Here is a 72,089-nt window from a genome sequence, read left to right as displayed (position 1 = left end):
GGGATTTTCTCTGCCTCGTGATGGCTGGGTGTTGTGTGCTGTCCTTAGGTTAGTTAGGTTTAAGTAGTTCTAAGTTCTAGGGGACTGATGACGATCGATGTTAAGTCCCATAGTGCTCAGAGCCATTTGAACCATTTTTCACATCTGTCAACACCTGCTTTCTTTGGGATTGGAATTATTATATTCTTCTTGAAGTCTGAGGGTATTTCGCCTGTCTCATACGTCTTGCTCACCAGATGGTAGAATTTTGTCAGGACTGGCTCTCCCAAGGCCGTCAGGAGTTCTAACGGAATGTTGTCTACTCCTGGGGCCTTGTTTCGACTCAGGTCTTTCAGCGCTCTGTCAAACTCTTCACGCAGTATTGTATCTCCCATTTCGTCTTCATCTAAATTCTCTTCCAATTCTAGAATATTGTCCTTAAGTACGTCGCCCTTGTATAGACCCTCTATATACTCCTTCCACCTTTCTGCTTTCCCTTCTTTGGTTAGAACTGGGTTTCCATCTGAGCTCTTGATATTCATACAAATCGTTCTCTTTTCTCCAAAGGTCTCTTTAATTTTCCTGTAGGCAGTATCTACCTGCGAATACTGCTTTACAATTCGGTTTGCTTCACACATATAGATCAGTTGGCGATGCATAAACTGTATGTGGCGCCTGGGTAGGTCGTAGCTGAAGGCTATGCCAACTAGCGTCTCTGCAAATGAGATCTCTGAAGCTATAACAGGTGAACCATTCCTATTAAAGTCGGCTGTAGAACTGGCCAGTGCGCCAGCTTGCCTCTGAGGACCAGCCGAGTGGCGGCGTTCGGTCTGCTGGCGTCGACAATGGCGACTCCCGGGTCCGATGTGTACTGGCGGACCGCGGCCGATTTGAAGCCTACAACCTAGCCAGTGTGGTGCCTCGCGGTGACACCACAATAATAACAAAATGTTCACTTTTTCGTGAAATTACTGTCTCTTATTTTCTAGAATAAATATTTATTTTATGTAGTTGAGTAATATACTATTTTTGTCTTACAGAACTATATCTTGAGCAAATCCAGTGAAATTTTTGGCCATTTATATGACAACAAAAAAGTTACAAACTTTTTAAGAGGGCAGTAATTTTTTCAGTTTCTTCGATATTTACATTTTTTACTTCGGCCGTTTTTAGATATGCTGTTGGTCTCCTTCACCTACGCTGCGTAGCAAACGCGAGCCATCTGTAACTGTAACGCAACATTCTGTCCTCCAGTCTGGGTGCCTTCTCCAGCGTCCTTGGCACCGCACTGCCCTTCCACATTGCTCCTTCACTCAAATATGTTTACCTCTTGCGTGATTCAGATTGTTTTAGTCTCACGTGCTACGAGCTGGAATAACTCGTAGCTCCAATTTGAGCCTCACAGGAGGCAGCGTGGCGAGTCGGTGTTTGCCAGCTGCTTCGTCAGCTGAAGCAGGCGGCGCCCCTCAGCTGCAGAGGCGGAGGCTGTAGTTCCCTGCCTCTTCCACACGCCACGGCAACACTCTGTCCTTCAGTGAGAGTGCCTTCTCCATCTCCGTGGCGTCACACTGCTTCTGTATTCGTCCGTTTAGTCTCGTATTGCAAATATTTGTAACTGGCTCCGTAATTCATGGTTTCTTATTTCATCAACCTGTTCGTGTCCTAGGGCTAAGAAATTTCATTTCTATGGCTAGTATATGGCTGCGGTCCCTGTGTCTTAATGTTTACATTTCACTGTCATGCAGAACAACCAGCATTGCTATCGTCTTGTACAGATTCAACTGTTTTTCAGTCCACGCTGTTCTCAGTGTTCTTCGAATCGTTACGCACATTGCTTGGTATCTTTCTAATTAATTATTTACGTCTCTATTGTAATCACACGAGATACCATAGGCAAAATAATTCAAATGTTGAACTCATTCTAAAATTTTGTCATTCAAATAATCTTCGCTTCTGTTGGGTATTTGCCGTGGAGAGGCATGGTTACTGATTTGGAGGTACAAATTTTTAAACTACATTCTTTAAAAATATTTTGCAGCCAAAAAAAAAAAGCTTACTGGGAATTGTCTTCAGTGTCTTGCTTAGTCACTAGGTCATCACTATATGCTAGCACGTTTATAGTGGTCGTTTTTAAAGCCAGATGGTGCCTGAACCTTCCATCTGTTTCCCATACCATTCGTAGAAATGTTAAAAGGCGTGCGTGATAGTACGCACACTTTTCTTACTCCCTGATTAATAACTCTATTTCCCCCTTATAATTAGATAAATTGAATCAGAAGCCCGTTGCATTATAAAAACATTTTATACATATTGTTATGTGTTGAGGTTAGCCCCGTTCAGCTATTATATTCCACAGTTAATGCCTGTCTACATTATCGAAGACCTTCTATAGTCCTACAAATGCAATATAGGTCGTTAAATTCAATTCTTTTCTCTGTTAGCCATTTCACAGTAAATACATCGACAGCACAAACTCTCCGTTTTCGAAAACTTTTCTGTTCTCCTTGCAAGAATGTCTGATTTTGGCTTTAATCGATTATTCAATATGCTAGCGTATAATTTGTAGGTTGCAGTTAATATACTTACACCTCTGTGGTTCGTGGGTTTATTTAATTCCCCTTTTATATAGAAGGGACAGTTGCCGTTAACCACGCATTCTCATTGTAAGCCAGCAGTTTTTCAATAGATGAAGAAGGTAGAGTTTGAGTAAAAGTCTTCCACTCCTTATGAGATGTATATTGTCTTCCGTGTACATCGTGTTCTAAATACTCTTCTAGTTGAGATATTTTGCATTATTTCTAGCAGCTATATAATGTTGTCTAGGTTAATCTACTTTTAGGTAAGTTTCATACGCTGTTTAATTATGCGTGGGGATCTTTCCTATTTCGTCATTTCGCATTCTCAAACCTTACTTTCGTTTGAAAGTGGTTTCTTTGCCCAATATTACGTCATCTCCTCTTTTCATGCAGTTCTCCTTTAACACGTCATTCTTCATTAACATCATTATTTGTTTCATTTCCTGTCAAATGTCTGTTTAATCTTTGCTGATTGAGGTACGTTGCTGATTTTTCTTCCAATACTGTAATTCTATTGTTTCCTATCACTATTTTGTTTCTGGTTTTTGACCGTCTAGTTTTTGGAAGAACTTCGGCCATCAGCAAGTAATGCTCACATTATATACCAGCTCCTCTGAATACTGTTGCATCATACTCGATGGATGCTCCTTTTCTATTACCTACCACAGACCCTATATCGCTCCAGGTGTACATATGAATATCTCTTTTTTTCTATAGAATGGATTAGTTAGCTTCAAGGCATTATATGTGCAAAATCCTCTCACTTTCCCGCCATTACTGTTAATTCTGGCTTCTACTATCACCCCTACAATATCGTTGACATAAATATTCCCAACACTGGCATTCCAGTCTACAAAAAGCTATAATGTTTGTTGTTGTGGTCTTTAGTCGGAAGACTACACTGATGCAACTCTCCATGCTGCTGCATCCTGTTCAAGACCCTTTATCTCTGAAAAACTACTGCAACCTACATCCTTCTGAATCTGTTTACATATTCATGTTTTCGTCTTCTTCTACAATTTTTACCCCCTCCCCCCATACACTACTAAATTAGCGATTCCTTGATGTCTCAGTATGTCTCCTGTCAACAGATCCCTTCTACTAGGCAGGTTGTACTACGAATTTCTTTTCTCCCCATTTCTTCTCAGTACCTCCTCATTATTCATGTGATCTACATACCTAATTTTCATCATTCTTCTGTAGTACCATGTTTCGAAAGCTTCTATTCTTTTCTTGTAAACTGTTTATTGTCCGTGTCTGCTTCCATATATGGTTACACTCCAGACACATACCTCGCAAAAGATTTACAAACTGTCAAATGTACATTCGATGTCAACAACATGTTAACAAATTTCTCTTATTCAGAAACAATTTTTTGCGATTGCCAGTATACAATTAATATCCTGTCTACTTCCGCCATCACACCTAGCGAGGTGGCGCAGTGGTTAGCACACTGGACTCGCATTCGGGAGGACGACGGTTCAATACCGTCTCCGGCCATCCTGATTTAGGTTTTCCATGCTTTCCCTAAATCGCTTCAGGGAAATGCCGGGATGGTTCCTCTGAAAGGGCACGGCCGATTTCCTTTCCCATCCTTTCCTCACCCGGGCTTGCGCTCTGTCTCTAATGACCTCGTTGTCGACGTTACGTTAAACACTAATCTCCTCCTCCTCCTACTTCCGCCATCATCATTTATTTTGCTGCCCAAATAGCAAAAACTCATCTACTACTTTAAGTGTCTCGTTTGCTAATCTAATTCCCTTAGCATCACCTGATTTAATTCGGCTACATTCCTTTATCCTGGATTTGCTTTTGTTTTATCTCATAACTTCCTTTCAAGTCAATATCCAATCCATTCAACTGGTCTTCCAAGTCCTTTGCTGTCTCTGACAGAATTACAATGTCATCGACAAACTTCAAAGTCTTTATTTCTTCTCCCTGGACTTTAATTCCTACTCCAAATTTTTCTTTGGTTTCCTTTACCGCGTGGCCAATGCACAATTGAATAACACTAAGGATAGGCTACAACCCTGTCTCACTCCCTTCTCAACAAATGCTTCCCTTTCATGTCCGTCGACTCTGATAACTGCCAACCAGTTTCTGCACAAGTTGAAAATAGCCTTTCGGTTCCTATAATTTACCCCTGTTACTTTCAGAATTTGAAAGAGTATTCCAGCCAACATTGGCAAAAGCTTTCTCTAAGTGTACAAATGCTTTAAACGTAGGTTTGCCTTTCGTTAACCTATGTTCTAAGATTTGTCGTAGGATTGGACTACCTAGCGTGTTCCAATATTTCTGCGGAATCTGACAATCCGCGAGGTCGGCTTCTACCAGTTTTTCTATTCTTCTATAAATAATTCGATTCAGTATTTTGCCACTATGACTTATTAAACAGATATTTCGGTAATATTCACACCTGTCAGCATCTGTCTGCTAGTCTTTTGGCATTTAACTTGTCTCATACATCTTGCACACCAGATAAATGAATTTGGCACTGGCTGTCAGTAGTTCTAATGAAATGTCGTCTGCTCGCAGTGCCTCGTTTCGACTTAGGTCTTTCAGTTCCTTGTCAAATTCTACTCGCAGTATCAATATCCCATCTCATTTTCGTCGCAGTATCAATATCCTATCTCATTTTCATCTACTTCCTCTTCCATTTCTACAATACTGCTGTTCTCCCGTGTATAGACGAAATGCGTCTTTTATTTTCCTGTGGGTAGTATCTGTCTTTCCCCCCTAGTGATATACGCTTCTAAATCCTTACCTTTGCCCTCTAGCCATTCCTACTCAGCCGTTTCGCTCTTACTGGCAGTTTCGTTTTTTAGACGTTTGTATTACCTTTGGCCTGCTTCATTTGCTGCATTTTTATATTTTTTCCTTTCACACATTATATTCAATATCTCCTCCGAGGATTTCTGTTAGGCCTCATCCTAGTTCAAGACAGAAGTTTGTTTAGCAAAATCTAGTCCCACCAATAGATGTAATAGAACTGCAGTTGGAGAAACGAGGCTGTGGCGACGCAGCGACGGCGTGCAGTTTTTGTTGTAGGACAGGCGCCATGAACTCTGCGCCCTGCCGGGTCTGTCCCGTTAACTCATTGAGACGAGGCGTTGCCATAGGGCACGGACGTGAAGAATCGTCGATATTCGAGACACGTTCTCATCCAAATTTATGTATTTATTTATTTTGTTAAAGTATGAAATTGTAACCAATGAACACCTCGAGCGTGCAGTATCTTGTGCATTCCTTCCCGTTACTTTTACCTTTATTTACACATTAAAACATAGCACGTTCTTGCAGACGTGAACAACCACTTTGTTTCGTCCATGACAGAGATAAAGCGAATAGTGTTTACAGCAATATCCTCAGTATATAATGCGATACGAAAAGGTATTAGGTAGCGTACACTACACGGCACATTATGCTACACGCAGTAATTACATACTGTACGTTTGACGTCCAGGCTTATCTTCACAGAGGCTGTATGTACACGTACGAGAAACGTTTACCTTAGAGATGATGTTGAAAGCGACCCATTCGCATTCGCAGAGACTTCGTCACTTGCTCGATCATAATTTGCTGGACCCTACGCACCACATCTGAATCCATCGTTGGCGAAGCAACATGCAGACAAGCAGTTAGGTCATGTACATCCATTGGTAGAACGCTGTATACGTGTTCCTTTACATATCCCTACAAATAAAAGTCTAATCGGTTACGGTCAACCAGCCGGCCGTTGTGGCCGAGCGGTTCTAGGTGCTACAGTCTGGAACCGCGCGACCGCTACGGTCGCAGGTTCGAATCCTGTCTCGGCCATGGATGTGTGTGATGCCCTTAGGTTAGTTAGGTTTAAGTAGTTCTAAGTTCTAGGGGACTGATGACCTCAGCAGTTAATACTAAAATGTAAACTTTCACGGCCGGATATATCATGTCCATTATAATTATCCGGGCTGTTATGCCGTAGTCGGTTGATGAATTCTGTGGTGATTCCCAACGTTTCGTCTCCGACTGCGGGAGACATCTTCAAGGGGGTCCGTAGCTTGATGGAAGGTGCAACACACACTCTGGCTCGCTACTGACTGCCGCTAAATTCCGTGTCCGCGCGCCCCCGCGCCGCGGCGTGACGTCACGTGTTTTGAAAACGTCAGTGCAATTGGCCGCTGTCCGTCGCCGTCGATCGCCGTTGCCATCACCCAGTAGTGGACGGGTGGTACACATCTTCTTTAACACCGACATCCATATACCGTTTAATTTGACGCCCTCCTCCTTTCGGTTGAAATTATTTGGGTGTTTAGCGATTTCGATTGCCTCCCTGTAGAGCCTTTCGTAATATCCGCCCGTGGCTGCTAGTACTTGCGTCTCCTCGAAACGAATATTGTGGTTCCCTGGCTGGAAAGCATGCTCCGCAACAGCTGATCGTTCCGTTTCTCCTCTTCTACAATTTCCCTTGTGCTCCTCCAAACGTCTAGAAACAATTCTTTTAGTGGTACCCACATAAACATCACCACAGCTGCATGGGATCCTATATACTCCAGATTTTTCCAATGGTTTGCGAGCGTCATTGGCAGGCCTAACGTATTCCTGTATCTTCCTGGTGGGCTTGTAAATTACGGTAATATTCCGCTTCGTCAAGATCCTCCCTATTCTTTCCGTTACATTTTTAACAAACGGCAGGAAAACCTTAGATTTTGCAGTAGCCTGTACGTCAGTATGATTTCTGCGTGGCTGCTTCAACGCACGTTTCTGCCGTTTGTTAAAAATGTAACGGAAAGAATAGGGAGGATCTTGACGAAGCGGAATATTACCGTAATTTACAAGCCCACCAGGAAGATACAGGAATACGTTAGGCCTGCCAATGACGCTCGCAAACCATTGGAAAAATCTGGAGTATATAGGATCCCATGCAGCTGTGGTGATGTTTATGTGGGTACCACCAAAAGAACGTTTGGAAGAGCACAAGGGCAATTGTAGAAGAGGAGAAACGGAACGATCTGCTGTTGCGGGGCATGCTTTGCAGCCAGGTAACCACAATATTCGTTTCGAGGAGACGCAAGTACTAGCGGCCACGAGCGGATATTACGAAAGGCTCTACAGGGAGGCAATCGAAATCGCTAAACACCCAAATAATTTCAACCGAAAGGAGGAGGGCGTCAAATTAAACGGTATATGGATGCCGGTGTTAAAGAAGATGTGTACCACCCGTCCACTACTGGGTGATGGCAACGGCGATCGACGGCGACGGACAGCGGCCAATTGCACTGACGTTTTCAAAACACGTGACGTCACGCCGCGGCGCGGGGGCGCGCGGACACGGAATTTAGCGGCAGTCAGTAGCGAGCCAGTGTGTGTGTTGGACCTTCCATCAAGCTACGGACCCCCTTGAAGATGTCTCCCGCAGTCGGAGGCGAAACGTTGGGAATCACCACAGAATTCATCAACCGACCACGGCATAACAGCCCGGATAATTATAATGGACTCAGCAAGTTAAGTCCCTTAGTGCTCCGAGCCATTTGAACCATTTGATTAAAGTCTGGAGAACGCGGAGGCCAGAACATCGGTCCTCCGCGACAAATCCATTTCCGCGGAAACGGTTCAATTAAGTAGCTAAACACATTCATTCCCAAGTGTGGCACTCCAGCATCAAGCTGAAACCATAGCTATCGCCGAACACTGAGTGGAAAGTTTTCGAATGCGTCAGACAAAGTATTGCAAACTTACGTAAGGTACAGGGACACATTCAACTTGCCTGGCGATAGTTAAGGGCCAAATGCACTCTTCCTACGGCTCCAGCCCGCAGTTTTATGCCCAAGCGTGGGTGGAAACGACGTTCAAGTGTAATACGTTGATTGTGTTCCGACCAATAATGGATGTTATGGAGGATGAAAGTACTTCCAGGGGTGAAGCTAGATTCGTCAGTCCGTATCACGTTGTTTCTGAAATGTTCGTTACGTTCCAGTTGAGGCAAAAGCCCTTTACAAAAGTGTACTCGTCGGATAACGTCTTCTGGACGCTGGTATTGACATATGACAAGGATACAGTTGCTGATCACGCAACACTTCAACAACAGGTCTTTGAGATATATTGGAACTGCCTCGCAATACCACGGGTACTTCACCGAGGCGATTAGTGAACGGTTTCAGGAATCGCGTCCTCTGCTTATGGAGTACATCTACTCCTTGGACGACCTCTGTCCATTACTCGTGGACAAAGATTCCCAGTTTTCGAAGGTGTTGCTCCAGGCGACAAAAGCATTAGTGTCGGAACGGCCTCTTTCACGGTACTGTGTAGCATATGCACGACTAACAGCAGCAGCTTGGATGTCGCATGCACTCAGCACCAAAAGCATATCGACTTACCCATCGGGGTAGGACAGGACAATGTGCGGTTAATACACACTTGTATCCAGTGTAATGACTCCCTTTGTCTTGTGATAAGCTGTTGTCATGTAACAATTCCATATTCTGATTATAAACAACGAGAAAAATGGAACGAACATACAAAAAATAAAAAAAAGAGAACTTTGCGGGTTTTCGAACTTAGCTACATGGTGGATGTTGGTTTGATGCCCCAAAGTCTACTTAGTGACCAACAATGGCTGGTACTCTTACATAGGTCGACACACGTTCCTACAGGGTGCTTCAAAAATGACCGGTATATTTGAAACGGTAATAAAAACTAAACGAGCAGCGATAGAAATACGCCGTTTGTTGCAATATGCTTGGGACAACAGTACATTTTCAGGCAGACAAAATTTCGAAATTACGGTAGTTACAATTGTCAACAACAGATGGCGCTGCGGTCTGGGAAACTCTATAGTACGATATTTTCCACATATCCACCATGCGTAGCAATAATATGGCGTAGTCTCTGAATGAAATTACCCGAAACCTTTGACAACGTGTCTGGCGGAATGGCTTCACATGCAGATGAGATGTACTGCTTCAGCTGTTCAATTGTTTCTGGATTCTGGCGGTACACCTGGTCTTTCAAGTGTCCCCACAGAAAGAAGTCACAGGGGTTCATGTCTGGTGAATAGGGAGGCCAATCCACGCCGCCTCCTGTATGTTTCGGATATCCCAAAGCAATCACACGATCATCGAAATATTCATTCAGGAAATTAAAGACGTCGGCCGTGCGATGTGGCCGGGCACCATCTTGCATAAACCACGAGGTGTTCGCAGTGTCGTCTAAGGCAGTTTGTACCGCCACAAATTCACGAAGAATGTCCAGATAGCGTGATGCAGTAATCGTTTCGGATCTGAAAAATGGGCCAATGATTCCTTTGGAAGAAATGGCGGCCCAGACCAGTACTTTTTGAGGATGCAGGGACGATGGGACTGCAACATGGGGCTTTTCGGTTCCCCATATGCGCCAGTTCTGTTTATTGACGAAGCCGTCCAGGTAAAAATACGCTTCGTCAGTAAACCAAATGCTGCCCACATGCATATCGCCGTCATCAATCCTGTGCACTATATCGTTAGCGAATGTCTCTCGTGCAGCAATGGTAGCGGCGCTGAGGGGTTGCCGCGTTTGAATTTTGTATGGATAGAGGTGTAAACTCTGGGGCATGAGACGATACGTGGACGTTGGCGTCATTTGGACCGCAGCTGCATCACGGCGAACGGAAACCCGAGGCCGCTGTCGGATCACCTGCTGCACTAGCTGCGCGTTGCCCTCTGTGGTTGCTGTACGCGGTCGCCCTACCTTTCCAGCACGTTCATCCGTCACGTTCCCAGTCCGTTGAAATTTTTCAAACAGATCCTTTATTGTATCGCTTTTCGGTCCTTTGGTTACATTAAACCTCCGTTGAAAACTTCGTCTTGTTGCAACAACACTGTGTTCTAGGCAGTGGAATTCCAACACCAGAAAAATCCTCTGTTCTAAGGAATAAACCATGTTGTCCACAGCACACTTGCATGTTGTGAACAGCACACGCTTACAGCAGAAAGACTACGTACAGAATGGCGCACCCACAGACTGCGTTGTCTTCTATATCTTTCACATCACTTGCAGCGCCATCTGTTGTTGAAAATTGTAACAACTGTAATTTCGAAAGTTTGTCCGCCTGAAAATGTACTGTTGTCCCAAGCATATTGCAACAAACGGTGTATTTCTATCGCTGCTCGTTTACTTTTTATTGCCGTTTCAAATATACCGGTCATTTTTTAAACATCCTGTATGTACATTCCGATGCGCTGCATGATGTGACAGCGTCAACTGCTCCTCTTATTCATACATGTTTGTTCAACCAGCACCCGATATTATTCTGATGCGTAAACTTTTGTCTTGAATCTGGATGAGGAATCTCATGCCGACTTCCAAGTGCGGCATTTCTTCGTCACTCTTTTTATGCCCATAATATACATCCTCATAATACGAGTACATATAATATACACGCCTATCATATTTGTTTTATTAATCTCTGATGGGAGATTGTAATTTACCGAAGAATTTTCCCTTTTTTTTTTTTTGCTTTTCTGTCTTCTTCTGTAATACACCGAAAAGCCAAGGTAGCTGGTACGCCTGCCTAATACCGTGTAGGGCTCCCGCGAGCACACAAAACAGCCGCATCACGGCGTGGCATCCACTCGACTAATGTCCGAAGTAGTGCTGGAGGGAACCGACACCATGAATCCTGCAGGGCTGTCCATAAATCCGTAAGAGCACGAGGAGTGGAGATCTCTTCTGAACAGTACGTTGCAAGACATCCCAGATATGCTCAATAATGTTCATGCCTGGTGTGTCTGGGGGCCAGTGCAAGTGTTTACACGCACAAGAGTGTTCGTGGAACCCTCTGGAGGAATTCTGAACGTGTGGGGTGTCTCATTGTCCTCCTGGAATAGCCCAAATCCGTCGCAATGGACATGAATGGATGCTGTTGATCAGACAGGATCCTTACGTACGTGTCACCTGTCAGAGTCGTATCTAGACGTATAAGGGGTCCCACATCACTTCAAGTGCACACACTTGACACCATCACAGAGCCTCCACCAGCTTGATCAGTCCCCTGCTGACATGCAGGGTCCATGGATCCGTGAGGTTGTCTCCAAACCCGTACACGACCATCCTCTCGATACAATTTAAACGAGACTCGTCCGACCAGGTAACGTGTTTCCAGTGATCAACAGTCCATTGTCGGTGTTGGCGGGCCCAGGCGAGGCTTAAAGCTTAGTGTCGTGCAGTCATCAAGGGTACACGAGTGGGCCTTCGGCTCCGAAAGCCCATATCGATGATGTTTCGTTGACTGGTTCGCGTGCTGACATTTGTTGATGGGCTAGCACTGAAATCTGCAGCAATTTACTGAAGGGTTGCACTTCTGTCACGATGAACGATTCTCTTCAGTTGTCGTTGGTACTGTTATTCAAATGTGTGTGAAATCTTATGGGACTTTACTGCTAAGGCCATCAGTCCCTAAGCTTACACACTGTTGTTGTTGTGGTCTTCAGTCCTGAGACTGGTTTGATGCAGCTCTCCATGCTACTCTATCCTGTGCAAGCTTCTTCATCTCCCAGTACCTACTGCAACCTACATCTTTCTGAATATGCTTAGTGTATTCATCTCTTGGTCTCCCCCTACGATTTTTACCCTCCACGCTGCCCTCCAATACTAAATTGGTGATCCCTTGATGCCTCAGAACATGTCCTACCAACCGATCCCTTCTTCTGGTCAAGTTGTGCCACAAACTTCTCTTCTCCCCAATCCTATTCAATACTTCCTCGTTAGTTATGTGATCTACCCATCTAATCTTCAGCATTCTTCTGTAGCACCACATTTCGAAAGCTTCTATTCTCTTCTTGTCCAAACTAGTTATCGTCCACTCCATACAAATACTTTCAGAAATGACTTCCTGACACTTAAATCTATACTGGATGTTAACAAATTTCTCTTCTTCAGAAACGCTTTCCTTGCCATTGCCAGTCTACATTTTATATCCTCTCTACTTCGACCATCATCAGTTATTTTGCTCCCCAAATAGCAAAACTCCTTTACTACTTTAAGTATCTCATTTCCTAATCTAATACCCTCAACATCACCCGACTTAATTCGACTACATTCCATTATTCTCGTTTTGCTTTTGTTGATGTTCATCTTATATCCTCCCTTCAAGACACTATCCATTCCGTTCAACTGCTCTTCCAAGTCCTTTGCTGTCTCTGACAGAATTACAATGTCATCGGCGAACCTCAACGTTTTTATTTCTTCTCCATGGATTTTAATACCTACTCCGAATTTTTTCTTTTGTTTCCTTTACTGTTTTCTCAAAATACAGATTGAATAGCATCGGGGAGAGGCTACAACCCTGTCTTACTCCCTTCCCAACCACTGCTTCTCTTTCATGTCCCTCGACTCTTATAACTGCCATCTGGTTTCTATACAAATTGTAAATAGCCTTTCGCTCCCTGTATTTTACCCCTGCCACCTTTAGAATTTGAAAGAGAGTATTCCAGTCAACATTGTCAAAAGCTTTCTCTAAGTCTACAAATGCTAGGAACGTACGTTTGCCTTTCCTTAATCTTTCTTCTAAGATAAGTCGTAAGGTCAGTATTGCCTCACGTGTTCCAGTATTTCTACGGAATCCAAACTGATCTTCCCCGAGGTCGGCTTCTACTAGTTTTTCCATTCGTCTGTAAAGAATTCGTGTTAGTATTTTGCAGCTGTGGCTTATTAAACTGATTGTTCGGTCATTTTCACATCTGTCCACACTTGCTTTCTTTGGGATTGGAATTATTATATTCTTCTTGATGTCTTACACACTACTTAACCTAAATTATCCTATGGACAAACACACAAACCCATGCCAGATGGAGGACTCGAACCTCCGCCGGGACCAGCCGCACAGTCCATGACTGCAGCGCCCAAGACCGCTCGGGTAATCTCGCGCGGCGGTACGGTTATTGCAAGATCCTTTTCCGGCCACAGTGATGGTGGAGATTTGATGTTTAACCGGATTCCTAATAATCAGGATGCACTCGTGAAATGGTCATACGGGAAAATCCCCACTTCATCGCTACCTCGGAGATGCTGTCACCCATCGCTGGTGCACCGACTATAACACTACGTTCAAAGTCACTTACGAGGTGCATTCAAGTTCTAAGGCCTCCGATTTTTTTTCTCCGGACTGGAAAGAGATAGAAACATGGGCATTGTGTTAAAATGAGGCCGCGTTCACTGTCAATACGTCCCAGAGATGGCAGCGCCGTACGACAGATGGAATTTTACCGCCAGCGGCGAGAATGAGAACTGTTTTAAATACTTAAAATGGCGAAGTTTTCCTTACTTGAACAGCGTGCAATCATTCGTTTTCTGAATTTGCGTGGTGTGAAACCATCGACAGTTGATGGAGACATGTGGTGATGGAGTTATGGATGTGTCGAAAGGGCGTTCGTGGGTGCGACAGTTTAATGAAGGCAGAACATCGTGTGACAACAAACCGAAACAATCTCGGGCTCGCACAAGCCGGTCTGACGACATGATCGAGAAAGTGGAGAGAATTGTTTTGGGGGATCGCCGAATGACTGTTGAACAGATCGCCTCCAGAGTTGGCATTTCTGTGGGTTCTGTGCACACAATCCTGCATGACGACCTGAAAATGTGAAAAGCGTCATCCAGGTGGGTGCCACGAATGCTGACGGACGACCACACGGCTGCCCGTGTGGCATGTTGCCAAGCAATGTCGACGCGCAACGACAGCATGAATGGGACTTTCTTTTCGTCGGTTGTGACAATGGATGAGACGTGGATGCCTTTTTTCAATCCAGAAACAAAGCGCCAGTCAGCTCAATGGAAGCACACAGATTCACCGCCACCAAAAAAATTTCGGGTAACCGCCAGTGCTGAAAAAATGATGGTGTCCATGTTCTGGGAAGCGAGGGCCTAATCCTTACCCATTGCGTTCCAAAGGGCACTACGGTAACAGGTGCATCCTACGAAAATGTTTTGAAGAACAAATTCCTTCCTGCACTGCAACAAAAACGTCCGGGAAGGGCTGCGCATGTGCTGTTTCATCAAGACAACGCACCCGCACATCGAGCTAACGTTACGCAACAGTTTCTTCGTGATAACAACTTTGAAGTGATTCCTCATGCTCCCTACTCACCTGACCTGGCTCCTAGTGCCTTTTGGCTTTTTCCAACAACGAAAGACACTCTCCGTGGCCGCACATTCACCAGCCGTGCTGCTATTGCCTCAGCGATTTTCCAGTGGTCAAAACAGACTCATAAAGAAGCCTTTGCCGCTGCCATGGAATCATGGCGTCAGCGTTGTGAAAAATGTGTACGTCTGCAGGGGGAGTACGTCGAGAAGTAACGCCAGTTTCATCGATTTCGGGTGAGTAGTTAATCAGAAAAAAAATCGTAGGCCTTAGAACTTGAATGCACCTCGTAAATCTTGATAAACTGCCGCTGTAGCAACAGTAACCGATCTAACAACTCCGCCAGATACTTATTGTCGTGTATGGGTGTTGCCCACCGTAGCGCAGTATTCTGCCTGTTAATTCGTATCTCTGTATTTGGATACGCATGCCTACGCCAGTTTCTTTGGCACTTCAGTCTATTTTTGAAAACAACTAGCGTACTTCTCTCATTTTAAAGAGCATGTGGTGTAATTCTGCAATCCATCTTACAGTAATGTGTATTCTTAAAGATCAGCTCTTCCCAGTAAGTGCTTTTTTGTCTCAATTAATAGGGCTAAGTTTATGTTAAGATGGGAGGGTCATAATCGCAAAACATTTATTTAGCATGGCCAGTTTCTGCACATACACTAGGCCATCTTCACACTGAAAGAAAAAGAACTTTTAAGAACGCCATTTTATGCACACACTTCAAAAAAGTTTTGCATCACCCTCGTTCCCAGAACTCATGAAGATAGACTTTGACTGTGGATATTGTGTCACAACCACAGTCCCTTTGACTCTTCAGAGATGTCACTAAACCAGCCCAAAGATGTGAACAACCATTCATGAGCAGCGCCTATTAGACTGACGGGGTCCGACAGCTGATCAGTTTCAGTCATTCCACCAGGAAGGACGTACACGGTTCGAGTTGTCTGTAGTTCAACCATGCCTAGACAGTCAATACCGCGGTTCGATCGCGTCCCCATTGTTACTTTGTGACAGGAAGCCCTCTTAACAAGGGAAGTGTCCAGGCGTCTCGAAGTGAACCAAAGCGATGTTGTTCGGACATGGAGAAGATACAGAGAGATAGGAACTGTCAATGACATGCCTCGTTCAGGCCGCTCATGGGCTACTACTGCAGTGGATGATCAATACCAGTGGATTATGGCTCGGACGAACCCTGACAGCAATGCCACCACGTTGAATAATGCTCTTCGTGCAGCCACAGGACGTCGTGTTGCGACTCAAACTGTGCGCAGTTGGCTGCATGATGCGCAGATCACTCCCGACGTCCATGGCGAGGTCCACCTTTGTAGCCACGACACCGTGCAGCGCCGTACAGATGGACCCAACGACATGGCGAATGGACCGCTCAGGACTGGCATCACGTTGTCTTCACCGATGAGTGTCGCACATGCCTTCAGCCAGACAATCATCGCACACGTGTTTGGAGGCAACGCGGTCAGGCTGAGCGCCTTAGACACACTGTCCAGCGAGTGCAGCAAGTCAGGTTCCCTGCTATTTTCGGATGGCATTATGCGGGGACGACTTACGCCGCTGGTGGTCATGGAAGGCGCCGTAACGGCTGTACGGTACGTGAATGTCAGCCTCCGACCGATAGTGCAACCATATCGGCAGCATTCGGGCGAGGCATTCGTCTTCATGGAGGACAATTCGCGCCCTCATCGTCCATATCTTGTAAATGACTTCCTTCAGGATGACGACATCGCTCGACGTGAGTGGCCAGCATGTTCTCCAGACACGAACCTTATCGAACATGCCTGGGATGGACTGGGAAGGGCTGTTTATGGACGACGTGACTCACCAAGCACTCTGAGGAATGTACGACGAATCGCCGTTAAGGAGTGAAACAATCTGGACCAACAGTGCCTTGATGGAGTTGTGGATAGTATGCCACGACGAACACAGGCATTCATCAATGCCAGAGGTTGTGCCACTGGGTGTTAGAGGTAGAGCAGTCTGGACGACCACCTCTCGCTGTGAGGTGGTACAACATGCAATGTGTGGTTTTCATGAGCAATAAAAATGGCGGAAATGATGTTTATATTGATCTCTATTCCAGTTTTCTGTACAGGTTCCGGAACTGTCGGAACCGAGGTGATGAGCAAAACCTTTTTTGATGTGTATTTTACTACTGACATAGTTTCATAGCTCTTATTAAGAAATTCCGTTACTTATCTAAGACATTTTTTTGCTCCCGTGCAAAACGCCAATTCAACCAAAGTAACCGTCACCTGGACAACGTTTACGTGGGGACGGCGTAGTCCACATACACCTTTGGACGCCAATAATCGCTATACGACGTCGGATAGGCCGCAGCGTGCTACGGCATGGTCTTTGACAATCAACGGCCGACACACCGCCATTTCCATAGAAACGGCGTCGCTCTGAAGTACCAACAAGCTCCACCAGCTGCCGTCCAGTATTCGCACAACTTTTTCCATTGAAGCATTTGTATTTGAAGTTGTTTTAAAGGTAAGGAATTCCATTAATTACCTGCACTGTTTATTTAAATAGTAGCACTTGTATTATTATATACATGTAACTGTACTGTTGGTTTTATACTTCATCTGCACGTCATAAATATTTTTACACAAAGTAAGGCCCTGTTGGCTGCAACTGACTTAATGTAGCAAATTCGCGCGTTATCGAGCACTATATAACGCGTGGCAGTACAGCCACTATAAGCGGGTATCATATCGGCAACACGCGGCTGCTCAGCGCTTTGTCAGCTCCAGCTTCAGAACTTGTAAGGGGTGTCCCAAGAGTATATGTCTAACATACGATGACAAGAAGATAGAAGAAGTGGACAGTGTTAAATTCTTGGGATTACAGCTTAATAATAAATTCAACTGGGAGGAGCACACCACAGAACTGCTGAAGCGTCTTAACAAATCTCTGTTTGCAATGCGAATTTTGTCAGACATAGGGGATATAAAAATGAAAAAGCTGGCATACTATGCTTACTTTCATTCCATAATGTCATATGGGATTATTTTTTGGGGTAATTCATCAAGCCAAGCTAAAGTTTTCCGGGCAAAAAAACGTGCAGTAAGAATTACATGTGGTGTGAACTCAAGAACATCCTGCAGAAGCCTGCTTAGGGAACTAGGGATACTAACTACAGCTTCCCAATATATTTATTTCTTAATGAAATTTGTCATTAAAAATATATCACTTTTTCAAACCAACAGCTCAATTCATGGAATCAATACCAGAAATAAGAATAATCTTCACAAGGATTTAAAGTCACTTAGTCTTGTACAAAAAGGTGTGCATTATTCAGGAACACACATTTTCAATAACTTGCCAGCAGCCATAAAAAGCTTAACAATCAATGAAATTCAGTTTAAGAGAAGCCTAAATGATTTATTGGTGGCCAACTCCTTCTACTCCATTGATGAATTTCTTAGTAAAACCAACTGATTTGTATATAAGTACAACATAACTTCTGCACAATTTCAGTGCAGTAATGTGTTCACTGAAAATTTGTGTCTGTGTGTGTGTGTAAGTATAATCTAACTTCTGCACCATTTCAGTGCAGTAATGTGTTCATTGTAAATAAGTATTACAGTAGTTGTATTACATGTTTTTTAACTTATAAATAAATAAAAAACTTTTTATTTTAAATTCAGTGCATTAGTATTTGTAAAATGACTCTTAGTGTTCATTAAAAAATGACGATCATTCCACTTGGGACCTGTGGAATGGTACATTAGCTTATTTGTTTTAGTTGTAAATATTTGTCATGTATTGTTGTTTTTCTGACATGTTCCACATCCTGGAGGACCTCCTCACTACGGATCAATTCGAATGAAAGTAAATCTAATCTAATCTAAAGCACACGGGTGAAACATTACATCTTTTTTATTTAATCTTTGCACATTTTATGCAAGACTGACTTCCCTAATGACTATGCACTTTTATAATCTTTACAGTGCAATCAATTGCGATCATGACTGCTTCTTCTTAAGTAAATATGACAAGTAAGATCGCTGACACTCCAAACTATATCGGTTAAAACTACATTTTTCTTCTTCTTCTGTATTTCGTTCAGATACTTTTGACATTCCAGGTTGCGAAACTGAGTATGTCCGAAATCCCAAATAGTTCGGCCTTATTCGTTCCGAAGCTGTAACCGTTAAATATATCCATGTTCATAAATAGTTGGTGATTATGGGAAAAGTTCTTTTTATATGTACGGGACCTCACCGAGTCGCGAAGTTCCCAACGCGGAGAACTGAATAGATTTCTGTTGTGACCACCTGCCCTTAAACGGTTGCCTTTCTTAGACTTACGAGAGTCCTCTTCCTCAGCTATTTTCAGAGATTCCTTCTACTCCCATGTATGAAAACCTCATGGGAAGCCCTGCTGGTTCCGCTCCTTTGGCCGCAGTGGCGATCGTGTGGTCCCACCTCGCCTTGCAGATCCTTACGGTCTTCACCCGTAACGCTGGGCACGGAACTCTTTCTTGATAGAAGCCCAGGAAGTAGAAGATGACAGGGAAAAGGGAGAACACTCCCAGCCCTCGAAACCTAATTAAATACCGTCAGAGGTAAGAAATACACGGGTTAGTCAAGGGAGACCGATAAAAAAGAAAACATAAGTCCGATACAAGTAGGTGTGAGCAGTTTCAGACATCCTACGGGCACTAGTCTTTGTCTGGTCTCTCTCTCTCTCTACCGGACCAGTCTGACATGGGTGACCCTAACACGAGCATGGTTCCCGACAGAAAAGCTCTGTGGATCATTGAGACGTACAAACGTCCTCGTCAACGTTCAGGTGGTAGTTGATGAGGCGGGAAGATTAACATCAACTGAGGTAAAATATGAGTAATGGAATGTAGTCGCATAAAATCAGGTGATGCTGAAGGAATTAGATTGGGAAACGAGACCTTAAAGTAGACGAGCTTCGCTATTTGGCACCAAAATAATTGATTATAGCCAAAGTAGAGGATACGTCATATTTACTAGAAACAACAGAAAAAGCATTTCTATAAAAGAGAAAGTTATTACATCGAATATGCTGCATACCAGCGGAAAAATGCTTCTCCTGGAACACAAAAAAGGCAACATTTTTCTTCGCAAAATATCCGTAATGAAGTAAAATAATACGTAGTTTTGCGTTTTTTCAGTTTCATATAAGTAAACTATCGAAGTTTTAGTTACCATGAAGTCCTTTTCGTATGAGTGCCATGTTCTGAGGTAGAAGGGAATATAAGGGAACCAGAGGAGAATTGCCCCTATTGGAGTACAAATCAGGCGAAGATGATCTTGTTTATTAAAGGACTCAGACTGAAATGTGAGCCCGCATCTCGTGGTCGTGCGGTAGCGTTCTCGCTTCCCACGCCCGGGTTCCCGGGTTCGATTCCCGGCGGGGTTAGGGATTTTCTCTGCCTCGTGATGGCTGGGTGTTGTGTGCTGTCCTTAGGCTAGTTAGGTTTAAGTAGTTCTAAGTTCTAGGGGACTTATGACCACAGCAGTTGAGTCCCATAGTGCTCAGAGCCATTTGAACCATTTTTGAACTGAAATGTGAAATATCAGCTATCTCTCTCTCTACCTTCTGCCAAACGTTTTGACATGCGAAAGTATTTATGTTCTTTTTAACATGCAATTCACCTCTCACTCCCAAAAGCTCCCCTAACTCTAACCAGCTCACAACCACACGTACATCGCAGTAAGTCACTCATACCCATCCACTCCCACTTGCCCACTCTCTCTCACTCACTGAATCCAACTCACTGTAACTATTTCTTTGTGTGTCTTTCTGTTACTGTCCCCTGCCTCTCAGCCACGGTCTCCTTCGTCCTGTCCTGCTACTACAGTCTCCTCTCTGACTGTCTGCCTCTTGCTCTCTCTAGCTGCTACTATCTCATGCACACCTCACCACTGCCGGCATCTGTCCTCACTGTTACTATCTCTTTCTCGTTTCCATTGTCATAGACTCTGTCTCTCGTTATCACTGGTCCTCACTCAGTTGAACTTTCTATATGTCTTTATTCCTCTCCCACTGGTATTGTCTCCTTCACTATTTCCTGGCACTGGTCCGTCACTGTCATCTATGTTTCCCTGCCACTGTGTCCCTCTCTTTCTCTCACACTGCTATTGTCTCCTTCGCTCATTCTATACCACACTGGCTGTCTACTATCTTTCAGTATTTATTACTCTTCTGTCTCTTTTCCTTTTCCGCTGTCTCTTTCTGTTTCAGCACAAAAAAGGGCGAATATATTAGCATGCGAAAAATTTTGGGAAAATTTTTAATGGTGGTGAGAAACGTAGAACTACGTTGGTGCTACCACACTTTTCAGTCTGTTAATAAACAGGACCATATTCACCTGTTTTGTGCTGCGATAGGAGCATTTTTCCTCTAGTTTCCTTCTTTTTCGTGCTACAGCAGGACATGTCACTCATAGGAAAAGAATTTTATGCGTAAGGAAAACTTTGATAGTTTGCCTATGTGAAACTGAAATAACGCTTAACTATGTAATATTTCACTTCAGGCTGGATTCTATGTGCGCAAAAATTTAGCATGTGTTTCAGTACTACAACAACAACGGGTCCCGAGGCCCTTATGATGACAACGGAGACACAATACTGCATGTTACTCCGTGCTACGTCACTTTATAAACTACATTTCCGCTTCACCCCCATATTTCACGCGCACATTTTACGTGTACAAGTAGGGTAACTTCAAACCTCGCTATATGAGGAACAGATAAAAATGTCAAGAAAATTTTCAAGCTTGTTCGAGACCTGGATCTTAGGAATATGTCTTGAACATTTCAGTCAATTTCTGTGTGTGGCCGTCTTGGAAGCCGCATGTCACCATCTGCGCCCAAAAACTATATGTTTCTGGTTTTCTCAGGAACCTCCCATGAACTAATGGTGTCTACATAAGCCTTTTAAGGCGCTCCATAGAGACCACATCCGATGCAAAAAGAATCAATCGATTTGCTCCATTTGCCTAAGCTGGAGGAAGCGTCTAATATTCAAATTTTGGCTCTGTAGTGCAGGATAGTTACGGTAAGACGCTCCTTCTGTTCGTTATAGAAATGATTCCGAGCCCAAGGGCTATCCAGAACATTACCTTTCTATCACCTATAGAAAACCGACTCAGCGTTCTGTCACAAACAGAACACGAGGTATGAACCCTCGAAAAATCCCATTTTTAAGCGCTGCTTTTTGGAACGTACTGGGTAGCCATGCCATCGCATGCGTACCGTTTTGAGTGTTACAAAGCCTTTTTTCAAGGTACTGTCCGCATTATAGTGGAGTACTACCGTTCAGTGTGAGATGCACGTCAGGTGGGACTGACGGATGACATCAAAAAAGTTCAAAGAAAGACAGCTCGTTTTGTATTATCGCGAAATAGGGGAGATAGTGTCACAGACATGATACGTGAATTGGAGTGGCAATCACTAAAACAAAGGCGTTTTCCGTTGGGAGGGGATCTTCTCATGAAATTTCAATCACCAGTTTTCTCCTCCGATTGAGAAAACATTCTGTTGTCACCCACCTGTAGAGGGAGAAATGATCATCAAGATAAAATAAGAGAAATCAAGGCTCCCGCAGAAAAATTTAAGCGCTAGTTTTTCCCGCGTGCCATTCGAGAATAGAACGGTAGAGAGACAGATTGAAAGTGGTTTATTGAACCCTCTGCCAGGCACTTTATTGTGAATAGCAGAGTGATCACGTACCTGTAGATGTAGATATTCTTGTACTGTTGCCTTGGCAGAAGTGATACATGGACGGTACACAGCCGAGACGAGAAGAGGGTAGGAGCTTTTTAAATGCAGTGTTAGAAGAAGAATGCTGAAGGGTACGTGGGTAGATCGAAAAGCTGTTGACGAGTTACTGACTCGAACTGGGAAAAAAATAAATTTATGGTACAACATTACTGAAATATGTAATCGGCTTCAAATTGCGTCCTCAGGCTTTAAGCAGCAGTCCGTTTAGTGGCGGCGGGTAGTGTGGGAGCTAAAAATTACAGATAGAGAGACCATGTCTGCATTATAATTAGCAATTTGAAATGGTTGTAGACTGTAGTGGTAGTGTGTCGAGAAGAGCTGCATCAGACCAGCCTTTGTACTGACAGCAACGGCTGTCAGTAGTGTAATAGTTGGGACAATAAAATAAGTGTCACATCGTGAATTTACCTGCTAGAGTTTTCACCAAAGGCAGGTTTCTTCCCGATTTTGGGTGAATATCGCCCCACTATTTGTAAGCATATAGCACAAAAATCTCAAACACGTGCATATTTGTGTCCTTTATCTGTGCTGTGCAATATTAATTAAGAGAATAGTCTGTAAAGTCTGTAGATCTCATCATAGCAGAACACTCTCAACCCGATCATATTCTTCTTCTCTGATAGGTAGGGTCTATCGTTTCTGTGTCTAATTGATTTGGAAAGGTAAGGTGTCCGAAGTCACTGCAGGAATATAGAGAGGGTTATCCATCTAATTACACTAATCGTTGAATGTTTTCTTTAAATTAGAAACTAGTTTAATGAAAGATCGCCGAGTGTTTCTGTGTGCCATTGTGATTAATGAACGCCTTAGCTATCCGTCTCATTTCAGATAACGCGCGTTACAAAGGCATAGGCATCGCTTTCAGCCGTGTCTTCTTCCACTGGAAGCGCTTTTATCCGCGTTCTTTCCTCCGCCCTCAACAGAACAGAAGGTTGCTGCAGGCTCTATTGTCTCTGCGCTTCTCTTAACACAGTCTTTTCTCATCCGCTCCTTGGCCGAGAATCGGATTGGCTACTTTCTGTTGTTTTATTAGGCCGAGAGCTGCATCCCAAGCTTCGCTGCGCCTCTCTTTATTAGATTCGCAAACGGTCTGATATCTGCAGACTTTAATAACGGAATCCCTGAGATTGTCCGCCTGCGGCAGAACTGTGGTCTTACAAAACCACTACCTTACGGCCGGCGATGACGTGGCCGCAATCGGCGGGCGGAGATTTCATAGCCTCTATAAGCCTAAGATCCCAGCACTCATTGGAATTCGCCTCGGCCGAGCTCCCAAGGGCAGAGGAACAGGCAGCGATAGAAGAAGAACCCGAGGAAAAAAGTAACAATCTCCGGATACTTTGAAGTGTTCGTTATGAGACTCCAAGCTGCCTGCAGGGTTTCGCAGACACCTGCACGAAATTATACCATATACTTTCGTTACGCATGTATGCAAAAACTCAAGTATACTGTTAACATCGCATTGTTTCATTGTTATCTGTATTATCTATGTACTTCAGTCTGACAGATTTACCGCGTGAAAGTCTTTTCTTCTATATATAGCTACTGCACCTTGCATCCATTTGAACTTGCCTAATGTATTCGAGCGTTGGGGCTCCTCTACAATTTCGTCCTCTTCCCCTCCCCATCGTGGATCTATACTTCCCCTCCACCCCTCCTCCTCCGTCCATCCAATTAGCTAATTGATGCTTCCTTATGGCTTCGGGATATGTCCCATCGACCGAGCCCCTCTTTAAGTCTGCTTGTATCGTAAATTTATTCTCTCCCCAGTTAGATTCTGTATCTTTTCATCTGTTTTTCCATTCACTCATTTGAAGGCTGGTCTTCAGACAAGCCCCTTCAAGAAGACTTTCGAAAGTATAAGCTAAATTCCATGTTAAAATTTTTTTCTTTGTTAGAAACGCTTTTGTAGCTGTTGCAAATCCTTCCACTGTCGTCAACTATTTTGCTGGCCAAATAGCAAAACTCTTAGAATACCTGTGTTTCGTTGGCGTCAGCAGATTTCCTTCAAATACCGTTCGTTACCCTTTCTTTTACTTTTGTTGATATTCGTGTTAAAACTTTCTCTCAAGACATCATCTATACCGTTCAACCCATCTTCCAAGTAATTGTCCGACTCTGATAGGCTTACAGTGTCATCGCATATCGGAATAAAATTGTTGTTATAAAATTGTTATTTTGGTGCCTTAGTTGTTAATTTTCACAGAGACTAAAATACGAGTAGATGGAAGTGTATCCGTGGTGTAAGTAAACAGACGTATTTAGAGTTCAGGCAAGTACGCTACTTTTAGTGAATTGACAAAGTAAAATGAGAAGGACTTACGGTAAACGAATCTGTGATATTCACAACTAGTTGAGACAATTATTGTTAGACGTGTCTTTTTCTGTGAGAGTCAGGCGAGCCAGCCGTGGTGGCCGAGCGGTTCTAGGCGCTTCGGTCCGGAACCGCGCGACTGCTACAGTCTCAGGTTCGAATCCTGCCTCGGGCATAGATGTGTGTGATGTCCTTAGGTTAGTTAGGTTTAAGTACCTCTAAGTTCTAGGGGATTGATGACCTCAGATCTTAAGTCCCATAGTGCTCAGAGCCATCTGTTAATGCCACTCAATAATGACCCACAAATTTTCTATGTCAACGAAAATAAAACGACCTTACAGTTCGTTGCAGACGTTAAGCCGTTGTCTTCCTTCTCGCCTACGATGCTCCCATTGCCCCATGTAATACAGTGAGCACATCTTGATTCGCAATGACCAGTTATTGGACGGGATCTTGATGTAATTGGAGTCTCTTACGTCTGTTCACACTCGTCATGCTATTGGTACCTCAATAATAACAATTGCGCCTCACACAGACCAGGCAGTGCACACCACCTGAGTGTGTTCACTCTCTCGTCTCAAAAGTAAGTCAGCCACCTGCGTGCTCTAATGTGACGTACCTCACAACGATCCTACACAGGTCTTTGCTCTCTGCCCACGATATTGCCTTTCCAATCTTTTGCTAAAGGCATTAACCCAGGATAAATACATCATAATATAAAGTAATGTGAAAAGCTATCACCGCATATCACATTCCTAATTATGCTTATCCATTACGGATATTTTAGAACCGTGACTTATTTACATTCCTAATAATCACATAATACCTAGAGATATACAGAATAAAATAAGTACATTATATTTACAAGAAAAATAATGTGAAATTTATTTAGGTAGCCCATCTGTATTATAGTGTCACAGATAGTCCACCCAGCGTGCGAGCAAACACAGTAACCTCAATGCACAGCTCTGTGCGTACAAGCCTTTCCGGTAAACCGTGTCTGACACATCGTTACACTTACAAGGGGAGTCCACTACGTTGGGATCACAGATTTACTTCAAACTTTGCATACCTTTAGTAGGCCATTAAAAACAACATAAACTCCATGTAGTAAGGTGCACTACTCAGGCAACTCCGAGAAAAACGCAAGACGAGTTTTACGCGTCTATTACGTGGCTTAGGTATCAGTGCGTAGGTGAAGACCGTTAGAGTTCATGGTGGTCAACTGTAAGCATTCGTCTATCAGGCGACGGTTCGAGTCCCTCTCGAACTTCACCTATTTTTTCGTTAATGGTCTCATTATTTAATTTGTATGACATTTGACAGGTAATGTACTGGAAAAAACACCTGTATTTGCGTGAAGTTTAAATTTATGTCCTCTGACGTGTGATGTCGAGAGCGCATCCGACGAGTAACGATACATTCCTCTTGTGATACGGCACATTGTGACATACTACGTTACAGATTGTGAATAACGTCATTCGCATCATTATTTACAGAGGTTTGACTTGGGCTTTCCTAGCTTGTTCCCCGTCCTTGAAAATTTCATTATCCATGGTAAATCGTCAAATAACACACGAAATTCACTACAAATTCATGAAAATTCACGTGGTATTTTTCGTTATATTACCTTTCAAATGTCGTATAAATTGTTAACCGAATCTTCCGTCGGTTCTTGGTAGAACTACATTATAATAAATGAAAAGCACCAGTTTACTTTTGTTCTACAGTATTACTTTTATTGTTAACCGGTTTTCGGCTTACAAGGCCATCTTCAGACATTTACTGAGTATTATCACCAAAGAAGTTAAAATGTTTGCGAACAACATTGGAAGAGCAGTAACACGTCTAGACTGAAGTAGAAACATACAGTAAGTAACATCTTTGCAATAAAAAAGTAAAAATTGAACAGTTCATAAATAACAATGCAGTAGACAGGAAAACGTTTAGCACAAAACAGGAATAGCATGCCTACATAACAGTTTCAATTAATAAACAAAAGTAATAAAATAAAATAAAATTAGTTCTAGACAAGGCTACATCAGGAGGTATGGAACATAGAGAGTGATACACAAACCAATTAAAAGAAGAGACAATTATCAATGTAACTACAGAATACATAAGGAACTTAAGAAATATCAAAAAGATAAACAGAAATACATAAATGAAGGAAAATGGTGGTGTTTGAGGGAACCTACAGTTTGAGAGTGTGGTGGTACTGCATTTTAACATTAACATTATAATCAAAGCAGTGGCTGTGTAACAGTTTTCATTAAATAAATGAGCAAAGTAAAATATGAATAATATTTGATGAGACAACTACAAGGGGTGTTAAACATGGACAGTAATACAAATGCCAGTTAAAAGAAAGCCTTAACTATTGGAACTACAGTCTATACAGAGTACAAAGACAACTTCAACAAAACAAAACAACTTAATGAATACAGGAAAATGGGAATATGTAGGAAGAGAGAGTGTAGGAAGTAATGAACAACAGAGATGATTATATGAAGTTTAGGAGAGCGGAAGTGTTGAGCTGTGTCTGGTCATTTAGGATGAGATCTGGACTGTGAACAAGGTGTTTGTTAATTTCCAGGGCTTGCAGTTGTTTGCTGAGCGAAGTACATGGGACACTGGCTGGTAGTTGTGACCCTCACTCAGTATAAATTAAATAAAATGACCAGCGATAAAAAAATGTTGTTGTTGTTGTGGTCTTCAGTCCTGAGACTGGTTTGATGCAGCTCTCCATGCTACTCTATCCTGTGCAAGCTTCTTCATCTCCCAGTACCTACTGCAACCTATATCCTTCTGAATCTGCCTAGAGTATCCATCTCTTGGTCTCCTCTATGATTTTTACCCTCCACGCTGCCCTCCAATACTAAATTGGTGATCCCTCGATGTCTCAGAACACGTCCTACCAACCGATCCCTTCTTCTCGTCAAGTTGGCCACCAGCTCCTCTTTTCCCCAATTCTATTCAATACCTCCTCATTAGTTATGTGTTCTACACATCTAATCTTTAGCATTTTTCTGTAGCACCACTGATAAAAAAAATTTAGATTGGACTCGAACAGTGGCCTCATTCATGATCCTCTCGCACAGTGCGAACGCCAACCACTTGACGACATTGACTTCTTGCGACCGGCATCTTTGCACGGATGCATCAGTTACATAACAGACGCGTAAAATTTCTCGGGATTGCCAGAGTAGTAGAGATGGGGGATCCGCTCTTGAACTAATGCATAGAGTTGCATCTTTCAAAGGAGTGAACAATCAGTGATTCAGAAAAAAAGAACGGTAGCTCCAAACGTTTCCCACGGCAGAGAGAGAGAGAGAGAGAGAGAGAGAGACGGAGCATATCAGCAGCGCCTCTGCTGGTCAGAGCACAGTGCACGCCACACAACACAGCCAGCGCCGGCCTCTGCCCTGCTTCTACCTTGGCTGCCTGCATTGTGCAGTGCCCCATTGGATTTTGTGTTTCACATATGCCGTGCCGTCTCTGTGCGTCGTCTGCCGCCTGCAGTGTCTGGCGCAGCGTAACTTCGCATCGCACTCTGTCAGCAATCGTTTCAGTCGCACTTCCTGCCCTCTGGGCAGTTGATGCGAGCAACAGGACAGAGAGCCACCTAGCGGATAACATAGGAACTACTTGCAACAACCTGCTCGCAAGGGAACGGACGATTTGTCTCGGAGCGGGTGAGTTCACCGCTCCACTCACCCTCGGAACTCGCCTGCTCAACACTCACCCCACTGTCTCGACTCTAGCCAGAGCGTCGAGAAAAGCGACTCAGGTGTCACTCTGGTCTCTGCGGTCTCAGCTCACGCAGTAATACAGCTCGCGGCTCGACCTGCTCGACTCAGCGCCTCTGCATCGGACTTCGTCTCTACTGGATATTGTTCTTCGTAGTAATACCGCTATGTATATTACATTGTTATGTTATGTATACATCAATTGTTTTTATTTTATTTTTCTTTGTTTAAACTGATTAGATTAGGTTCCTGACGACTCCTCTTACTATAGGATTTTTATTATGGACACTCGAATTTACGCTTTAATTACGAGCGAACCGATAAACGTATCGCAAAATGTGATACACCAATATTTTCCTTGTTTTATTCTGCGTAAGGCTATATGCAGCACTTTCGTTTTACAGTCAAATTTATATTTTTTTTCTTATTCTGGTACGGATTTTGCGATTTTAGGCGTCTTCGGAAGGAAACGTTCACTTTAAAAATATATGGCTTGCGATGTATTTGTATGAGGTTAATGAAATTTTAATACATTATAGCCAAATATATTGTTAATGTAAATCTCAAGTTACAACATTTTCCGATCACCCAAAAAACCACGATAGTGCAAAATAAATCAATAATCCAAAACTTTGTCATATCGTGGAAATTTCAATAAACAATACAAAATTCTTACTCATTATCTGTGTTACTTCAAAATAGGATCAAATAAGATCAAAATACAGGTATAGTACTGGAATAAACCAAGTTTAAAGGGCAATGTGCCTTCCATTTATTTTCTATTGTAAATGAGTGGTGAGTCATGAAAAAGAGCTAATTCATTGCAGGGAGTGAACAGTTCTGATCCAATCTCTGAAAAGAACAGTTTTGCCCATCTCTACAGAGTAGTGCGTCTTATTACTGGTACCTAATGTTGTTTTAATGGCCTACTGAAGGTGTACAAAGCTTCATGTAAATCTGCGATCCCAACGTGGTGGCCTGGCATTGTCAGCACGCACAGCTTGTGCCCTTGGCTGTACACTTAACACAGCTTGAATCAACTCAATCGAGCGATACACAGCTGTCGGCCAAAAGAACGTTGTCAGTGCTGCTCCCATATCGTGGAGGCTTCTGCCCGTGTGTCCTCTAGAATCACCGTCCTCTCGTCCAGGACAGAAACCAGCCATCGTCCCGACCTGTTTGTGTCCACACTGTGCAGGCACGTCCCGCGGCGCTCGTTAGTGGGTTCCCATTTGTAGCTCTTCAGCATACCAGCTCTGCAGAAGTTCTCCCTCTCATGGCACCCCCACTGACTGGTCGTGCTGACTTCTCCCGTCCTCGCACCTCTGCCCCAGCGACACTCGCTTTGATATCTGTGCAGACGCCCACCCTCTGGTGGCGTGCTGCTACGAAAAGCTGCGGAAACTTCTCTCTGGCAGGCAAGTGGAACAAATGAGACACTTGACGTGTCGTGTCGTGTCGAAATAGTGCAAACAGTGATATTTGTCAGTGAAATTTATTACAAGAGTAAGTGTCGTACATAAGAACTGTAGGTACCTGATTATCCTCACTCACTGCCATCTACTTTGTGTCACATTCGTTTCCAGTTGTTGAATACCTGAGTGCCGATGTTTAAATAGCTATCATTGACAGTTTTGTTTGTTTGCTAGGAAGATATTCGAAAATAATAGTGAAGCCTCAATAAGATAACAAAGTGCTGAATAATATTTAGAGGCGAATTCATTTCTGAACGTAACAGTTTTCGACAAAGTACGCAGTCCTCTTGCAGACCTTTGGTCCTGCGTTGGTACAGTACGAGGGGAGACACTGCCATTTCCTTCTCTCGACACCATACGCAACACAACTTGTTACGTAGAAATACTTAATTCCGAAAAATACAAAGCGCTACCCTGCAGTACCTTACGAGTTAGACACGTGTGCCCGCTGCAGCGATTGGCTAGCCGAGACACACTTCCGTCCTCTGCGGTGTCTCCCTTCTACTCTCTGCGGCCACTCTCCATTGTGCCTGCGTGCACAGAGGACCTTTACAATGCAGTTCCGCACACTCATAACTATTTCCGCCAGGAAGCAGGTTATACTGGGCCAGATGAGCTGCCCAGTTTGCAAGATGCCACTAGACAGCATTTGGATCGGCAAAGTGAGTTATGGAATGCGACATATTCCCACTCTAAAAGAAGTCTTCTCAGTTTATAATCTAAACATAAATTTAACAAGCAACAACAATGGAAAATTTTTCTATAGCGAAAAATTGAAATTGGGATTTATGTAAATGAATACTAAACTTGAAATGTTAAAGTTTGAATGAACGTTACTTGAATGTGAAGTTAAAAGTTTGTTGTCTTTCACAAAGAAGTTTTCCCATTAACAGAGAGTGCCATTAAAAGGGTGTGAGCTTTCACGACTGTCCAGCTATGCCTGTGTTCAATAGGTATACTTGTTTACGATGCAGGTTCGTACAGTCGCCCTGATGATCAATTGGTAGCGATATGAAGACGTATGCTCCAGCACTTCACACCGCCGCTGTTGCACCTTGCTCTCCTGAAATGCTTAGTTAAGTTTATTTCTCAGAGTAGGCATACCTGGCCACCTACACACGTAGCACACTCTGGGCTTTGTGAATGTAGTCGACTCTTTTTCTTGTGGAGGGGGGGGGGGGGAGGGCAATTATTACTACAGTGCCTACGGCAAGACAAGAGCTCTGAGTGCTGACGCGGCCTTGGCCCTTGGCACACGTGCTTCGCGCATCCATGATAGCCAATCAGATCGTCAGCTTTTGTTTATGCTACCATGGCAGTGCTGCAGTGTTGCCATAGTGCTTCGCCACCGCTGCCGGCTCACTGTCCGACATGTCGAATACTGGCAACAGCGCTGCCAGCTGCCAGAGCTCTTATCTCAGCGTACGGAGTATAAATTACAGTTCCAATGCAAAGATGCCCTATTTCGATGGAACATTCCGCGTGCAAGCTCGAACACTCATAAAGGTACAGACACGAATGTCTAATTGTGCGTGTCTGTAAACATATAGCAGTAGTTTCAAAAGCTGTTAAAATGATGAAACTGCCCTCGTACGAATAAATATTTATTAATACGATAATTCTCTTTGACAAAACAACCACTTTCGTATTTCTATTCGACAAGATATTGCGCCTCAACCTTTAACTAAACTTAATTCTCTAACTAATTCCACTGCCGTACAAAAATACAATTAGATCCCCTCTGACAGCACCTCCATCTATTCCAATTTTTCAACGCGTAGTAAAATGTATTGTCAGTCCAGGTGTCAAGGACGCTATATCAAGAAAAAGTAGCATCGCCTATATAGAGTTTATTCTCGCAGTCACTTTCGATCGCTGTCGCAAATACGTTAATTCACAAGGGCATAGAGCGATGTAGTTAAGTCAGTTCATGTTGTTGTTGAATGTAAATTAAAAATCATAGAAACCATTGAAATTAAGTATCAGAACACACAATATCGTGTCATATATACTGATCATCGTAACAGCATCTGCACACACAAGTCGACTAATCTCCGTAAACTGCGGCGAGGGGGCGATGATCTCTGACGCGACGTTCAATCACACCTAGATCTGTTCGATCGGGTTCAGCACAGAGTTGAGAAGCCGCCATGCCAACTGTAACTCGCCACTGTGTTCCTCAGACCACACCAACACACTTCTGGCCTTGTGACATGACGCATGATCTAGCCGAAAAATGCCACTGCCCTCGCGAAACGTAATAGTCTTGAAGAGGTATACGTCGTCTGTAACCAGTGCAACATACTCCTTGGCCGTTGTGGTGCTTTGTGTTAGATCCACTGGAACAGTGAGTGCCCACGTGAATCGTTCCTAGAGCGTAATGGTGCCGCCGCAAGCTTGTCTTCGTCCCGCAGTACAGGTGTCAAGGAGCTGTTCTCCTGGAAGACGACGGATTCGCGCCCTCCCATTGGCCTGATGAAGATGGTATTGGAATTAATCGTACCATGTGACGCTCTACTACTGCGCCAACGTCCAGTGCCAATGGTTACTTACCCGTTTCAGTCGTAGCTGGCGCCACAGTTCCCCCGCCTGTCCCGTTCTACCAGTCTGCCCAGCCTACGCCGTCTGACATCTGTAATGAGGGGTGGCCACCCAACCCCAGACAGGGTTTCAACTTAGTTTCTCCTCATCTTGAATACACTCACCACAGCACTCCTCGACCACTCAACAAGTCGTACAACTTTCGAAATGCGCGTGCCGAGCCTCCGGGCCGTCACAATCTGCCCTCAGTCAAAACCACACAGATCGCGCGCCTTCCCCATTCTGCACACGGACAGCACACTCACTCTTACATCATGCATCGTGCGTGTGTTTGATTAGAAGAATTCCTCGTTAGGAGGCTCCGCTATCGCCTGGACGGGTTTATATCGATAGCAGGTCGGTGATCACAATGTCCTGGCTGATCACAGTAAAAATGAAATTCCTTCACCTTAAGGGTAAAAAAAAAATTGTCGCACTTCATGCGGAACCTTAGGAATATATACGGACAAATAGTCAGTCTACAACATATACAGCCTCCTAAGCTGAGATAAAGTTTCTTTGCTGCAAAAAGCAATTTGGCGATGTGATGTTACTGTGTACCATGTACCACCCTACAAATAGTTCATTTCTTAGGCAGGGGACCCAATTTCACTAATGGGACTTTTAATATACCCATTGCCAGTGTTCACCATCACTACAGACACGCACTTACCAACAGGAAACAACTGCATGACTACACGCAGCCACATACTAACGCAGGCAAGCTATACTCCTTCACCAGCACACGGTCATCAATCTGGGACTGCTAGACTCCTTCCCATGCCCAGTTACTGAGTTGCTACAGCTGATGCACGTACTCAGTGGACCACGTCCTCCAAAAACAGTGATTCAGCCGTTGTCCAAGTTAATACTTGTGCAACTTGTTAACGGCAATCTCTAAGATAGAGGGTGCTGTGGCAGACACATTAAATCTACGATGATCCAGTTGACGAGAGGCCTGTCACGATTCACCAGACCAGCCTACATGTCTCTGATTTCCATCACAAGCTCTATGTTGCTGAAGGTGCATCTCAGACGACTTACCTTGCTTGCACACAGCCTTGCACGAAGTTGGAAGAATCCTACCTGACAATATCCTCCAAATTTTGGTTTATCTGTGTGAGGTGATTTGATTTTTCTAATCTTTGCTTGCTTAAGGTATCGAAGAAAAATGAGAAACCGGAACCATACCAGGTTCATTGAAGTCGGGATCAGAAAATGTCAAGAAATGGCAAGCAAACAGAATGTTCTCACCTGTTGTGACTATGGACCTAGAAGGCAACTCACTGTTAACGCTGTTCACAACAGCACAAGTGGTTAAATTGCGAGCTTGGAAAACATATCGACCTTGAAAGTTCGTGACACATATAGGGAAGCCATTGTTTATACTATTCACTCGGAATGTCTAGTTTCTTAGTCTCTGCTTCAGTTTCTCCATCATAACCTTAAATATAAAAGACGGTTGGCCTACACTGTCTAGGAGCACCATACAAGATTGCTGCCTATCCGTCCTATCTTAAATGTTGACAACACCTGTTCCCAACAATGCATTATGGTTGTCATGTTGTCTTCCCTTAGTCAAGTGATGAGAGAAGGAAGAGCTTCTAGAGTCATCAGTCTGACTGCACATTGCGTCAACTGACCTGAGCAGCATTGTGCAATGAGGTGACAAAAGTCTTGGAATAGCGATACAGATAGTAGTCATATCGCGTACACAAGGTATAAAATGGCAGTGTGTTGGCGGAGCTGCGGTTTGTACTCAACTGATACTTATGATAAAGATTACAACATGATTATAGCCGCACGCTGGGAGGAAACCGACGCATGGGACATTCCATTTCTGAAATCGTTAGGGAATTAAACATTCCGAGATCGACAGCGTCAAGAGGGCGCCGAGAATAAAAAATTTCAGGTATTACCTCTCACCACAGTCGAAGCAGACGACGCAGAGCAGCGGCGTTTGAGTACAGTTGTCAGTACTAACAGACAAAGCAACACTGCATGAAGTAATCGCAGGCATCAATGTGGGACGTACGACGGTCGTTTCCGTTAGGACAGTGCCGCTGAATTTGGCGTTAATGGGCTATGGCAGCAGAAGACCGACGCGAGTGCCTATGCTAACAGCACGAAATTGACTACAGTGCCACTCCTGGGCTCGCGACCATGAAGGTGAATTGGAAGAGCAATATGGAGGTTGGTTCAAATGGCTCTGAGCACTATGGGACTTAACATCTGAGGTCATCAGTCCCCTAGAACTTAGAACTAGCTAAACCTAACTAATCTAAGGACATCACACACATCCATGCCCGAGGCAGGATTCGAACCTGCGACCGTAGCAGTCGCGCGGTTCCGGACTGAGCACCTAGAACCGCTCGGACACCGTGGCCGGCAGTAATATGGAGGGAATGGCATCCATGCCTCGGGCACGGATGTGTGTGATGTCCTTAGGTTAGTTAGGTTTAAGTAGTTCTAAGTTCTAGGGGACTGATGACCACAGATGTTAAGTCCCATAGTGCTCAGAGCCATTTGAACATTTTTTGACTCGGTTTTGTGAGTGTTAAATCTGAAGGCGTTATGAAAAGAGAAGAAGGCGTGAGAAGTAGATGTAATGGTATGGCAATGTGCACCGGGGAAAGTATGCGTATACAGAAGGTGAGATGGAATGTATGCCTATCTCAGATTTCAAAGGATTTAAAATATTCAGGGTGAGATGGAGGTCCTGCCAACGTTGGCGTGAGTTACGATGGAGCACATCAGAGATTTATAGCTAAAGCTGATGGTGGAAGGACGTAGACTCCAGGTACAGCCTGTTGGTAGTGTTAGTCGGTTTCATGATTAGTGTTGGATGGCCAAAAGCTGTGCGTTTGATGTTATTTTTGTTTCGAGGTACGTCCTTAATTCTTTACTGTGTTATTAGATTGAAGGGTCAGATGTAGCTGGAGATATGGAAATATGGATGCTGGAAACGCAGAGTGGTACGTAAAAAGAAGACGGATTGGCGTTCTGTGGTTCTACTTGAAGTATCCACACCCCGCCAATTCCTCAATTTCTCATGTAGATATGGAGAGTTGTAGTGAAAGCAAAGGACATGGATGACAGAGATATATTCTAGTGTCCCACCTGTGGCGGATGTTGTTTCACAAATTCAGGCGTGGTATTTCTTCCAGTATGATTATCTCTGTACGAACTGCAGAGTACGTCAATTATTGAGTTTTGTGTCAGAGAAGAGGTGTGCCATTTTCATTGTGTTCTCCCAGGTGTGTCACTTCACAGCCTACCTTTTAGGGTTCCTGAACTTCTTTCTGGGCTACACTGTGGGCAACGGTTCATACTAAGAAAATCTGAAACGTCAAATGCACTAACAGAGGAAAACATTAATCAGTCGCCACCAGATGGTTCAAATGGCTCTGAGCACTATGGGACTTAACAGCTATGGTCATCAGTCCCCTAGAACTTAGAACTACTTAAACCTAACTAACCTAAGGACAGCACACAACACCCAGCCATCACGAGGCAGAGAAAATCCCTGACCCCGCCAGGAATCTAACCCGGGAACCCGAGCGTGGGAAGCAAGAACGCTACCGCACGACCACGAGATGCGGGCTCGCCACCAGACTTCATATAGAAGTCTTGTCAAGTACTTTAGCAAGGTTAAGTACGTACACTCTTTGACATAAAACTTGACCGGCGGCCGGCCGCTTCAGAGGCTAAGTCCGCGCCGATCGCGACATGGGACAAAGAAACTGGCCAACTCGCTAATTCTCTAAGTCCGGTTATCTGCACAATCTGGCAACACTGTAGACTGCGGCACTTCCTGGAGGAAATCTTGTCCCAAGATAGAGAGACTCTAGGCTGATTACGCCTGTGGTCTAGCGGTAGCGTGCGTTGTTTCTGTTCATAATGTCAGTGGATCGAGAGCAGCTGGCATAAAATATTTTTATAGCCTCTTCTGTCTGAATGCTGAAGACGTGAATGTAAAGGTAGCGCAGATTCAATCTATTTCGCTTTGTGACACACCGATATCAAAATTTTATCTAGTAACGATTTTGCGGCAGATTTCCTGCAGGCTGTCCTCCTCTGGACGCCGTATGCGGCAAAGCTCCGGGATCAATTTGCTGGCTACTGGCAGCGGCCGTGGCGACAGCAGCGGCGCTGCACTCCCCCGTTCTTTATCGAAAGCGCCTGCTACCGCTCATCGCTTTTGATGATTTGAAACGCTTTATTATTAAATGTTGCTCCACAGAAAATTTCTACAATTTCCATTCACGCTCAAAAGCAACGGAGACAGACGCCCTGATTAGTAGGCGGGTAATCGGCAAGAGCTGAGTATGGCCCGAAATTAATTTTATAGACTGGGACGAAATTAAACCACCTCACTACATTCGATGAATTTATAAATGCTTCATACCTCGTTTCTTTTCCTTTCAAACTTAATTATTTGTGCAACTTTTGGTCAATGATTGGATGTTTTCGTCAAGCCAGAGTGAGCGTCTGTGGTGTAAAATGTATTACAGTTCTTGTTTCATTCCTTATGGTAAGTCTATGCGATAAACTGTGTGAATACCTTGCAATGCATGCTCTGTAGCAGTGCAGGCACACTGCACATTTGGAGTTCCATGTATGGGTTCATGAAGTATTTATTGTTGATCGGAAGTGATAGTTAAGGTCATCAGATTTAATCCAGATAAATTTGTCGTTTTGAAGTTTTCAGAGAACGGAAAGGAATTGCTAACGCCGGTGTTAGAAAACGTCTACAGTTAAATGCTATTGCAAAAATTTAGAAGATGTGAACTATATTAATGAACATGTGCACTTCATAAAACAACCTTCTGACATGTTAGACCTATATGACGAACAAAGCTCAAATTTATATCGTTGACAGTCGGTTTGAATCTTTTCAGGACCAATTTTACAGTGAAGCACCTTGGAATTTGCAAAGCAGAAATCCATGATATTAACTTAATTTACTAAGTCGAAATCGGACGAAGATTGATGTTTAAAGGCATTCTTCAGATTTCGCATAAGAAATGTTTACTAGCAGTTTGCAACTCCATTAATTAAAATGGAAAATAAAATGTTTTAGTCAGCGGCTTCTACCGTGATTCGAACTTATAGTACAAGCACTGCAACGCACAAGGGAACCTCTGAGCTAACGACACACTGGCGGCCAGAGGCGGACTATAGTCACTGCGATGTTGCCTGAGCCTCAAAACGCAACCTTAAACACAGAAACAGAGGAGGTGGAGATTACTGTTTTAACGTCCCGTCGACAACGATGTCATTAGAGACGGATCACAAGCTCGGATTAGGGAAGGATGGGGAAGGAAATCGGCCGTGCCCTTCCTAAGGAACCATCCCGGCATTTGCCTGAAGCGATTTAGGGAAATCATTGAAAACCTAAATCAGGATGGCCGGGCGCGGGATTGCACCATCGTCCTCCCGAATGCACACACAAACAGGTGTTACTTATGTGAAGAACGCCGTTCTTGGAGTCCAGAAATTAAATATACTTTCTAATTGTGTCATCTTGCAGTGGATTATATCGTACGAGTCTTCGATGTGGAAAACGAATGTTAAGTGAATTTAGCGAGGTAACGCCGACCTACACCCGGAAGTAAATGCACTATCAGAGTGTTGACAAATACTTGCTACGACGCTGCCATTTCTCGGCTCTCTGACGAGGCAGCTCTTCAGCGAAATGCTTGCCGTGATTCTCCGATACGGTTCTTCAGAGTGGAGACGCGCGCGCACGTTTGGTTTTTATGCGGCGTTCTCCCCTGGTGGTTTCTGACGTCGCCTTGTGGGCTATGTATACATATGAGACATTCAATTATCATTAATCCAGAATGATACAAGTTTCAGCTTCCGGCGTGGAAGAAGGCTGTTGACGCCGACATTATATCATTTCAACGTAGGGAAAGCAAAACGGATCATTCAATGTTTCTCATTCAACATAAAGCATGTGAGATAAATTTCCGTAACGTTCATAATCATCTAAAAATACAAACGAAGTAAAAATACACCGGAATCTTATTCGAATTGAATATAATGTAAGATACCAAACGCTTTGCACCTCGATGTCGAATTTGTCCACTTGCAATCGTTTGCAGCATGCACATAGATTGTCATGATTACCACGAGAATGAAGAAATATGTTGGTAAGGATGGAAGCAAGAAGAGACGCAGTCAACAAATATTCTATTCCTCATGGCATTCATTTCATTTGACACGTAAGAAGAGGTAAAGCGGGAATTTACTTTCGTTAACACGAAAGATATGCCGCACATATTGATAACGAGGAAGTCTGCGTCTTCATACGTTTCCTCCTTGAAATCTGTATGCTCTATTATATACTAAGTAGCCCGATCATTGTTTCAGTAATGTGACCCTCTTGTTTGACCCCGTAACGATGAACAGATTCCAAATGCATGTCTCTGCGTGAAAGTAGCTGTTCGAACCCTTCCTGGGTTGTTTTTTGTGTTTTATTGCTTGGAATTCCTGAAGCAGACCACTGTGCCTTCCCCCCTCGTGGGTTAGGTCTCAAAACTAAACCGCTTTGTGTCCAATGGCATAATTTATTCATACAGCATCAGCATAAGACTCTTGCGAGTGAGAGAATGACAATAACAATCGTAACAAGAACAAGCAAATAATGAATGATGTTTATTCCAACGCAGAAAGAGAATGGCTTTAAATATAAAAATCTATATCTATATCCATATCTATTGATCTTTGAGTTGGCACAATGAAAATATATTCTTAGCATTTAGTTACTGAATTTAGTTCTGGATGTTTGCAGAGAAAAGGAAAAGTCGGTACTTCTCGCTAGTGTAATATAATGTGAACCAGCAACTACCCTTTCCTTAGAACACGACTCAAGCAGGTCCTCAAGTAGGCACTGCTGCACTCTGTTCCCTGACATTGCTCTGATGACGGTTAATGCAGATAGTTCCGATTATGAAATACAAAACGTATTGCAGGTTAGTTCCTAGGATAGTAACATTAAATTTGCGTTGTAGACGGCACATGAACGTGACGACTATCCATATTACTCATCAATATAAAAAGACAGTATTTTGGGAATTTAGCAGGATTACTCAAAATGAATTCTGAAATTGGGTGACTGACCGCACAGGTGCTAAACGTCGTCAAGAGTATACGAAGTCCTAATCGCATTAGGAATATGAAGATCGTCTTCGACAGCTCGCAACTTTCACATTGCTATCCCCACCCTACTCCAGACAGCTCTCGGCGGAGTTGCACTACGTTGCCGATGTTATGGAAGGCCTTCAAACCGACAACAGACCACATATTGAAAAATACAAGCGAATTCTCTTGCAGCGTAAGCTTATTGTAACTAATCTAAAAATTATTGGAGAGGAACATTGTCCTATTCAAAAAAGTAAAATGTTACACACTGTTGACGTCAAACGGACATTATCTATGTCCTGTCTTGTGTCCTACTCATCTATAATATCAAGTGTACTATGAAAATGATTATATATAATGGATTATAAGGTAATGCATTGATACCAGATGGTGGGGGCCGGCCGATGTGGCCGTGCAGTTCTAGGCGCTTCAGTCTGGAACCACGTGACCGCTACGGTCGCAGGTTCGAATCCTGCCTCGGGCATGGATGTGTGTGATGTCCTTAGGTTAGTTAGGTTTAAGTAGTTCTAAGTTCTAGGGGACTGATGACCTTAGAAGTTAAGTCCCATGGTGCTCAGAGCCATTTGATCTATTTACCACAAAATGACATTAAAAATTTAAGTTATTCACGAGCAGCTAGTTGAGAATATGTATGAACATTAAATGACACGACGAACCGTCATGTTCTGCATATGGATTCAAACCCAGCTCATGCAGACTAAGCAAAGATTTCGTGACTGACGGAAACTAACAGTCATTCCTGATTAGGCATACAGAGAGTGATATACCTCGATTTTAGACAGTATCAGTTAGCAAATATCAACTTTAAATTGCATAACGCAAACATTTTTAACAGACGCGAATTCCTACCCAGCATCTATTGTCCCTGTTAACGATCTACGAGAGATGTTAAATATTGCTTTTTCACAAGTAACTTACTTGAAATGCCGTGAGGTAAAGCTGTGTGTTGCACACGGATTCGAACCCGGAACCTAATCGGATTGCTATCGAAGCACAGTCAAATGTGACATATCGGAATTTCGCGGCAGTAACTAGATGTTATAACTGAAATGACGAGACGAAAAATTAATTTTTTCCTTCCCAGGACTCCAACCCGGCACCTATCGCTGTTATATTCTAGAGAAAACTAACGTTAAATATGGGTTTGTTGCACCAGCAGTGACATGTGAGCATGTTTGAACTGAAATAATATGACGAAGAGTTCAGCGCTCACTGGGAATAGAGCCCCACACATATCGTTGTTGACTACACACAAAGAGACGTCAGCTACCGAATTTTTCTCCACCAGCTGCTCAGAATAGCATCTTGAACTTACAGTCATCTCGCAAATAGTTCTGTGTCTCACTGGGAGTTAAAAACGTCAGATATCGTTAGTGTGACAGCGAATGAAAATACATTAAAAATCAAAATTATTATCCACCAGCAGACAGGTGTTCTCATGCTAGAGCTTGATAATACATAATTAAATCTTTAGTGCCGGGCCAGGATTCGATCCCATTCACGCATAATACACTCCTGGAAATTGAAATAAGAACACCGTGAATTCATTGTCCCAGGAAGGGGAAACTTTATTGACACATTCCTGGGGTCAGATACATCACATGATCACACTGACAGAACCACAGGCACATAGACACAGGCAACAGAGCATGCACAATGTCGGCACTAGTACAGTGTATATCCACCTTTCGCAGCAATGCAGGCTGCTATTCTCCCATGGAGACGATCGTAGAGATGCTGGATGTAGTCCTGTGGAACGGCTTGCCATGCCATTTCCACCTGGCGCCTCAGTTGTACCAGCGTTCGTGCTGGACGTGCAGACCGCGTGAGACGACGCTTCATCCAGTCCCAAACATGCTCAATGGGGGACAGATCCGGAGATCTTGCTGGCCAGGGTAGTTGACTTACACCTTCTAGAGCACGTTGGGTGGCACGGGATACATGCGGACGTGCATTGTCCTGTTGGAACAGCAAGTTCCCTTGCCGGTCTAGGAATGGTAGAACGATGGGTTCGATGATGGTTTGGATGTACCGTGCACTATTCAGTGTCCCCTCGACGATCACCAGTGGTGTACGGCCAGTGTAGGAGATCGCTCCCCACACCATGATGCCGGGTGTTGGCCCTGTGTGCCTCGGTCGTATGCAGTCCTGATTGTGGCGCTCACCTGCACGGCGCATACGACCATCATTGGCACCAAGGCAGAAGCGACTCTCATCGCTGAAGACGACACGTCTCCATTCGTCCCTCCATTCACGCCTGTCGCGACACCACTGGAGGCGGGCTGCACGATGTTGGGGCGTGAGCGGAAGACGGCCTAACGGTGTGCGGGACCGTAGCCCAGCTTCATGGAGACGGTTGCGAATGGTCCTCGCCGATACCCCAGGAGCAACAGTGTCCCTAATTTGCTGGGAAGTGGCGGTGCGGTCCCCTACGGCACTGCGTAGGATCCTGCGGTCTTGGCGTGCATCCGTGCGTCGCTGCGGTCCGGTCCCAGGTCGACGGGCACGTGCACCTTCCGCCGACCACTGGCGACAACATCGATGTACTGTGGAGACCTCACGCCCCACGTGTTGAGCAATTCGGCGGTACGTCCACCCGGCCTCCCGCATGCCCACTATACGCCCTCGCTCAAAGTCCGTCAACTGCACATACGGTTCACGTCCACGCTGTCGCGGCATGCTACCAGTGTTAAAGACTGCGATGGAGCTTCGTATGCCACGGCAAACTGGCTGACACTGACGGCGGCGGTGCACAAATGCTGCGCAGCTAGCGCCATTCGACGGCCAACACCGCGGTTCCTGGTGTGTCCGCTGTGCCGTGCGTGTGATCATTGCTTGTACAGCCCTCTCGCAGTGTCCGGAGCAAGTATGGTGGGTCTGACACACCGGTGTCAATGTGTTCTTTTTTCCATTTCCAGGAGTGTATGTGAAGGTGTTGAGGAATCTGCAGTTTTGAACAAACAACAAATTGTAGCCGAGCTGTATTGCCACGAAGGGATCAAATTCCGCGTTAAGGGCGGTCTGAGTTGCATTCCCAGTTCAGAACCAATTTTATCGACATACAGAAGCTCAAATAAAAGATGGAATAAGTGTCCTGTGACCATACATAGCGTTTGTGTCGTCACTTGAAATAAATAACTAGTATAAGAAAGGTTACTGGTGGTAGAGTTTCTACATGTCGCCACTCCAGACTTTATTGTGGTTCAACCTACCGTCTACTTGGTAAAGAAGGAATATCATCTTTAATGTGAATTTTCTGACCACGCAGCCATTATATCTCCTTCACTTGGTGTAGCCAGGAGAGAATGGAATCTGTCTCTCTCTATCTAAAATCATTGACAGAAGTGGGAATCGAACCCAGACCATAGGTATAACAACCTACCATCCGTCCAACAGACCACGAAATCCTCTTCTCTGCGAGTCATTTTTCTATCGTAACGCAGTTGCGCCACACTGGATGAGAATTCTGACACACAGGCTCCCTGTAGTAATTTGCAGCATGTTCAGTAAATTCATTTACTTGGTTGACCGAATCACCATGAACTAGCTGCCTCGGCTACCCAGTGCATACATTCGACTATTTTGTAATCACAGAAATAAAATCACGTTACTGCCACCTACACACAACTGCCAACGTTGTAGGAAGCAGAAGTTTAAATAAGAAGTGTTCCTTTTCACTTGAGCTATTCTATTGCGCTATCTGTTACTAGAAAACGTCGTTCAGTCCAAAAGAAAAGCTGTAACTGTTTGTCTCTCAGAAATCAAGGCATGGCCATATGCATAATCTCACAGTGCTGTGGAATCCAAAAGTTCTGGAGGAATAGTTGCCGAGCTCTGGAGCTGTTGTAGTTCCGTGTCAGCTTGTAGCATAGATAAGATGTCGCGAGTTCGAATACATTCAGTGCTACATTTTTTAAAACGCAATTCTGCTCTCTGCTGAAGTTATCAATCTAATGGAACTTTGAACAAATTCCCTTCACTTCTCAACCCAAAGTAGTCGCATGTGGAAAAAGGACTAACTACTGTGACTTTTGTCCTATTCAGGTTTAATAGACAGCAGGCAGCAGATGCATCTCGAAGATGTGCAGGGAGAGCGCATCGTGCCATAATATGTCAGAAAAGTATTTTCTACATTAGCCGTCGTGTGGTAGTGATATTTTATTCTTCTTCAAACTTTGATTGACAGCTTTAACTCAGAACAAATTTTCTACATGCATGTAATCAATAAACTGCATGTGCATTGTCAGACTGTCATAGGTAACATCAGAGAATTCGCATATATCGTTGATGATTAATTTCTCTCTCATGTTTACTATTGTTTTAACAACACTAAAGGAAACCTTACGAAAATTGTGCACTGTATTATAAGAAATGAAATAAAACTAACGATGATAACCTTACGACGAAAGTATCTGTACACAAGCATGCCTCTATCGACACGAATTAGTAAAATACTACTCACTTAGATTTTGATAGGGTCTGTGTTTAATTGGTATGCTGTGTCATACTCGAGAGGTATGCAAATGTGGCATTTCATAAATATAGTTACGTATTCCTAGAAACCCAAAATTCGCTTGTCAGCAGCGGAAAGAGGCGATACCTGTTGTGCAGCATTGTAAGTTTTTCAACATTGCACTATGCGCTGAAAGCATTTTCTTGCGATTTCCGTATTGATGTTTGATCTGACTGCTTGTAGCTCTTTCACAGAAGGGATAAAAACGTTTGAGTCAGTGAGACTGGAACTGCGAACCGTAACAGACGCTGTTTCACATGTCAGCACGTTACCACAGAGCTGGCGAGGGGGTATGGGTCTCAGCTTCCTATTACGACGGCAATAGTAACTAGAACTCGTAAACCGCTATTTAAAGGTCGAGATTAGTTGCGATTTCCACCTGCAACGACTTTCTTGGGCTGAAAACCGTAAATTTTCAATCTTTTGTTACCCTTCAAGCTATAATAACTCAGATTATTCAATGGAAATGACAGGTAAAATCAAGTGAACTTTGAGGCTTAATTCCGTGCACACCAGGAAGTAACTCGTCGATCACAGAGTTGCCAAACATACGTTGCCTTGTTGCCAAATCTCAGTTACAGTACCAGCAGGAAGAAGACGAACCGATGTGATCCTACAGCGGTCTGGGAAGTGACCATAGCTGGTGTCTCCAAGTCGCGGCTGCTACGGTCTGGAATACGTAATGCGTCTGATTCGCTTTCTGTAACTAGGTTTAGGGACTGGAGCGTAGTTACTAATAATACTCAGAACTGACTGCAAACTGAGCATCATAAATCAGTAACTCTCATTGTTGTTTTTATATTTCTTTCGTAAGTGCACTCAAAACTAAGAAAGTCATTCACAGGCGTTTTCCTGCCTCGCCGATAGTCGAGCAGAACATACAAATAAAAATAAAAAAGAATGTGTGTGTGTGTGTGTGTGTGTGTGTGTGTGAGAGAGAGAGAGAGAGAGAGAGAGAGAGAGAGAGAGAGAGAGAGAAATAAAAAGCAATGAGAGAGTGTGTAAAAAATTGTTGTAAAGAAATTGAATCATGGTATTTAAAGAAATCTTTCATTAAAATGACACGTTCCACATCATTACGAAATGTCGTATTCATGATCTATGGAACAAGAGTTAATCTAATGTAATGTAATCTAATCTAATCACATCATATTGATTATTAGCCATGAAGAGTCATGAACTACCGAAAGTTTTGCCAATACCAGTAACCAAATCTAAACTTGAAAATAAAAGACGACAATTTTTGTAATAAACCGTGACTCCTATCAAGACCCTTTCATCCCTGTTATCTAACCACGAAAGATGTCTGATATACCTCCATTCTGAAGTAACAAAGTGTGCATGCATTTAAAGATGAAGTGCATGATGTGAAGTTCTGTGACGGAGATACGAACCCAACACGTAATCCGATTGTTAACTAAGAAAAATCAAATGTTACGTATCGGTTTTTCTTACGAGCCGCTAGGTGTCTGAATCTAAAATAAGGATACAAACTTTTGTGCCTAAGCGACAATCGAACTGCACACCTACCGCGCATCCACGAATATAGCTTAAGTATCAGTTGCTTACTCATGAACAGTAAGATGTGTGCGTGTTTGACCAGAAATAACGACACCTGTTGCGATTGTTGGCAACACATGAACAGACATTGAAATTGCGCGTTAATTTTCACTAGCAGGTGGGTGTGCACTTGATAAAGCTAGAAATGAAATTATGAATATTTTTGTACTGGATCAGGTTTCAGACCCACATACTTACCTTTGGAAGAGAGCTAGAGAAGATTGCAGTCTTGGGAACAGGAACGAAATGACTGAACTATACTGTTCCGAGAGATTCAGATCCTCGAAAGAGGAGATACGAATTCGAATCACAGTCCAGCACCAAATTTTTAAACGTCTCTAGTTCAATCAAGTACAAGTAAAATAAGAGCCCTGTCCCTTTAAATGGCTATCGGTTCATCAAATAAAATAAAATTTTCTAATGTAAGTAAGTTTACTGGCGACTTTATTTCTGTTTACCATGACTTCCGCTTTGTCATTTCCCAACGAAAACTGGCTCTGCTCAGTTGGTTATGAAGGAACGTGATGTTTAATGCGGATTCTGGATTATATCGTCTTTCTCTTGAGGTTACCGGAGGTAAAATAAATCTGTTTGTGCCTCTTAAAAGTAAATGCCTGAACCCACGCATTGCATCTGTGATAGCTCGTTCCACCAGACCATTGTGGCCACATTACCCAGCCCCAGGAGTGTGCTGTAACGGATGATGTGCTTAGCTTACAAAATTAGTCACGGTGGAAAAATGCGAGTCTATTAAATGGTCAAGTAGAAGCAAGCTTCTGACGCAGAGATTATGCTATTCTCATGTCAGCAGGATGTAAAGACTCTTCTAGGCATCATAGGCTGGATGTGAAGCCATTTTGATTTTTCACAAATTCAGCAAATTTCTTAGTTCGAGAAAATCCACTGTGAAGTGTGAAGTTGCCGGATAATTCGATTATTACTGTTATTATTAATATCATTTTATTCATACTGCTGCTGTAACACAAGTGCTTGAACATCATTTAGTATCTTTTGGTCACTATAGAAGTAGTTTCCCAAGAACAGGTTCTTTCCCTGTCTACGGAATCCTTTTCATGTTAATATCAAACACCAGCAATTACTCGTAGATTACATTAAAACTAAAGTAATTGACGAAGACGTTACTTGGTAACAAAAACGCACTGCCTTTCTTCATTTACTTTCGCCTAGAAGTGGCTATCGAGTACTGACAAACCAAAAGGCAAGAGATCTTACTGCCTTCCGATATACGTTGCTGTTAGTTCTTCCACATGATTTGGTCGACATGACCTGTTTCAAGTAGTGTATGACAGACAGTGTTTTAGAAAATCTATTGTTTCCCTTTGCAATAAACAGAAGTATTTTCATTCTAAGCTGTCCAAGTACAAAATTTTCGCAATATTAGTGCACATTTAATATTCGCTTCTATAATGTATAAAAGTATTTCACAGTCGCAAAACTCGCATCCGAAACGTTGACCTTACACTTAGTCGCTGACCATAAATTCTAGCTCAGAGTGACACCAGTTTAAATAACCTAATGTAGCGAAGACTGTTTGCCAGTGCTCTTTCTCACCGGAAAATACGCAATTGACTCATTTGGCTCCATAAGTACACTGTAACAGTAATTTCTGTGTGAAATTTGTCAATAAGCTTTCGCCTTCCAACCGGCAAAATACGGAAGAGTACAGCCGGTAAACAAATCACAAATCACGATTTAGTGCCGATAAGACGATTTCTTTAAACATTGTCGAAGCTGAGGGAATTTATTTTCTGCTTAAATCGTCTTAAGCAGCAACGTTCACAGATATCTCAAATAGGAAAAAGCTGAATATCCAGGTACGAAGGTTGTAAAACAAACTTCCCACAGTTTGTGTCAGGTTGATCTTTTCGTCTGATAACACTGCTTAAGTATTTTGTCTAAGAGGTATCACAAGTAGTATCCCTGTAGCTGTGGGAATCATTGGTTGAAAACGAGTTTAACACCAATGGGTACAGTGCTGCTATATTTTCAAAATTATTATCAACTTAAGTCTGAGTTCATCCACAAACTGAGGCGTATTTATAATATTGAAGCTAGACTGTGTATCCTTGTCTTTCTTGAGTGGTCACTGGAAGGCGTTTACACACACGTATACAATACTATGAATACTTCGAACGCTATGGTTAACGTTGCTCTCATAAACTACTTTTTTTTTAAATTCTTCTGGGTCTTAAGCGAGCAATATGTGTTGTAGATACAGTCTCAGACCAAAAAATTGACCGCCGAGTCGTTCACGTAAGGTGGACAATACAGTCATGCTCCTCTCAGAATTCTATGTCTGGCAATATGCTCGATCTAGCAACATGTAGACTGCGGCACTTCCCAGAGGAAGTCTTGACACCAGTCTTAGTACATTACTCTTGACTACGACCGTAGTCTTGAGGTTAAACGCGAGACCAGCTAATATGATATTGTAGATTCGCTTGAATTACACACATAGCTTCAGCACCGAGAGGTAAGGGGCGATAAAAATGTTGTCGATATGTGCTTTCGGTCGCCAGACGTCATATTAGCTGGTCTCGCGTTTTACCTCAAGACTACGGTCGTGTTCCATCAGCGGTATGAATAAAATGATATTAATAATAACAGTAATAATCGAATTATCCGGCAACTTCACACTTCACAGTGGATTTTCTCGAACTAAGAAATTTGCTGGATTTGTGAAAAATCAAAATGGCTTCACATCCAGCCTATGATGCCTAGAAGAGTCTTTACATCCTGCTGACATGAGAATAGCATAATCTCTGCGTCAGAAGCTTGCTTCTACTTGACCATTTAATAGACTCGCATTTTTTCCACCGTGACTAATTTTGTAAGCTAAGCACATCATCCGTTACAGCACACTCCTGGGGCTGGGTAATGTGGCCACAATGGTCTGGTGGAACGAGCTATCACAGGTGCAATGCGTGGGTTCAGGCATTTACTTTTAAGAGGCACAAACAGATTTATTTTACCTCTGGTAACCTCAAGAGAAAGACGTTATAATCCAGAATCCGCATTAAACATCACGTTCCTTCATAACCAACTAAGCAGAGCCAGTTTTCGTTGGGAAATGACAAAGCGGAAGTCATGGTAAACAGAAATACAGTCGCCAGTAAACTTACTTACATTAGAAAATTTTATTTTATTTGATGAACCGATAGCCATTTAAAGGGACAGGGCTCTTATTTTATTTGTACTTGATTGAACTAGAGACGTTTAAAAATTTGGTGCTGGACTGTGATTCGAATTCGTATCTCCTCTTTCGAGGATCTGAATCTCTCGGAACAGTATAGTTCAGTCATTTCGTTCCTGTTCCCAAGACTGCAATCTTCTCTAGCTCTCTTCCAAAGGTAAGTATGTGGGTCTGAAACCTGATCCAGTACAAAAATATTCATAATTTCATTTCTAGCTTTATCAAGTGCACACCCACCTGCTAGTGAAAATTAACGCGCAATTTCAATGTCTGTTCATGTGTTGCCAACAATCGCAACGGGTGTCGTTATTTCTGGTCAAACACGCACACATCTTACTGTTCATGAGTAAGCAACTGATACTTAAGCTATATTCGTGGATGCGCGGTAGGTGTGCAGCTCGATTGTCGCTTAGGCACAAAAGTTTGTATCCTTATTTTAGATTCAGACACCTAGCGGCTCGTAAGAAAAACCGATACGTAACATTTGATTTTTCTTAGTTAACAATCGGATTACGTGTTGGGTTCGTATCTCCGTCACAGAACTTCACATCATGCACTTCATCTTTAAATGCATGCACACTTTGTTACTTCAGAATGGAGGTATATCAGACATCTTTCGTGGTTAGATAACAGGGATGAAAGGGTCTTGATAGGAGTCACGGTTTATTACAAAAATTGTCGTCTTTTATTTTCAAGTTTAGATTTGGTTACTGGTATTGGCAAAACTTTCGGTAGTTCATGACTCTTCATGGCTAATAATCAATATGATGTGATTAGATTAGATTACATTACATTAGATTAACTCTTGTTCCATAGATCATGAATACGACATTTCGTAATGATGTGGAACGTGTCATTTTAATGAAAGATTTCTTTAAATACCATGATTCAATTTCTTTACAACAATTTTTTACACACTCTCTCATTGCTTTTTATTTCTCTCTCTCTCTCTCTCTCTCTCTCTCTCTCTCTCTCACACACACACACACACACACACACACATTCTTTTTTATTTTTATTTGTATGTTCTGCTCGACTATCGGCGAGGCAGGAAAACGCCTGTGAATGACTTTCTTAGTTTTGAGTGCACTTACGAAAGAAATATAAAAACAACAATGAGAGTTACTGATTTATGATGCTCAGTTTGCAGTCAGTTCTGAGTATTATTAGTAACTACGCTCCAGTCCCTAAACCTAGTTACAGAAAGCGAATCAGACGCATTACGTATTCCAGGCCGTAGCAGCCGCGACTTGGAGACACCAGCTATGGTCACTTCCCAGACCGCTGTAGGATCACATCGGTTCGTCTTCTTCCTGCTGGTACTGTAACTGAGATTTGGCAACAAGGCAACGTATGTTTGGCAACTCTGTGATCGACGAGTTACTTCCTGGTGTGCACGGAATTAAGCCTCAAAGTTCACTTGATTTTACCTGTCATTTCCATTGAATAATCTGAGTTATTATAGCTTGAAGGGTAACAAAAGATTGAAAATTTACGGTTTTCAGCCCAAGAAAGTCGTTGCAGGTGGAAATCGCAACTAATCTCGACCTTTAAATAGCGGTTTACGAGTTCTAGTTACTATTGCCGTCGTAATAGGAAGCTGAGACCCATACCCCCTCGCCAGCTCTGTGGTAACGTGCTGACCTGTGAAACAGCGTCTGTTACGGTTCGCAGTTCCAGTCTCACTGACTCAAACGTTTTTATCCCTTCTGTGAAAGAGCTACAAGCAGTCAGATCAAACATCAATACGGAAATCGCAAGAAAATGCTTTCAGCTCATAGTGCAATGTTGAAAAACTTACAATGCTGCACAACAGGTAACGCCTCTTTCCGCTGCTGACAAGCGAATTTTGGGTTTCTAGGAATACGTAACTATATTTATGAAATGCCACATTTGCATACCTCTTGAGTATGACACAGCATACCAATTAAACACAGACCCTATCAAAATCTAAGTGAGTAGTATTTTACTAATTCGTGTCGATAGAGGCATGCTTGTGTACAGATACTTTCGTCGTAAGGTTATCATCGTTAGTTTTATTTCATTTCTTATAATACAGTGCACAATTTTCGTAAGGTTTCCTTTAGTGTTGTTAAAACAATAGTAAACATGAGAGAGAAATTAATCATCAACGATATATGCGAATTCTCTGATGTTACCTATGACAGTCTGACAATGCACATGCAGTTTATTGATTACATGCATGTAGAAAATTTGTTCTGAGTTAAAGCTGTCAATCAAAGTTTGAAGAAGAATAAAATATCACTACCACACGACGGCTAATGTAGAAAATACTTTTCTGACATATTATGGCACGATGCGCTCTCCCTGCACATCTTCGAGATGCATCTGCTGCCTGCTGTCTATTAAACCTGAATAGGACAAAATGTCACAGTAGTTAGTCCTTTTTCCACATGCGACTACTTTGGGTTGAGAAGTGAAGGGAATTTGTTCAAAGTTCCATTAGATTGATAACTTCAGCAGAGAGCAGAATTGTGTTTTAAAAAATGTAGCACTGAATGTATTCGAACTCGCGACATCTTATCTATGCTACAAGCTGACACGGAACTACAACAGCTCCAGAGCTCGGCAACTATTCCTTCAGAACTTTTGGATTCCACAGCACTGTGAGATTATGCATATGGCCATGTCTTGACTTCTGAGAGACAAACAGTTACAGCTTTTCTTTTGGACTGAACGACGTTTTCTAGTAACAGATAGCGCAATAGAATAGCTCAAGTGAAAAGGAACACTTCTTATTTAAACTTCTGCATCCTACAATGTTGGCAGTTGTGTGTAGGTGGCAGTAACGTGATTTTATTTCTGTGATTACAAAATAGTCGAATGTATGCACTGGGTAGCCGAGGCAGCTAGTTCATGGTGATTCGGTCAACCAAGTAAATGAATTTACTGAACATGCTGCAAATTACTACAGGGAGCCTGTGTGTCAGAATTCTGATCCAGTGTGGCACAACTGCGTTACGATAGAAAAATGACTCGCAGAGAAGAGGATTTCGTGGTCTGTTGGACGGATGGTAGGTTGTTATACCTATGGTCTGGGTTCGATTCCCACTTCTGTCAATGATTTTAGATAGGGAGAGACAGATTCCATTCTCTCCTGGCTACACCAAGTGAAGGAGATATAATGGCTGCGTGGTCAGAAAATTCACATTAAAGATGATATTCCTTCTTTACCAAGTAGACGGTAGGTTGAACCACAATAAAGTCTGGAGTGGCGACATGTAGAAACTCTACCACCAGTAACCTTTCTTATACTAGTTATTTATTTCAAGTGACGACACAAACGCTATGTATGGTCACAGGACACTTATTCCATCTTTTATTTGAGCTTCTGTATGTCGATAAAATTGGTTCTGAACTGGGAATGCAACTCAGACCGCCCTTAACGCGGAATTTGATCCCTTCGTGGCAATACAGCTCGGCTACAATTTGTTGTTTGTTCAAAACTGCAGATTCCTCAACACCTTCACATATTATGCGTGAATGGGATCGAATCCTGGCCCGGCACTAAAGATTTAATTATGTATTATCAAGCTCTAGCATGAGAACACCTGTCTGCTGGTGGATAATAATTTTGATTTTTAATGTATTTTCATTCGCTGTCACACTAACGATATCTGACGTTTTTAACTCCCAGTGAGACACAGAACTATTTGCGAGATGACTGTAAGTTCAAGATGCTATTCTGAGCAGCTGGTGGAGAAAAATTCGGTAGCTGACGTCTCTTTGTGTGTAGTCAACAACGATATGTGTGGGGCTCTATTCCCAGTGAGCGCTGAACTCTTCGTCATATTATTTCAGTTCAAACATGCTCACATGTCACTGCTGGTGCAACAAACCCATATTTAACGTTAGTTTTCTCTAGAATATAACAGCGATAGGTGCCGGGTTGGAGCCCTGGGAAGGAAAAAATTAATTTTTCGTCTCGTCATTTCAGTTATAACATCTAGTTACTGCCGCGAAATTCCGATATGTCACATTTGACTGTGCTTCGATAGCAATCCGATTAGGTTCCGGGTTCGAATCCGTGTCCAACACACAGCTTTACCTCACGGCATTTCAAGTAAGTTACTTGTGAAGAAGCAATATTTAACATCTCTCGTAGTTCGTTAACAGGGACAATAGATGCTGGGTAGGAATTCGCGTCTGTTAAAAATGTTTGCGTTATGCAATTTAAAGTTGATATTTGCTAACTGATACTGTCTAAAATCGAGGTATATCACTCTCTGTATGCCTAATCAGGAATGACTGTTAGTTTCCGTCAGTCACGAAATCTTTGCTTAGTCTGCATGAGCTGGGTTTGAATCCATATGCAGAACATGACGGTTCGTCGTGTCATTTAATGTTCATACATATTCTCAACTAGCTGCTCGTGAATAACTTAAATTTTTAATGTCATTTTGTGTTAAATAGTTCAAATGGCTCTGAGCACCATGGGACTTAACTTCTAAGGTCATCAGTCCCCTAGAACTTAGAACTACTTAAACCTAACTAACCTAAGGACATCACACACATCCATGCCCGAGACAGGATTCGAACCTGCGACCGTAGCGGTCACGCGGTTCCAGACTGAAGCGCCTAGAACCGCACGGCCACATCGGCCGGCCCCCACCATCTGGTATCAATGCATTACCTTATAATCCATTATATATAATCATTTTCATAGTACACTTGATATTATAGATGAGTAGGACACAAGACAGGACATAGATAATGTCCGTTTGACGTCAACAGTGTGTAACATTTTACTTTTTTGAATAGGACAATGTTCCTCTCCAATAATTTTTAGATTAGTTACAATGAGCTTACGCTGCAAGAGAATTCGCTTGTATTTTTCAATATGTGGTCTGTTGTCGGTTTGAAGGCCTTCCATAACATCGGCAACGTAGTGCAACTCCACCGAGAGCTGTCTGGAGTAGGGTGGGGATAGCAATGTGAAAGTTGCGAGCTGTCGAAGACGATCTTCATATTCCTAATGCGATTAGGACATCGTATACTCTTGACGACGTTTAGCACCTGTGCGGTCAGTCACCCAATTTCAGAATTCATTTTGAGTAATCCTGTTAAATTCCCAAAATATTGTCTTTTTATATTGATGAGTAATATGGATAGTCGTCACGTTCATGTGCCGTCTACAACGCAAATTTAATGTTACTATCCTAGGAACTAACCTGCAATACGTTTTGTATTTCATAATCGGAACTATCTGCATTAACCGTCATCAGAGCAATGTCAGGGAACAGAGTGCAGCAGTGCCTACTTGAGGACCTGCTTGAGTCGTGTTCTAAGGAAAGGGTAGTTGCTGGTTCACATTATATTACACTAGCGAGAAGTACCGACGTTTCCTTTTCTCTGCAAACATCCAGAACTAAATTCAGTAACTAAATGCTAAGAATATATTTTCATTGTGCCAACTCAAAGATCAATAGATATGGATATAGATATAGATTTTTATATTTAAAGCCATTCTCTTTCTGCGTTGGAATAAACATCATTCATTATTTGCTTGTTCTTGTTACGATTGTTATTGTCATTCTCTCACTCGCAAGAGTCTTATGCTGATGCTGTATGAATAAATTATGCCATTGGACACAAAGCGGTTTAGTTTTGAGACCTAACCCACGAGGGGGGAAGGCACAGTGGTCTGCTTCAGGAATTCCAAGCAATAAAACACAAAAAACAACCCAGGAAGGGTTCGAACAGCTACTTTCACGCAGAGACATGCATTTGGAATCTGTTCATCGTTACGGGGTCAAACAAGAGGGTCACATTACTGAAACAATGATCGGGCTACTTAGTATATAATAGAGCATACAGATTTCAAGGAGGAAACGTATGAAGACGCAGACTTCCTCGTTATCAATATGTGCGGCATATCTTTCGTGTTAACGAAAGTAAATTCCCGCTTTACCTCTTCTTACGTGTCAAATGAAATGAATGCCATGAGGAATAGAATATTTGTTGACTGCGTCTCTTCTTGCTTCCATCCTTACCAACATATTTCTTCATTCTCGTGGTAATCATGACAATCTATGTGCATGCTGCAAACGATTGCAAGTGGACAAATTCGACATCGAGGTGCAAAGCGTTTGGTATCTTACATTATATTCAATTCGAATAAGATTCCGGTGTATTTTTACTTCGTTTGTATTTTTAGATGATTATGAACGTTACGGAAATTTATCTCACATGCTTTATGTTGAATGAGAAACATTGAATGATCCGTTTTGCTTTCCCTACGTTGAAATGATATAATGTCGGCGTCAACAGCCTTCTTCCACGCCGGAAGCTGAAACTTGTATCATTCTGGATTAATGATAATTGAATGTCTCATATGTATACATAGCCCACAAGGCGACGTCAGAAACCACCAGGGGAGAACGCCGCATAAAAACCAAACGTGCGCGCGCGTCTCCACTCTGAAGAACCGTATCGGAGAATCACGGCAAGCATTTCGCTGAAGAGCTGCCTCGTCAGAGAGCCGAGAAATGGCAGCGTCGTAGCAAGTATTTGTCAACACTCTGATAGTGCATTTACTTCCGGGTGTAGGTCGGCGTTACCTCGCTAAATTCACTTAACATTCGTTTTCCACATCGAAGACTCGTACGATATAATCCACTGCAAGATGACACAATTAGAAAGTATATTTAATTTCTGGACTCCAAGAACGGCGTTCTTCACATAAGTAACACCTGTTTGTGTGTGCATTCGGGAGGACGATGGTGCAATCCCGCGCCCGGCCATCCTGATTTAGGTTTTCAATGATTTCCCTAAATCGCTTCAGGCAAATGCCGGGATGGTTCCTTAGGAAGGGCACGGCCGATTTCCTTCCCCATCCTTCCCTAATCCGAGCTTGTGATCCGTCTCTAATGACATCGTTGTCGACGGGACGTTAAAACAGTAATCTCCACCTCCTCTGTTTCTGTGTTTAAGGTTGCGTTTTGAGGCTCAGGCAACATCGCAGTGACTATAGTCCGCCTCTGGCCGCCAGTGTGTCGTTAGCTCAGAGGTTCCCTTGTGCGTTGCAGTGCTTGTACTATAAGTTCGAATCACGGTAGAAGCCGCTGACTAAAACATTTTATTTTCCATTTTAATTAATGGAGTTGCAAACTGCTAGTAAACATTTCTTATGCGAAATCTGAAGAATGCCTTTAAACATCAATCTTCGTCCGATTTCGACTTAGTAAATTAAGTTAATATCATGGATTTCTGCTTTGCAAATTCCAAGGTGCTTCACTGTAAAATTGGTCCTGAAAAGATTCAAACCGACTGTCAACGATATAAATTTGAGCTTTGTTCGTCATATAGGTCTAACATGTCAGAAGGTTGTTTTATGAAGTGCACATGTTCATTAATATAGTTCACATCTTCTAAATTTTTGCAATAGCATTTAACTGTAGACGTTTTCTAACACCGGCGTTAGCAATTCCTTTCCGTTCTCTGAAAACTTCAAAACGACAAATTTATCTGGATTAAATCTGATGACCTTAACTATCACTTCCGATCAACAATAAATACTTCATGAACCCATACATGGAACTCCAAATGTGCAGTGTGCCTGCACTGCTACAGAGCATGCATTGCAAGGTATTCACACAGTTTATCGCATAGACTTACCATAAGGAATGAAACAAGAACTGTAATACATTTTACACCACAGACGCTCACTCTGGCTTGACGAAAACATCCAATCATTGACCAAAAGTTGCACAAATAATTAAGTTTGAAAGGAAAAGAAACGAGGTATGAAGCATTTATAAATTCATCGAATGTAGTGAGGTGGTTTAATTTCGTCCCAGTCTATAAAATTAATTTCGGGCCATACTCAGCTCTTGCCGATTACCCGCCTACTAATCAGGGCGTCTGTCTCCGTTGCTTTTGAGCGTGAATGGAAATTGTAGAAATTTTCTGTGGAGCAACATTTAATAATAAAGCGTTTCAAATCATCAAAAGCGATGAGCGGTAGCAGGCGCTTTCGATAAAGAACGGGGGAGTGCAGCGCCGCTGCTGTCGCCACGGCCGCTGCCAGTAGCCAGCAAATGGATCCCGGAGCTTTGCCGCATACGGCGTCCAGAGGAGGACAGTCTGCAGGAAATCTGCCGCAAAATCGTTACTAGATAAAATTTTGATATCGGTGTGTCACAAAGCGAAATAGATTGAATCTGCGCTACCTTTACATTCACGTCTTCAGCATTCAGACAGAAGAGGCTATAAAAATATTTTATGCCAGCTGCTCTCGATCCACTGACATTATGAACAGAAACAACGCACGCTACCGCTAGACCACAGGCGTAATCAGCCTAGAGTTTCTCTATCTTGGGACAAATTTTCCTCCAGGAAGTGCCGCAGTCTACAGTGTTGCCAGATTGTGCAGATAACCGGACTTAGAGAATTAGCGAGTTGGCCAGTTTCTTTGTCCCATGTCGCGATCGGCGCGGATTTAGCCTCTGAAGCGGCCGGCCGCCGGTCAAGTTTTATGTCAAAGAGTGTACATATAATTATAAACTAAAATTAATTCAGATAATGTATTCTATCGAATCATATCGGCAACTGATAATGGCCAAAGAAAACATAATCATTTTTGCAAAATAATATATACTGAAACAGTCAATTGTTACTAATTAGCTCGACACGTTTCGGCAGAATCCTGTTCCAGTATATATTATTGCTTAGAAACCTTATAATACAGTCACAGCCTTCAAACAACATCCATATAACTTGGATAAATTTTAGTTAATCCAATCCTATTAGAGCAACACATTTTTTATGCTTTACTCTAAACTTGAGAGCTAATGCTGCATTGTTCGCAAGGAAATTATACAGACTTCCATGACAGCATCCATGATCCACCACCAACGCTATCAACAGATACCATCACCAAATATTCCCCTATAACTATGTGTGCTCTCCAGCCCCAAGCTCAAGCGAAGTAGCCAGTTATTCCTCGTCTGTATGCTCCTGTAACTAACGTACAAAGTAAAAGGCCCCGGCCAATGCCTACCCTATAGTGGTGGGCATGTATGAAGGCGGTAGTATGGCGATGCACAGTGGAAAGTAACCACGTGACTCCCCAGCCAATAGCGTCAGTCTGTCAAGCCTGCCTGTAGCATACGCATCGTGGTGTGCGACGAAAATTTGTCATTAATTTTCGTCGTACGCTAGTGACGTTATTGAGGCAGCATGGTGTTCGTATGGGAGACATAAGGCAAACACGACAAGTAGTACATTAAGAAGCGACAGATATAATTTTTCGAGCGTATGAATTCTTGTTGGCGGTCAAATTGGTTCAAATGGCTCTGAGCACTATGGGACTTAACATCTGAGGTCATCAGTCCCCTAGAACATAAAACTATGTACACCTAACTAACCTAAGGACATCACACACATCCATGCCCGAAGCAGGATTCGAACCTGCGACCGTCGCAGTCTCGCGGTTCCAGACTGTAGCGCCTAGAACCGCACGGCCACTCCGGCCGGCCTGTTGGCAGTCAGAAGCAGAAACAGTAGCCGTGTGTAGCGCTCGCCCCTGTGTTGCCAATTACCTGGGTAGGCGACGACTGGAGTGTGAGGCGTGGCATAGAGACAGAGGGCACACTGGCGGCGCTGCAAAGTGTTTACAGTCTCTCTCTCTCTGTCTGTTTCTCTCTCTCTCTCTCTGCCTCTCTCTGCGCAGAACTCTTTGTCCTGCTGCCTTCTTACGTGCACACCACTATAACTTCTAGCGCTTGTTTGAATTTCAAGAACGCTTCCTTACGACTCGTACAGAAATCGGAGCGCGCCAACTTTCTAGTGCCTGGCAAAGCTGGGATAAGTTACGGCCCTCGAAAGCGTCCGCCCCAGCGGCCGAAAAAATACTGGGCGTCGTGGAGACGGCTTGGAGGCCGTCGGGGGTAGGGTTTGGATCGCACCAAGCGGACTGGACCGTTACGCCTTTCCGTTTCAAGAGCCATCGCCTTCATTTCCAAAGTGGTAGAGTTTTTCTCAGTTTGTGAACTTTCGTGTCCAAGATTATTCCAAGACGCAAATATCGCCGTCATTTAGTAGCTAGCTTACGCTATTTCCGACTACGAGGGCATACTGAAAACTATTGACTCCGAATTTTTTAGTGAAGACTATTAGTTTTTTTTAAATAAAATGAACGTTATTAACATTCTACATGTTTATTCCTCGTTCTGCACATTTATTTCTCTGCATCGTCACCCTAGGTTCGAACACGTTTCTGCCAACGAGAGACCAGGTTTTTGATAGAGTCAGTGTAGAACTGACTTCGTTGGTGGAGCCACAACCTCACCTCTGCTTCACTTCAAAGTGAAGTCCCGGAAAGTGTCCTTAAGTTTTGGAAACAGATTAAAATCAGATGGGCAGCGCTCATGTGTGCTCTGGCATTCTCATGCTGAAGGTGCAGGTGCTCCATCTGACGACGAACTCCTACAATTCGTACCTTTTGTTTTCTGAGTGTCTCGCTGTACATTGCAGAGTTAATGGTGGAGCCTTTAGGCATTAATGTCAAATGCACCACACCTTGAACATCCCATAACACTGTGGCTATGAGTTTGTCTGATGATGGCATCGCCTTGAACTTTTCTGGCGTCGGTGATCGTATGTGGCGGACCTCCACAACTCTCTTCTTTTCGGAGTGAAAATGATGAACTGTGTTTGCACCATCTCTCAGGATGTTGTGAAGCAACCCATCACTTTCACGCTCAAAACGCAAAAGGAATTGTTGATAAATGTCCAGTCTCCACTGTATGATGCCACCGACCGTACCAGAGTTTTGTGTACTGCAGTTCTCCAATGGTGGTCTGTACACGCTCTCGTTTCATGTCACACATACCCTGAGAGCTGCGTCCGTATTGCCTTAAAATGTTTTTCTGGTGAGTCATCAGCCCGATCCCAACGAGTCTCGTTAGTTGCCGTGGGTGGCCGTCCTTTCTGATGTCTGTCACACATGACGAGATAAGTGTGGAGTCACCACAAGGCACCACACTTGCTAGGCTGTAGGCTTCAAATCGGCCGCGGTCCGTCAGTACACATCGGACCCGCAAGTCGCCACTGTCGACGCCAGCAGACCGAGCGCCGCCACTCGGCTGGTCTTAACCAGACAAGCTGGCGCACTGGCCAGTTCTACAGCCGACATTAACAGGAATAGTTCAGAGCTCTCACTTGCAGAGACACTAGTAAGCATAGCCTGCAGATAAATCAGTAGCTTCGACCTAGCCAGGCGACACATACAGTTTACACATAGCCAAATGATCTGTATGTGTGAAGCAATCAGAATTGTAAACAAGTATTCGCAGTTCAGGGTTGTAGCCTCTCCCCGATGTTATTCAATCTGTTTATTGAGCAAGCAGTAAAGGAAACAAAAGAAAAATTCGGAGTAGGTATTAAAGTCCATGGAGAACAAATAAAAACTTTGAGGTTCGTCGATGACATTGTAATTCTGTCAGAGACAGCAAAGGACTTGGAAGAGCAGTTGAATGGAATGGTCAGTGTCTTGAAAGGAGGATATAAGGTGAATATCAACAAAAGCAAAACGACGATAATGGAATGTAGTCGAATTAAGTCGGATGATGCTGAGGGAATTAGATTAGGAAATGAGACACTTAAAGTGCTAAAGGAGTTTTTCTATTTAGGAAGCAAAATAACTGACGATGGTCGAAGTAGAGAGGATATAAAATGTAGACTGGCGATGGCAAGGAAAGTGTTTCTGAAGAAGAAAAATTTGTTAACATCGATTATAGATTTAAGTGTCAGGAAGTCGTTTCTGAAAGTATTTGTATGGAGTGTAGCCATGTATGGAAGTGAAACATGGACGGTAAATAGTTTGGACAAGAAGAGAATAGAAGCTTTCGAAATGTGGTGCTACAGAAGAATGCTGAAGATTAGATGGGTAGATCACATAACTAATGAGGTGGTATTGAATAAAATTGGGGGGAAGAGGAGTTTGTGGCACAACATGACAAGAAAAAGGGACCGGTTGGTAGGACATGTTTTGAGGCATCAAGGGATCACAAATTTAGCATTGGAGGGCAGCGTGGAGGGTAAAAATCGTAGAGGGAGACCAAGAGATGAATACAGTAAGCAGATTCAGAAGGATGTAGGTTGCAGTAGGTACTGGGAGATGAAGAAGCTTGCACAGGATAGAGTAGCATGGAGAGCTGCCTCAAACCAGTCTCAGGACTGAAGACCACAACGACAACATTCGCGGTTCAGTCTATAACCGCTCTTGTAAATATTATTGTACACAGTCAAGATCGACGTTCACCGCTGACGCTGAATTACAGCCAAGTATTTAATTGTATTCCTGTCTACAAACTTTCTAATCACCTAAGATGTTCCAGATACATCCCGTCAAGTATAGTTCATTGATCCTCACGTCAGCCTACGAGATCAACGCGCGTGCAATTAATGGCCACACCTCGTGATCAGACTGAGAGTCAAATTGCGTGACTCAGACGGGTCACCCTTTTTCCATGAGACCCATAGTTCCGCCTCATACATAACAATAAGCAACACAATTTCCTTCATTACGAGCACAAAAAACCGAACGTCCCACATTACTTTGTCGAAACAATAATTATCGTACACTGCTGTCATTCTTCTGCGGTTTTCAATTGGAGGCACGTTTTTTGCTGTTAAAAACGCGACTACAGCAAGCTGATCCTCACGATCCTACATAGTTACGCTGATGACACACTACAGTTCGGACCACTCTAGCGGTAGAGCGTTGCGTTAGCGAACCGCGATAGTCGGCCGAGTAATATGGACGTCATTTGATACCTCACCCGGTATTGAGAACGGAATAAAACATTCGGAGGAATTCTTATCAGTACGCCCTCGTATTTCATCCCGTCATCTCGTCGCCTGTCCCTTCTATATTGATCAGTGCTAATTGAATTAAAACAGGCTACGTGGACCCCCTGAGAACGCACAGATGGCTCGTCCTACCAGCATACAAGCCCTTTACCTTCAGTCATTACGCCTCGAAAGGTTTGCAGGCGAAATATTAGCAGACGACGAAGTTCGGTTACCGCTGAATGCTCACCGTTTTTTGGATGACGTAGTACGCTGTGAAAACATGAAGACTCCACTTGGCATGTTTGACGGCTGTTTTGATACTGAATTCCCGGTCTCTGAGACGCACTCGACCGCTAACCCACGTCTGTAAGGCATTGGGTACCTATTCACACTGGTGCTAGGTCAGTAGGTGGCTGGGCGAAAATGTAATTTTAACTGTATGGGACGCCAACACTGCTCTCAACACAGCCTTTACTTAGTGCATTCGCATCGCGCTTCGTTCGCTGACAGTGGCGAATGTGTGTTGCAAATATGGCTGTCCTGAATATTCAGTTATGCACTGTCCGCGGCACGGCCACTTAGATAGAAGCATACCAGTAACTACACTACTGGACATTAAAATTCCTACACCAAGAAGAAATGCAGATGATAAACAGGTATTCATTGGACAAATATATTATACTAGAACTGACATGTGATTACATTTTCGAGCAATTTGGGTGCATAGATCCTGAGAAATCAGTACCCTGAACAACCACCTCTGGCCTTATTAATGGCCTTGATACGCCTGGGCATTGAGTCAAACAGAGCTTGGATGGCGTGTACAGGTACAACTGCCCATGCAGCTTCAACTAGATTCCACAGTTCATCAAGAGTAGTGACTGGCGTATTGTCACGAGCCAGTTGCTCGGCCGCCATTGACCAGAGGTTTTCAATTTGTGAGAGATCTGGAGAGTGTGCTGGCCAGGGCAGCAGTCGAACATTTTCTTTATCCAAAAAGGCCCGTACAGGACCTGCAACATGCGGTCGTGCTTTATCCTGATGAAATGTAGGGTTTCGCAGGGATCGAATGAAGGGTAGAGCCACGGGTCGTAACACATCTAAAATGTGCCGTCAATACGAACAAGAGGCGACCGAGACGTGTAACCAATGGTACCTCATACCATCACGACGGGTGAGACGCCAGTATGGCGATGACGAATACACGCTTCCAATGTGCGTTCACCGCGATGTCGCCAAACACAGATGCGACCATCATGATGCTGTAAACAGAAACTGGATTCATCCGAAAAAAATGACGTTTTGCCATTCGTGTACCAAGGTTCGTAGTTGAGTACACCATCGCTGGCGCTCCTGTCTGCGATGCAGCGTCAAGGCTAACCGCAGCCATGGTCTCCGAGCTGATAGTCCATGATGCTGCAAACGTCGTCGAACTGTTCGTGTAGATGGTTGTTGTCTTGCAAACGTCACCATCTGTTGACGCAGGAATAGAGACGTGGCTGCACCATCCGTTACAGCCATGCGGATAAAATGCCTGTCATTTCCAATGCTAGTGATACCAGGCCGTTGGGATCCAGCACGGCGTTTCGTATTACCCTCCTGAAACCACCGATTCCATATTCTGCTAACAGTCATTGGATCTTGACCAACGCGAGCAGCAATGTCGCGAGACGATAAACCGCATGCGCGACAGGCTACAATCCGACCTTTATCAAAGTCGGAATCATGATGGTACGCATTTCTCCTCCTTACACGAGGTATCACAACAACGTTTCATCAGGCAACGCCGGTCAACTGCTATTTGTGTAGGTGTCGCCACCGGCACCAATCTTGTGTGAATGCTCTGCAAAGCTAATCAATTGCATATCACAACATCTTCTTCCTGTCGGTTAAAGTTCGCGTCTGTAGCACGTCATCTTCGTGGTGTAGCAATTTTAATGGCCAGTAGTGTACCTCACAGACTCTAGAAGAAACACTTGGGGTTGCAGACAACTGAGAACTATTAAACAAACCCAAACATCAGGTCTTTACAATTGTCGGCCGGAGTGGCCGAGCGGTTCTAGGCGCTACAGTCTGGAACTGCGCGACTGCTACGGTAGCAGGTTCGAATCCTGCCCCTGGCATGGATGTGTGTGATGCCCTTAGGTTAGTTAGGTGTAAGTAGTTCTAAGTGACTGATGACCTCAGAAGTTAAGTCCCGTAGTGCTCAGAGCCATCTGAACCATTTTTTCTTAATAATTGATCACGCTATGTATAAAGAAACGACTCCAGCTCAATGGATTCCTCTGATACTAACACTGTAAGCTTGTAATTTATCTACTTACGAAATTCTGAATATTCTTTTTCAAAAAGTTTCTCCTCGAGTAACGTGTATTCGACTGCTGAGCAATACTGATTGTCGGTTGGCCTTGTATTACGTCTGTGAACATTTTCGTGAAAGAAAACTTTAATCTTATGGAATGATGAATTCGAAGTAATGAAAATGAATCTAATTAAATCCAAAAAGAAACTACTTGCGCGCTCAGTGAAAAAAATTTAACTAAAACTCAATACTGAAGTACGTTATGAAAGTTATGCACAAGAAGTCCAGTGTCTGACTTGAAATATCCAAAAAAGAAAATATTACTCAGTTCGGAGGAAAATATACCGAAAAACCAATTTCGATGCTGTAAAGCTTTTGTTGAGCTGTTCTGATTTCTGTCAGATCATTTCGAACCCCAAGGTCATTTTCAAGCTATGTCCTTAGCATATCGTTATTGCTGGTGCTGTCGAAATGTTAATATAGGCCTACCGGAGTGGCCGAGCGGTTCTAGGTGCTACAGTCTGAAGCCGCGTGACCACTACGGTCGCAGGTCCGACGAATCCTTCCTCGGGAATGGATGTGTGTGATGTCCTTAGGTTAGTTAGGTTTAAGTAGTTCTAAGTTCTAGGGGACTGATGACCTCAGAAGTTCAGTCCCATAGTGCTCAGAGCCATTTGAACCATTTTTTTGTTAATGTAGGTGGAAATGCATTAACCTTCAGTTTATGCAGGTACTGCAGACTATTTTTGGGATGGTCGATTATTTTTGTATTTGACAGCTTCTTTTGACAGATTTTATTCAGAAGTAAAAACCGAAAGAAAATAACTGTTTATGAGTACCTACACTGTTCACTGTAAATTAATCAGCTTACTTAGCACAAAACATGAGAATTCTGACTCGTCCTGTTTGCTGACAAGAATGCTAAGTGAAGTTTGCTCTGAAAGAAAAGTAATTTACCTCTTTCTCAGCATGCTGATCTGTGTCTTGTGTACTGACGTCATCGAAAGCAAATTGAAATAATCAAATGCAGAGCTGGAGAAAAATAATCTGCTCAATTTTGTTTGCTTGTCAGAAACAAACTGTGACTACGTGTGACGTAGGATGCAGTGCACACACGACAAAATATTTAAAACTTGACTAAGAATGATGGAGGAAAGTTTTACTTTAACTAGAAGCGTACTTGAAAAATTAAACTCTGATTATTGTCGAAACGATTGTACACCATAGGAAGACTGTAGCAATTACGAAATAGTCTCATTACAAAAATTACAGACATTTAAACCAATTGCATTATTTTTGACGTAATAAAAATGAAGTTATCAATTTAACACTCATCATGAATATTATTAGTTATGTAAGGGAGAAAGATTTCCTTCAGTTAATAGTTCTGACAAACATTTCATTGCGTTGATTACCTTGAAATATTCCTCGAAAAATATTCTCCATTCATACAGGCAAGAAAATATCTTTACAAACGAATTTTCTACATCTACATCCACATTTATACTCCGCAAGCCACCCAACGGTGTATGGCGGAGGGCACTTTACGTGCCACTGTCATTACCTCCCTTTCCTGTTCCAGTCGCGTATGGTTCGCGGGAAGAACGGCTGTCTGAAGGCCTCTGTGCGCGCTCTAATCTCTCTAATTTTACATTCGTGATCTCCTCGGGAGGTATAAGTAGGGGGAAGCAATATATCCGATACCTCATCCAGAAACGCACCCTCTCGAAACCTGGCGAGCAAGCTACACCGCGATGCAGAGCGCCTCTCTTGCAGAGTCTGCCACTTGAGTTTGTTAAACATCTCCGTAACGCTATCACGGTTACCAAATAACCCTGTGACGAAACGCGCCGCTCTTCTTTGGATCTTCTCTATCTCCTCCGTCAACCCGATCTGGTACGGATTCCACACTGATGCGCAATACTCAAGTATAGGTCGAACGAGTGTTTTGTAAGCCACCTCCTTTGTTGATGGACTACATTTTCTAAGGACTCTCCCAATGAATCTCAACCTGGTACCCGCCTTACCAACAATTACTTTTACATGATCATTCCACTTCAAATCGTTCCGCACGCATACTCCCAGATATTTTACAGAACTAACTGCTACCAGTGTTTGTTCCGCTATCATATAATCATACAATAAAGGATCCTTCTTTCTATGCATTCGCAATACATTACATTTGTCTATGTTAAGGGTCAGTTGCCACTCCCTGCACCAAGTGCCTATCCGCTGCAGATCTTCCAGCATTTCGCTACAATTTACTAATGCTGCAACTTCTCTGTATACTACAGCATCATCCGCGAAAAGCCGCATGGAACTTCCGACACTATCAACTAGGCCATTTATATATATTGTGAAAAGCAATGGTCCCATAACACTCCCCTGTGGCACACCAGGGGTTACTTTAACGTCTGTAGACGTCTCTCCGTTGATAACAACATGCTGTGTTCTGTTTGCTAAAAACTCTTCAATCCAGCCACACAGCTGGTCTGATATTCCGTAGGCTCTTACTTTGTTTATCAGGCGACAGTGCGGAACTGTATCGAACGCCTTCCGGAAGTCAAGAAAAATAGCATCTACCTGGGAGCCTGTATCTAATATTTTCTGGGTCTCATGAACAAATAAAGCGAGTTGGGTCTCACACGATCGCTGTTTCCGGAGTCCATGTTGATTCCTACATAGTAGATTTTGAGTTTCCAAAAACCACATGATATTCGAGCAAAAAACATGTTCTAAAATTCTACAACAGATCGACGTCAGAGATATAGGTCTATAGTTTTTCGCATCTGCTCGACGACCCTTCTTGAAGACTGGGACTACCTGTGCTCTTTTCCAATCATTTGGAACCTTCCGTTCCTCTAGAGACTTGCGGTACACGGCTGTTAGAAGGGGGGCAAGTTCTTTCGCGTACTCTGTGTAGAATCGAATTGGTATCCCGTCAGGTCAGGTCAGGTCACTCTGTTGAGTGATTCCAGTTGCTTTTCTATTCCTTGGACACTTATTTCGATGTCAGCCATATTTTCGTTTGTGCGAGGATTTAGAGAAGGAACTGCAGTGCGGTCTTCCTCTGTGAAACACCTTTGGAAAAAGGTGTTTAGTATTTCAGCTTTACGCTTGTCATCCCCTGTTTCAATGCCATCATCATCCCGGAGTGTCTGGATATGCTGTTTCGAGCCACTTACTAATTTAACGTAAGACCAGAACTTCCTAGGATTTTCTGTCAAGTCGGTACATAGAATTTTACTTTCGAATTCACTGAACGCTTCACGCATAGCCCTTCTTACGCTAACTTTGACGTCGTTTAGCTTGTGTTTGTCTGAGAGGTTTTGGCTGCGTTTAAACTTGGAGTGAAGCTCTCTTTGCTTTCGCAGTAGTTTCCTAACTTTGTTGTTGTACCACGGTGGGTTTTTCCCGTCCCTCACAGTTTTACTCGGCACGTACCTGTCTAAAACGCATTTTACGATTGCCTTGAAATTTTTCCATAAACACTCAACATTGTCAGTGTCGGACCAGAAATTTTCGTTTTGATCTGTTAGGTAGTCTGAAATCTGCCTTCTATTACTCTTGCTAAACAGATAAACCTTCCTCCCTTTTTTTTATATTCCTATTAACTTCCATATTCAGGGATCCTGCAACGGCCTTATGATCACTGATTCCCTGTTCTGCACTTACAAAGTCTAAAAGTTCGGGTCTGTTTGTTATCAGTAGGTCCAAGATGTTATCTCCACGAGTCGGTTCTCTGTTTAATTGCTCGAGGTAATTTTCGGATGTGCACTCAGTATAATGTCACTCGATGCTCTGTCCCTACCACCCGTCCTAAACATCTGAGTGTCCCAGTCTATATCTGGTAAATTGAAATCTCCACCTAAGACTATAACATGCTGAGAAAATTTATGTGAAATGTATTCCAAATTTTCTCTCAGTTGTTGTGCCACTAATGCTGCTGAGTCGGGGGGTCGGTAAAAGGAGCCAATTATTAACCTAGCTCGGTTGTTGAGTGTAACCGCCACCCATAATAATTCACAGGAACTATCCACTTCTACTTCACTACAGGATAAACTACTACTAACAGCGACGAACACTCCACCACCGGTTGCATGCAATCTATCCTTTCTAAACACCGTCTGTACCTTTGTAAAAATTTCGGCAGAATTTATCTCTGGCTTCAGCCAGCTTTCTGTACGTATAACGATTTCAGCTTCAGTGCTTTCTATCAGCGCTTGAAGTTCCGGTACTTTACCAACGCAGCTTCGACAGTTTACAATTACAATACCGATTGCTGCTTGATCCCTGCATGTTCTGACTTTGCCCCGCACCCGTTGAGGCTGTTGCCCTTTCTGTACTTTCCCGAGGCCATCTAACCTAAAAAACCGCCCAGCCCACGCCACACAACCTCTGCTACCCGTGTAGCCGCTTGTTGCGTGTAGTGGACTCCTGACCTATCCAGCGGAACCCGAAACCCCACCACCCTATGGCGCAAGTGGAGGAATCTGCAGCCCACACGGTCGCAGAACCGTCTCAGCCTCTGATTCAGACCCTCCACTCGGCTGTGTACCAAAGGTCCGCAGTCAGTCCTGTCGACGATGCTGCAGATGGTGAGCTCTGCTTTCATCCCGCTAGCGAGACTGGCAGTCTTCACCAAATCAGATAGCCGCCGGAAGCCAGAGAGGATTTCCTCCGATCCATAGCGACAAACATCATTGGTGCCGATATGAGCGACCACCTGCAGATGGGTGCACTCTGTACCCTTTATGGCATCCGGAAGGACCCTTTCCACATCTGGAATGACTCCCACCGGTATGCACACGGAGTGCACTTTAGTCTTCTTCCCCTCCCTTGCTGCCATATCCCTAAGGGGCCCCATTACGCGCCTGACGTTCACCACAGTAACAAAATATTCCAAATAATTTTTGACAGATTCACAAATACCAGATCTCCTTCTCTAAAACTGAACTGCTCGTTACTATACCTCTAATAAGAATACTCTAACGCTTCACAACTGACTGACAAAGGGCACTACAGATTACTTCAATCACAGGCTGAAGGATCTTATCCACTAATCGTGCATCTTTGTCCCACTACAGTTAAGGTGAAATATTTAAAATTGCGGAAAACATAAGAAAACCTTATAATATGAGTGAAGAGAAAAACGAACCATAACGTGTTCATAACACATGCACGACACTAAATGATGAAATTAGAACATGCTGACGGATTAGAGTGGAAAGTTGTTAACCTATTAAGTAGGATAGTCCGTGGTCGGTTATTGTACCAAGCACGAAGGGAAGCATGTAATTAGCGACACTAACTTACAAAAACTGTAACACAAGTAACCTAGCTAATTAACGCACAGTGATGAGACAAAAATAACATTCATCGAACACAATAAGTGCTACTCAATGTAGGAATAATAACACACAGACAAAACAGAAAAGAAACATGTCAATACGTTAAGGAAGCTAGATGGCGGCAGGCTTTTGCACCAGACGCCACGTTAAACCTGTAATTAGACTACAGTAATACAGAAAAAAATTGTAACACGAGTAATCTAGCTGATCAACACACATATAGCATACAAAAATTAACAAAACTTAGATATGCGGACAGTAACGCATGAGATGAATCGATTCGTGATATCCGAGGCGTGAACGATGTCGTGTAACAAACCAAACAATGGGATGCGCTGCCCAGGGATGTCGGACTCGAGGACACATTCCGACGCCATATCCATGAGCAGCGCCGGTGAGGGCACATCTACCTCCCACCACTAATAGTACCTTTGTTCTTTCTTTATATTCTTAAGAATCATAATTGTATAATCTCCCATTTCCAAATTCCATGTACAGGGTGGCGCAGGGAAACGGGAAATTTCGAAATAACGTCATTTCCATGAATAAATTCATAAAACTAGTAATTTATTAACGAAAGTGAATGTATTCAGTATGCCATTATTCAGAATGTCTTTACGATGAAAATGTTCAAAAGTGTCTCCTTACTTTTTCGGAAGGTGTGCTCCCATTCGGCGTTCCACTCTAACAGCCTGTTATGAAAACTCTGGAATGCGTGGTGTAGCAAATCTTGGTGAATGGCAGTGATTTCGTTTTCAATGGTCTCCTTCAGTTCGTGGATTGTTGCAGGACGTGTACGGTACACCTTGCCTTTAAGATATCCCCACAGGAAGAAGTGGCACACACTAAGATCAGGGGATCTCGCAGGCCATGCAATGTCACCGTTACGTGAAATAATGCGTCTTCCAAACAACTGACGAACTGCTGCCATCGATTGTCGAGCAGTGTGTGACGTGGCTCCGTTCTGCTGAAACCACATGTTTTCGACGTTAAGATTAAGCTCGTGCAGTCTCAGTGTAAAGAATGTTTGAAGCATTTCAACATATTGAGCGGATGTTACTGTCACTGCACTACCATCCTCACGTTCAAAAAAATAAGGGCCGATAACACCATGACATGGTACAGCACACCATATTGTGACCTTGGCGCTATGTAGTGGTCGCTGGTGAAACTCACAAGGATTGTCCTGTGCCCAATAACGAAAATTCTGGTTGTTTACGAATCCGTTCAGGTGGAAATGGGCTTCGTCTGATATCCATAAGTTACCAAGGAAATTCGCGTCCTCGTTGATTTTAGCCAATATCTGGCTACTAAACTCCATACGTGACACTGGGTCTCGTTCATGTAAGTGTTGCACAATCTGCAACTTATAGGCATGGAAGTCTAATTCGTGCAGTATTCTGTGTAAGCTTCGTCGCTTAATCCCTAGCGAAGACGCATGCTGTCGAACGGAGCGGCGAGGACTTATCTCGATTGCAGCTCTAGCAGCTGCAATGTTCTCTGGGGTGCGTACCGTTGGAATGCCGCCTGGAGGTTTCTTTTTCAAGGCAGATCCTGTTTCTTCAAAATTACGCACCCACGTTGTAATCGCATGCGCAGATGGGACACGTCCGTGACGTCCAAGCTGGTAATGCTGTCGAAACGTTCTCTGCGCGGCAGTCGCACTATCACCATTTTTGTAAAACGCTCTCACAGCTACTGCACGTTCCGCACCAGTCCAATTCTCCATGATTACTAAGTGGCAATGCGTTCAGATCAATTGTGCAAAGTTTCGAACATCTGCCGGCGCTACAGTGCTGCCAACTGTAACGTCCAAAATTTCCCGTTCCCCTGCGCCACCCTGTATTATATTTTCAAGACGTAATCACAGCTGTAGACAATGCAGAAAAGGACAAAAGATCTCCCCACAGCGCCACACACCCCCCCCCCTTCCACGTGCTGCTGCATGGGCAACAGTGCCCTCGACCTCAACTGCTTGGTCCATCTTGCTTGCCTGGTACGGGCCGTGGTAATTGGCTAAGTGGATTGAGTGCAGCATTGCGGCCGCCATAGTTATGAGAGGGGGAATCCTGGCTGTGTATATGACGCCTTGGAAAGAAAAGAATTCGCCCTTTCCCTCAACTAACTCCTCTAGACCCACCAGGCACTGTAGAAAATCGTAGCCGCGCTCACGTTTCTTTAATACTTGAAGCTAATAAAATAACATGGTTCAAAGAGGGTAGAAACGTAGTAGCATTTTACACACTTGGTGTGAACATTCATTCATTCGACACCATTAAAAGTTAATTTCTCACAATGTCCTTCGGTCCTGTTCTGTAGCGTGTAGCGGAGAGCTTCACAGTGCGGCCAGTCATGCAGTCATGTACCAGTACAAATTTGTATTTGTTTTTCTTTACATCGAATGATGATATAATAAGTATGTTTAGAATTAATTGGCTGTAGGTCATCAGCCCTAGATAATAAGGAATGATATATATACATAAATAAGAATGTCATATATTAATGCTTAGGAAAGTTTAATTGAATTCGAGCTTGAAAGTATCGGATTAGTTAGGGTAAAGGTTTTATAGAAAAATTTGTAAGAAACAAAAACATTTTAAGAGGTTG

This window comes from Schistocerca cancellata, chromosome 8 (genome assembly GCF_023864275.1).
Source record: "Schistocerca cancellata isolate TAMUIC-IGC-003103 chromosome 8, iqSchCanc2.1, whole genome shotgun sequence".
In the NCBI taxonomy this organism is placed as follows: domain Eukaryota; kingdom Metazoa; phylum Arthropoda; class Insecta; order Orthoptera; family Acrididae; genus Schistocerca; species Schistocerca cancellata.
This window is presented reverse-complemented; position numbering follows the sequence as displayed.